General features: G+C 37.3%; 6 protein-coding genes across 6 annotated transcripts; 4 read left to right on the top strand and 2 right to left on the bottom strand.

Annotated features, from left to right (window-relative positions):
- Positions 1–9808: 9808 nt before the first annotated feature.
- On the bottom strand, positions 9809–10657 carry LOC123675379. The gene has a single exon (XM_045610732.1). The coding sequence runs from the start codon at positions 10655–10657 to the stop codon at positions 9809–9811; it is 849 nt and encodes a 282-aa protein (XP_045466688.1).
- Positions 10658–12479: 1822 nt separating this feature from the next.
- Positions 12480–13328, bottom strand: LOC123675378. Its single transcript, XM_045610731.1, has one exon. The coding sequence runs from the start codon at positions 13326–13328 to the stop codon at positions 12480–12482; it is 849 nt and encodes a 282-aa protein (XP_045466687.1).
- Positions 13329–15005: 1677 nt separating this feature from the next.
- Positions 15006–15854, top strand: LOC123675376. Its single transcript, XM_045610730.1, has one exon. The coding sequence runs from the start codon at positions 15006–15008 to the stop codon at positions 15852–15854; it is 849 nt and encodes a 282-aa protein (XP_045466686.1).
- A 1822-nt stretch (positions 15855–17676) lies between these two features.
- Positions 17677–18525, top strand: LOC123675375. The gene has a single exon (XM_045610729.1). The coding sequence runs from the start codon at positions 17677–17679 to the stop codon at positions 18523–18525; it is 849 nt and encodes a 282-aa protein (XP_045466685.1).
- Positions 18526–20346: 1821 nt separating this feature from the next.
- Positions 20347–21195, top strand: LOC123675374. The gene has a single exon (XM_045610728.1). It carries the CDS (start codon positions 20347–20349, stop codon positions 21193–21195), a length of 849 nt encoding a protein of 282 aa, XP_045466684.1.
- Positions 21196–23017: 1822 nt separating this feature from the next.
- Positions 23018–23866, top strand: LOC123675373. The gene has a single exon (XM_045610727.1). It carries the CDS (start codon positions 23018–23020, stop codon positions 23864–23866), a length of 849 nt encoding a protein of 282 aa, XP_045466683.1.
- The last annotated feature ends 37082 nt before the right edge of the window (positions 23867–60948 follow it).

Raw genomic sequence — 60948 nt, 5'->3', positions numbered from 1 at the left:
GGCTTACTTGGATATTCGTTAATTAAACAAAAAGAAGGGAATGAGAACAGTCCCTTTACCGATGTGATTTCCTTAGACACGTGTGTCAAGCTTTCGTCCCTGTGCAATACGATGAAAAGTGTTAGAATGAGAAACATTGAAGGAAATAACAAACGAATGAAATCAATAACAGAAGTCAGTCGTGCATTTGTGGTTACAGCAGCAATTGACCTTACCACGTGGGAGATTATAGCTACCTGCGTGACATCCGAGTCCAAGAAAATCAACAATGTGGAATGGCCTACTTGGATAATTGTTGATTAAACAAAAAAAGGGAATAAGAACAGTCCCTTATACCAAAGTTGTTTCCTAAGACACGTGTGTCATGCTTTCGTCCCTGTGCAATACGATGAATGGTGTTAGAATGAGAAATATAGAAGGAAATTACAAACAAATGAAATCAACAACAGAAGTCAGTCGTGCATTTGAGGTTACAGCAGCAATTGACCTTACCACGTGGGAGATTATAGCTACCCGCGTGTCATCCGAGTCCAAGAAAATCAACAATGTGGAATGGCTTACTTGGATAATTGTTAATTAAACAAAAAAAAAGGAATGAGAACAGTCCCTTTTACCAATGTGATTTCCTTAGACACGTGTGTCAAGCTTTCGTCCCTGTGCAATACGATGAGAAGTGTTAGAATGAGAAACATTGAAGGAAATAACAAACAAATGAAATCAACAACAGAAGCATTTGTGGTAACAGCAGCAATTGACCTTACCACGTGGGAGATTAAAGCTACCTGCGTGACATCCGAGTCTAAGAAAATCAACAATGTGGAATGGCTTACTTGGATAATTGATCATTATACAGAGAGAAGTGAATAAGAACAGTCCCTTATACCAATGTGGTTTCCATAGACACTTGTGTCAAGCTTTCGTCCCTGTGCAATACGATGAGAAGTGTTAGAATGAGAAACATTGAAGGAAATAACAAACAAATGAAATCAACAACAGAAGTCAGCCGTCCAATTGTGGTTACAGAAGCAATTGACCTTACCACGAGGGAGATTATAGCTACCCGTGTGTCATCCGAGTCCAAGAAAATCAACAATGTGGAATGGCTTACTTGGATAATTGTTAATTAAACAAAAAGAAGGGAATAAGAACAGTCCCTTTACCAATGTGATTTACTTAGACACGTGTGTCAAGCTTTCGTCCCTGTGCAATACGATGAGAACTGTTAGAATGAGAAACATTGAAGGAAATCAACAAATGAAATCAACAACAGAAGTCAGTCGTGCATTTGTGGTTACAGAAGCAATTGACCTTACCACGTGGGAGATTATAGCTACCTGCGTGTCATCCGAGTCCAAGAAAATCAACAATGTGGAATGGCTTACTTGGATAATTGTTCATTAAACAAAAAGAAGGGAATTAAAACAGTCCCTTATACCAAAGTGGTTTCCTTAGACACGTGTGTCAAGCTCTCGTTCCTCAGCAATACGATGAAAAGTGTTAGAATGGGAAACATTGAAGGAAATAACAAACAAATGAAATCAACAACAGAAGTCAGCCGACCAATTGTGGTTACAGCAGCAATTGATTTTACCACGTGGGAGATTATAGCTACCTGCGTGACATCCGAGTCCAAGAAAATCAACAATGTGGAATGGCTTACTTGGATACTTGTTCATTAAACAAAAAGAAGGGAATAAGAACAGTCCCTTATACCAAAGTGGTTTCCTTAGACACGTGTGTCAAGCTTTCGTCCCTGTGTAATACGATGAAAAGAGTTAGAATGAGGAACATTGAAGGAAATAACAAACAAATGAAATCAACAACAGAAGTCAGTCGTGCATTTGTGGTTACAGCAGCAATTGACCTTACCACGTGGGAGATTATAGCTACCTGCGTGTCATCCGAGTCCAAGAAAATCAACAATGTGGAATGGCTTACTTGGATAATCATTACTTGGATACTTGGATTACTTGGATAATCATTAAACAAAAAGAAGGGAATAAGAACAGTCCCTTATACCAAAGTGGTTTCCTTAGACACGTGTGTCAAGCTTTCGTCCCCGTGTAATACGATGAAAAGAGTTAGAATGAGGAACATTGAAGGAAATAACAAACAAATGAAATCAACAACAGAAGTCAGTCGTGCATTTGTGTTTACAGCAGCAATTGACCTTCCCACGTGGGAGATTATAGCTACCTGCGTGACATCCGAGTCCAAGAAAATCAACAATGTGGAATGGCTTACTTGGATAATTGTTCATTAAACAAAAAGAAGGGAATTAAAACAGTCCCTTATACCAAAGTGGTTTCCTTAGACACGTGTGTCAAGCTCTCGTTCCTCAGCAATACGATGAAAAGTGTTAGAATGGGAAACATTGAAGGAAATAACAAACAAATGAAATCAACAACAGAAGTCAGCCGACCAATTGTGGTTACAGCAGCAATTGATTTTACCACGTGGGAGATTATAGCTACCTGCGTGACATCCGAGTCCAAGAAAATCAACAATGTGGAATGGCTTACTTGGATAATTGTTCATTAAACAAAAAGAAGGGAATTAAAACAGTCCCTTATACCAAAGTGGTTTCCTTAGACACGTGTGTCAAGCTCTCGTTCCTCAGCAATACGATGAAAAGTGTTAGAATGGGAAACATTGAAGGAAATAACAAACAAATGAAATCAACAACAGAAGTCAGCCGACCAATTGTGGTTACAGCAGCAATTGACCTTACCACGTGGGAGATTATAGCTACCTGCGTGTCATCCGAGTCCAGGAAAATCAACAATGTGGAATGGCTTACTTGGATAATTGATCATTATACAGAGAGAAGGGAATAAAAACAGTCCCTTATACCAATGTGGTTTCCATAGACACGTGTGTCAAGCTTTCGTCCCTGTGCAATACGATGAGAAGTGTTAGAATGAGAAACATTGAAGGAAATAACAAACAAATGAAATCAACAACAGAAGTCAGTCGTGCATTTGTGGTTATAGCAGCAATTGACCTTACCACGTGGGAAATTATACCTACCTGCATGTCATCCGAGTCCAAGAAAATCAACAATGTGGAATTGCTTACTTGGATAATTGATCATTATACAGAAAGAAAGGAATAAGAACAGTCACTTATACCAATGTGGTTTCCATAGACACGTGTGTTAAGCTTTCGTCCCTGTGTAATACGATGAAAAAAGTTAGAATGAGGAACATTGAAGGAAATAACAAACAAATGAAATCAACAACAGAAGTCAGTCGTGCATTTGTGTTTACAGCAGCAATTGACCTTCCCACGTGGGAGATTATAGCTACCTGCGTGACATCCGAGTCCAAGAAAATCAACAATGTGGAATGGCTTACTTGGATAATTGTTCATTAAACAAAAAGAAGGGAATAAGAACAGTACCTTATACCAAAGTGGTTTCCTTAGACACGTGTGTCAAGCTTTCGTCCCTGTGTAATACGATGAAAAGAGTTAGAATGAGGAACATTGACGGAAATAACAAACAAATGAAATCAACAACAGAAGTCAGTCGTACATTTGTGGTTACAGCAGCAATTGACCTTACCACGTGGGAGATTATAGCTACCTGCGTGTCATCCGAGTCCAAGAAAATCAACAATGTGGAATGGCTTACTTGGATAATTGATCATTATACAGAAAGAAAGGAATAAGAACAGTCACTTATACCAATGTGGTTTCCATAGACACGTGTGTCAAGCTTTCGTCCCTGTGCAATACGATGAGAAGTGTTAGAATGAGAAACATTGAGGGAAATAACAAACAAATGAAATCAACATCAGAAGTCAGCCGTCCAATTGTGGTTACAGCAGCAATTGACCTTACCACGTTGGAGATTATAGGTACCCGCGTGTCATCCGAGTCCAAGAAAATCAACAATGTGGAATGGCTTACTTGGATAATTGTTAATTAAACAAAAAAAAGGGAATGAGAACAGTCCCTTTTACCAATGTAATTTCCTTAGACACATGTGTCAAGCTTTCGTCCCTGTGCAATACGATGAAAAGTGTTAGAATGAGAAACATTGAAGGAAATAACAAACAAATGAAATCAACAACAGAAGTCAGTCGTGCATTTGTGGTAACAGCAGCAATTGACCTTACCACGTGGGAGGTTAAAGCTACCTGCGTGACATCCGAGTCTAAGAAAATCAACAATGTGGAATGGCTTACTTGGATAATTGATCATTAAACAAAAAGAAGGGAATAAGAACAGTCCCTTATACCAAAGTAATTTCCTTAGACACGTGTGTCAAGCTTTCGTCCCCGTGTAATACGATGAAAAGAGTTAGAATGAGGAACATTGAAGGAAATAACAAACAAATGAAATCAACAACAGAAGCATTTGTCGTAACAGCAGCAATTGACCTTACCACGTGTGAGATTATAGCTACCTGCGTGTCATCCGAGTCCAAGAAAATCAACAATGTGGAATGGCTTACTTGGATAATTGTTAATTAAACAAAAAGAAGGGAATAAGAACAGTCCCTTTACCAATGTGATTTCCTTAGACACGTGTGTCAAGCTTTCGTCCCTGTGTAATACGATGAAAAGAGTTAGAATGAGGAACATTGAAGGAAATAACAAACAAATGAAATCAACAACAGAAGTCAGTCGTGCATTTGTGTTTACAGCAGCAATTGACCTTACCACGTGGGAGATTATAGCTACCTGCGTGTCATCCGAGTCCAAGAAAATCAACAATGTGGAATGGCTTACTTGGATAATTGATCATTATACAGAGAGAAGGGAATAAGAACAGTCCCTTATACCAATGTGGTTTCCATAGACACGTGTGTCAAGAAAGCTTGACACACGTGACACACGTATTGCACAGGGACGAAAGCGTCCCTGTGCAATACGATGAGAAGTGTTAGAATGATAAACACTGAAGGAAATAACAAACAAATGAAATCAACAACAGAAGTCAGTCGTGCATTTGTGGTTACAGCAGCAATTGACCTTACCACGTGGGAAATTATACCTACCTGCGTGTCATCCGAGTCCAAGAAAATCAACAATGTGGAATTGCTTACTTGGATAATTGATCATTATACAGAAAGAAAGGAATAAGAACAGTCACTTATACCAATGTGGTTTCCATAGACACGTGTGTTAAGCTTTCGTCCCTGTGTAATACGATGAAAAGAGTTAGAATGAGGAACATTGAAGGAAATAACAAACAAATGAAATCAACAACAGAAGTCAGTCGTGCATTTGTGTTTACAGCAGCAATTGACCTTCCCACGTGGGAGATTATAGCTACCTGCGTGACATCCGAGTCCAAGAAAATCAACAATGTGGAATGGCTTACTTGGATACTTGTTCATTAAACAAAAAGAAGGGAATAAGAACAGTACCTTTTACCAAAGTGGTTTCCTTAGACACGTGTGTCAAGCTTTCGTCCCTGTGTAATACGATGAAAAGAGTTAGAATGAGGAACATTGACGGAAATAACAAACAAATGAAATCAACAACAGAAGTCAGTCGTACATTTGTGGTTACAGCAGCAATTGACCTTACCACGTGGGAGATTATAGCTACCTGCGTGTCATCCGAGTCCAAGAAAATCAACAATGTGGAATGGCTTACTTGGATAATTGATCATTATACAGAAAGAAAGGAATAAGAACAGTCACTTATACCAATGTGGTTTCCATAGACACGTGTGTCAAGCTTTCGTCCCTGTGCAATACGATGAGAAGTGTTAGAATGAGAAACATTGAGGGAAATAACAAACAAATGAAATCAACATCAGAAGTCAGCCGTCCAATTGTGGTTACAGCAGCAATTGACCTTACCACGTGGGAGATTATAGGTACCCGCGTGTCATCCGAGTCCAAGAAAATCAACAATGTGGAATGGCTTACTTGGATAATTGTTAATTAAACAAAAAAAAGGGAATGAGAACAGTCCCTTTTACCAATGTGATTTCCTTAGACACGTGTGTCAAGCTTTCGTCCCTGTGCAATACGATGAAAAGTGTTAGAATGAGAAACATTGAAGGAAATAACAAACAAATGAAATCAACAACAGAAGTCAGTCGTGCATTTGTGGTAACAGCAGCAATTGACCTTACCACGTGGGAGGTTAAAGCTACCTGCGTGACATCCGAGTCTAAGAAAATCAACAATGTGGAATGGCTTACTTGGATAATTGATCATTATACAGAAAGAAGGGAATAAGAACAATCCCTTATACCAATGTGGTTTCCATAGACACGTGTGTCAAGCTTTCGTCCCTGTGCAATACGATGAGAAGTGTTAGAATGAGAAACATTGAAGGAAATAACAAACAAATGAAATCAACAACAGAAGTCAGCCGTCCAATTGTGGTTACAGAAGCAATTGACCTTACCACGTGGGAGATTATAGCTACCCGTGTGTCATCCGAGTCCAAGAAAATCAACAATGTGGAATGGCTTACTTGGATACTTGTTAATTCAACAAAAAGAAGGGAATGAGAACAGTCCCTTTACCAATGTGATTTCCTTAGACACGTGTGTCAAGCTTTCGTCCCTGTGCAATACGATGAAAAGTGTTAGAATGAGAAACATTGAAGGAAATAAACAAATGAAATCAACAACAGAAGTCAGTCGTGCATTTGTGGTTACAGCAGCAATTGACCTTACCACGTGGGAGATTATAGCTACCTGCGTGACATCCGAGTCTAAGAAAATCAACAATGTGGAATGGCTTACTTGGATAATTGATCATTATACAGAAAGAAGGGAATAAGAACAGTCCCTTTACCAATGTGATTTCCTTAGACACGTGTGTCAAGCTTTCGTCCCTGTGCAATACGATGAGAAGTGTTAGAATGAGAAACATTGAAGGAAATAAACAAATGAAATCAACAACAGAAGTCAGTCGTGCATTTGTGGTTACAGCAGCAATTGACCTTACCACGTGGGACATTATAGCTACCTGCGTGACATCCGAGTCTAAGAAAATCAACAATGTGGAATGGCTTACTTATATAATTGTTAATTAAACAAAAAGAAGGGAATGAGAACAGTCCCTTTACCAATGTGATTTCCTTAGACACGTGTGTCAAGCTTTCGTCCCTGTGCAATACGATGAAAAGTTTAGAATGAGAAACATTGAAGGAAATAACAAACGAATGAAATCAACAACAGAAGTCAGTCGTGCATTTGTGGTTACAGCAGCAATTGACCTTACCACGTGGGAGATTATAGCTACCTGCGTGACATCCGAGTCCAAGAAAATCAACAATGTGGAATGGCCTACTTGGATAATTGTTGATTAAACAAAAAAAAGGGAATAAGAACAGTCCCTTATATCAAAGAGGTTTCCTTCGTCACGTGTGTCAAGCTTACGTCCCTGTGCAATACGATGAAAAGTGTTAGAATGAGAAACATTGAAGGAAATAACAAACGAATGAAATCAACAACAGAAGTCAGTCGTGCATTTGTGGTTACAGCAGCAAGTGACCTTACCACGTGGGAGATTATAGCTACCTGCGTGACATCCGAGTCCAAGAAACTCAACAATGTGGAATGGCCTACTTGGATAATTGTTGATTAAACAAAAAAAGGGAATAAGAACAGTCCCTTCCTTGACACACAACTTTGGTATAAACCAAAGTTGTTTCCTTAGACACGTGTGTCAAGCTTTCGTCCCTGTGCAATACGATGAATAGTGTTAGAATGAGAAACATAGAAGGAAATAACAAACAAATGAAATCAACAACAGAAGTCAGTCGTGCATTTGTGGTTACAGCAGCAATTGACCTTACCACGTGGGAGATTATAGCTACCTGCGTGACATCCGAGTCCAAGAAAATCAACAATGTGGAATGGCTTACTTGGATACTTGTTCATTAAACAAAAAGAAGGGAATAAGAACAGTCCCTTATACCAAAGTGGTTTCCTTACACACGTGTGTCAAGCTTTCGTCCCTGTGTAATACGATGAAAAGAGTTAGAATGAGGAACATTGAAGGAAATAACAAACAAATGAAATCAACAACAGAAGTCAGTCGTGCATTTGTGGTTACAGCAGCAATTGACCTTACCACGTGGGAGATTATAGCTACCCGCGTGTCATCCGAGTCCAAGAAAATCAACAATGTGGAATGGCTTACTTGGATAATTGTTGATTAAACAAAAAAAAAAGAATGAGAACAGTCCCTTTTACCAATGTGATTTCCTTAGACACGTGTGTCAAGCTTTCGTCCCTGTGCAATACGATGAGAAGTGTTAGAATGAGAAACATTGAAGGAAATAACAAACAAATGAAATCAACAACAGAAGCATTTGTGATAACAGCAGCAATTGACCTTACCAGGTGGGAGATTAAAGCTACCTGCGTGACATCCGAGTCTAAGAAAATCAACAATGTGGAATGGCTTACTTGGATAATTGATCATTATACAGAAAGAAGGAAATAAGAACAGTCCCTTATACCAATGTGGTTTCCATAGACACGTGTGTCAAGCTTTCGTCCCTGTGCAATACGATGAGAAGTGTTAGAATGAGAAACATTGAAGGAAATAACAAACAAATGAAATCAACAACAGAAGTCAGCCGTCCAATTGTGGTTACAGAAGCAATTGACCTTAACACGTGGGAGATTAGAGCTACCCGTGTGTCATCCGAGTCCAAGAAAATCAACAATGTGGAATGGCTTACTTGGATAATTATTAATTAAACAAAAAGAAGGGAATAAGAACAGTCCCTTTACCAATGTGATTTCCTTAGACACGTGTGTCAAGCTTTCGTCCCTGTGTAATACGATGAAAAGAGTTAGAATGAGGAACATTGAAGGAAATAACAAACAAATGAAATCAACAACAGAAGTCAGTCGTGCATTTGTGTTTACAGCAGCAATTGACCTTACCACGTGGGAGATTATAGCTACCTGCGTGTCATCCGAGTCCAAGAAAATCAACAATGTGGAATGGCTTACTTGGATAATTGATCATTATACAGAAAGAAGGGAATAAGAACAGTCCCTTATACCAATGTCGTTTCCATAGACACGTGTGTCAAGCTTTCGTCCCTGTGTAATACGATGAAAAGAGTTAGAATGAGGAACATTGACAGAAATAACAAACAAATGAAATCAACAACAGAAGTCAGTCGTGCATTTGTGGTTACAGCAGCAATTGACCTTACCACGTGGGAGATTATAGCTACCTGCATGTCATCCGAGTCCAAACAAATGAAATCAACAACAGAAGCATTTGTGGTAACAGCAGCAATTGACCTTACCACGTGGGAGATTAAAGCTACCTGCGTGACATCCGAGTCTAAGAAAATCAACAATGTGGAATGGCTTACTTGGATAATTGATCATTATACAGAAAGAAGGGAATAAAAACAGTCCCTTATACCAATGTGGTTTCCATAGACACGTGTGTCAAGCTTTCGTCCCTGTGCAATACGATGAGAAGTGTTAGAATGAGAAACATTGAAGGAAATAACAAACAAATGAAATCAACAACAGAAGTCAGTCGTGCATTTGTGTTTACAGCAGCAATTGACCTTACCACGTGGGAGATTATAGCTACCTGTGTGTCATCCGAGTCCAAGAAAATCAACAATGTGGAATGGATAAATAATAATACACTGCTGATTTCCACAAAATTTATTGATGTTTAAATGACGACAATTGTTTCGCTACACTGTAGCTTTTTCAAGTCGGGTGCTGAACTGAGCATTCCCAAAGTATAACATTCATTTAAATAGGTATTGGCAACATAGTTGAGAAGAAAAATGTGTTTTAAATGAGGTAATGAGAAAATTTGATTTGAATGAGGTAATTAACATTATATTGGAGGGTGCTGCTGGTTAAAGATGTTAAGTAGCGGTGATCTATTTACATCTGTTTGTTCATTCAGAAGGACCTTCTTGGAATTGTACCTGTTTATTTCTAGAGATTCTAAGAGTGTGAGTCTAGAACTCTTGTTTTCTGTATGGAGGATCTGGTAATTATTGTTGAACTCATGTCGGCATTCTTTTAGGTGGTTGGCGTATGTAGAATGGGTGGTGTTGGATGTGAAACTCTTCTGATGTTCATGGATTCTCTTTTTGAAGGATCTTCCGGTTTGGCCTATATAAACCATGTGACAATCCCCGCATTTTAACTTGTAGACTCCAGATTTGTTGTCTTTGTTTGTTTTATCTTTATTATTTCTGACGAAAGTTCCCAAATTATTGTTTGTCTTGAAGGATACTTTGAGATTGAATTTATCTTTGAAATACTTAGCAATACGCTCGGAAGTTCGATTAACGTAGGTTAAAGATATGTACTTTTTGGTGTCATCTTTTATGTGGGAAGGGTACGCTAACAGCAAAGCATGTTTTATTTGTTTATTGAACAGGATCTTATCTATGATGGTAGGGTTATAACCGTTATTGATTGCTATTTGTTTGATTAAATTTAATTCTGTGTTGAAATGATCGTGATTCATAGGTATGGTTATTAGTCTATGGATCATAGAATTGTAAGCGGCCATCTTGTGACTATATGGATGATTAGAAGTGATGTGAATGGTGGTATCAGTATGGGTAGGTTTGTGAAATATACTGAAGTTATGTGTGTCGTTCAGTTTAGAAATTGAAATGTCTAGGAAGTTTATTCTACTATTCATTTCTTCTTCTACTGTAAATTTCATGTTAGGATGGATTTCATTAATAAACTTCATAAACATGCTTAGCTGTCTGTTAGTACCTCTAAAGCAGCAGAATATATCGTCTACATATCTGTACCAATAAAGGAAATATTTAAATAATGGATGTGTGCGGATTTTCTTTTCTAAATTGTCCATGAAAATTTCGGCTAGTATTGAACTTAGAGGATTACCCATGATTAGACCTTCGTCGGAGCAATAAATAGTTTCATTGAATTGAAAGTAGTTCTGTTTTAAACAAATTTCAAGACAATTTAAAATATCGACTTTTATGATAGGGTTGCAATTATTTTTAGTAAGTAGTTGTTCGACTAGTTGAATGGTTTCTATTGGGGGGATACTGGGGAATAAATTTTGTACGTCAAACGAAATGAATTTAGAGTTTTTAGGTAAATGGATATGTTTGATATTATTGATTAATTCTAAACTGTTTTTTATGGCGTATTCAGCGTGAAATTTTGTTTCTTTTCGAATGATAGGGATCAATATTCTAGATAATTTTATGCTAGGAGATGTAGTGAATGAAACTACTGGTCTAATCGGGTAATTCTGCTTATGTAGTTTTAATAATGAATATAATTTTGGAGCTTGTGGGTTCATTAAGGTGAGTTTGAATTTTGGGATGTTCTGAAATATGCTCACTGATTGGTTTATCAGGTATTTGATTTGTTTTTGAAACTGTTCAGTTGGGTCTTTATCAATTATTTTGAATTTATCAGGGGTTAAAAATGCTTTCGTTTTATTAATGTATTCATTTCTCGGTATTATGACTATACTATTTCCGTTATCGGCTCGAGTGAAAACTAATTCATTCAAGTTGCTTTTTTCTTTGATTGATTCAACTAATTTTTGGTCTTTGGATTTCGAGGTTTTTTGTTCAGATTTAATTATGTTAGCGATGTTATATTTATCAAAATTTAAATGTAAATTATTGTCTGTTGTGGGAATTGACTTGATAGCAATTTCCGAGTCAACTGCCAAGCATTCCAAAGATTTCTCATTGCAATGTTTTAGATTGTGTTTGAATCCTTTTTCAAGTAGGGTTGTTTCATTTTCGTCAAATTTAATGTTAGATAAGTTAATGAGTTTAGGGTAAAATTGGTGTGAAGAATAAATTTTAGTTTTTGGTTTTTGTATTTTCGGTTTTCTATTTCTATGGATAAGTGAATTTAATTTCTTACTTTGGATTTGGAATTTCTTATGGATGATTTGGTTGACACGATCTCTGGTATTTCTATCAATAGTATCAAATTCAACAATATGGAGTCTAAAAGTTAGTTCTGAGTGGATTACCTTCAAGTATAAGTTGTTGACGTCTCTTTGGTAATATTCTTTCTTCATGTCAGTTTTCAACCATGTCTTCATACCATGTATTCTTCCTGTGTTGGCTGCCGGGCTTATATTGTTTGTCTTGAGGTTAATGTACTTCGGGAATGTGTTCAGATGCAGGCATTTGGTGTAAAACCAAATGTTTTCGGTATTCTTTCTACTTCTCAGTAGGAGTTTGAAATACCATAAGACCAAGAAGCTGGTTTCAGCTTTTAACAAATATTTGATTGATTCGGTCTTCACTTGATGGAAATTCATTTTAAATAAATAATAATACACTGCTGATTTCCACAAAATTTATTGATGTTTAAATGACGACAATTGTTTCGCTACACTGTAGCTTTTTCAAGTCGGGTGCTGAACTGAGCATTCCCAAAGTATAACATTCATTTAAATAGGTATTGGCAACATAGTTGAGAAGAAAAATGTGTTTTAAATGAGGTAATGAGAAAATTTGATTTGAATGAGGTAATTAACATTATATTGGAGGGTGCTGCTGGTTAAAGATGTTAAGTAGCGGTGATCTATTTACATCTGTTTGTTCATTCAGAAGGACCTTCTTGGAATTGTACCTGTTTATTTCTAGAGATTCTAAGAGTGTGAGTCTAGAACTCTTGTTTTCTGTATGGAGGATCTGGTAATTATTGTTGAACTCATGTCGGCATTCTTTTAGGTGGTTGGCGTATGTAGAATGGGTGGTGTTGGATGTGAAACTCTTCTGATGTTCATGGATTCTCTTTTTGAAGGATCTTCCGGTTTGGCCTATATAAACCATGTGACAATCCCCGCATTTTAACTTGTAGACTCCAGATTTGTTGTCTTTGTTTGTTTTATCTTTATTATTTCTGACGAAAGTTCCCAAATTATTGTTTGTCTTGAAGGATACTTTGAGATTGAATTTATCTTTGAAATACTTAGCAATACGCTCGGAAGTTCGATTAACGTAGGTTAAAGATATGTACTTTTTGGTGTCATCTTTTATGTGGGAAGGGTACGCTAACAGCAAAGCATGTTTTATTTGTTTATTGAACAGGATCTTATCTATGATGGTAGGGTTATAACCGTTATTGATTGCTATTTGTTTGATTAAATTTAATTCTGTGTTGAAATGATCGTGATTCATAGGTATGGTTATTAGTCTATGGATCATAGAATTGTAAGCGGCCATCTTGTGACTATATGGATGATTAGAAGTGATGTGAATGGTGGTATCAGTATGGGTAGGTTTGTGAAATATACTGAAGTTATGTGTGTCGTTCAGTTTAGAAATTGAAATGTCTAGGAAGTTTATTCTACTATTCATTTCTTCTTCTACTGTAAATTTCATGTTAGGATGGATTTCATTAATAAACTTCATAAACATGCTTAGCTGTCTGTTAGTACCTCTAAAGCAGCAGAATATATCGTCTACATATCTGTACCAATAAAGGAAATATTTAAATAATGGATGTGTGCGGATTTTCTTTTCTAAATTGTCCATGAAAATTTCGGCTAGTATTGAACTTAGAGGATTACCCATGATTAGACCTTCGTCGGAGCAATAAATAGTTTCATTGAATTGAAAGTAGTTCTGTTTTAAACAAATTTCAAGACAATTTAAAATATCGACTTTTATGATAGGGTTGCAATTATTTTTAGTAAGTAGTTGTTCGACTAGTTGAATGGTTTCTATTGGGGGGATACTGGGGAATAAATTTTGTACGTCAAACGAAATGAATTTAGAGTTTTTAGGTAAATGGATATGTTTGATATTATTGATTAATTCTAAACTGTTTTTTATGGCGTATTCAGCGTGAAATTTTGTTTCTTTTCGAAAAGAAACAAAATTTATCCATAGAAATAGAAAACCGAAAATACAAAAACCAAAAACTAAAATTTATTCTTCACACCAATTTTACCCTAAACTCATTAACTTATCTAACATTAAATTTGACGAAAATGAAACAACCCTACTTGAAAAAGGATTCAAACACAATCTAAAACATTGCAATGAGAAATCTTTGGAATGCTTGGCAGTTGACTCGGAAATTGCTATCAAGTCAATTCCCACAACAGACAATAATTTACATTTAAATTTTGATAAATATAACATCGCTAACATAATTAAATCTGAACAAAAAACCTCGAAATCCAAAGACCAAAAATTAGTTGAATCAATCAAAGAAAAAAGCAACTTGAATGAATTAGTTTTCACTCGAGCCGATAAGGGAAATAGTATAGTCATAATACCGAGAAATGAATACATTAATAAAACGAAAGCATTTTTAACCCCTGATAAATTCAAAATAATTGATAAAGACCCAACTGAACAGTTTCAAAAACAAATCAAATACCTGATAAACCAATCAGTGAGCATATTTCAGAACATCCCAAAATTCAAACTCACCTTAATGAACCCACAAGCTCCAAAATTATATTCATTATTAAAACTACATAAGCAGAATTACCCGATTAGACCAGTAGTTTCATTCACTACATCTCCTAGCATAAAATTATCTAGAATATTGATCCCTATCATCGAAAAGAAACAAAATTTCACGCTGAATACGCCATAAAAAACAGTTTAGAATTAATCAATAATATCAAACATATCCATTTACCTAAAAACTCTAAATTCATTTCGTTTGACGTACAAAATTTATTCCCCAGTATCCCCCCAATAGAAACCATTCAACTAGTCGAACAACTACTTACTAAAAATAATTGCAACCCTATCATAAAAGTCGATATTTTAAATTGTCTTGAAATTTGTTTAAAACAGAACTACTTTCAATTCAATGAAACTATTTATTGCTCCGACGAAGGTCAAATCATGGGTAATCCTCTAAGTTCAATACTAGCCGAAATTTTCATGGACAATTTAGAAAAGAAAATCCGCACACATCCATTATTTAAATATTTCCTTTATTGGTACAGATATGTAGACGATATATTCTGCTGCTTTAGAGGTACTAACAGACAGCTAAGCATGTTTATGAAGTTTATTAATGAAATCCATCCTAACATGAAATTTACAGTAGAAGAAGAAATGAATAGTAGAATAAACTTCCTAGACATTTCAATTTCTAAACTGAACGACACACATAACTTCAGTATATTTCACAAACCTACCCATACTGATACCACCATTCACATCACTTCTAATCATCCATATAGTCACAAGATGGCCGCTTACAATTCTATGATCCATAGACTAATAACCATACCTATGAATCACGATCATTTCAACACAGAATTAAATTTAATCAAACAAATAGCAATCAATAACGGTTATAACCCTACCATCATAGATAAGATCCTGTTCAATAAACAAATAAAACAGGCTTTGCTGTTAGCGTACCCTTCCCACATAAAAGATGACACCAAAAAGTACATATCTTTAACCTACGTTAATCGAACTTCCGAGCGTATTGCTAAGTATTTCAAAGATAAATTCAATCTCAAAGTATCCTTCAAGACAAACAATAATTTGGGAACTTTCGTCAGAAATAATAAAGATAAAACAAACAAAGACAACAAATCTGGAGTCTACAAGTTAAAATGCGGGGATTGTCACATGGTTTATATAGGCCAAACCGGAAGATCCTTCAAAAAGAGAATCCATGAACATCAGAAGAGTTTCACATCCAACACCACCCATTCTACATACGCCAACCACCTAAAAGAATGCCGACATGAGTTCAACAATAATTACCAGATCCTCCATACAGAAAACAAGAGTTCTAGACTCACACTCTTAGAATCTCTAGAAATAAACAGGTACAATTCCAAGAAGGTCCTTCTGAATGAACAAACAGATGTAAATAGATCACCGCTACTTAACATCTTTAACCAGCAGCACCCTCCAATATAATGTTAATTACCTCATTCAAATCAAATTTTCTCATTACCTCATTTAAAACACATTTTTCTTCTCAACTATGTTGCCAATACCTATTTAAATGAATGTTATACTTTGGGAATGCTCAGTTCAGCACCCGACTTGAAAAAGCTACAGTGTAGCGAAACAATTGTCGTCATTTAAACATCAATAAATTTTGTGGAAATCAGCAGTGTATTATTATTTATTTAAAATGAATTTCCATCAAGTGAAGACCGAATCAATCAAATATTTGTTAAAAGCTGAAACCAGCTTCTTGGTCTTATGGTATTTCAAACTCCTACTGAGAAGTAGAAAGAATACCGAAAACATTTGGTTTTACACCAAATGCCTGCATCTGAACACATTCCCGAAGTACATTAACCTCAAGACAAACAATATAAGCCCGGCAGCCAACACAGGAAGAATACATGGTATGAAGACATGGTTGAAAACTGACATGAAGAAAGAATATTACCAAAGAGACGTCAACAACTTATACTTGAAGGTAATCCACTCAGAACTAACTTTTAGACTCCATATTGTTGAATTTGATACTATTGATAGAAATACCAGAGATCGTGTCAACCAAATCATCCATAAGAAATTCCAAATCCAAAGTAAGAAATTAAATTCACTTATCCATAGAAATAGAAAACCGAAAATACAAAAACCAAAAACTAAAATTTATTCTTCACACCAATTTTACCCTAAACTCATTAACTTATCTAACATTAAATTTGACGAAAATGAAACAACCCTACTTGAAAAAGGATTCAAACACAATCTAAAACATTGCAATGAGAAATCTTTGGAATGCTTGGCAGTTGACTCGGAAATTGCTATCAAGTCAATTCCCACAACAGACAATAATTTACATTTAAATTTTGATAAATATAACATCGCTAACATAATTAAATCTGAACAAAAAACCTCGAAATCCAAAGACCAAAAATTAGTTGAATCAATCAAAGAAAAAAGCAACTTGAATGAATTAGTTTTCACTCGAGCCGATAAGGGAAATAGTATAGTCATAATACCGAGAAATGAATACATTAATAAAACGAAAGCATTTTTAACCCCTGATAAATTCAAAATAATTGATAAAGACCCAACTGAACAGTTTCAAAAACAAATCAAATACCTGATAAACCAATCAGTGAGCATATTTCAGAACATCCCAAAATTCAAACTCACCTTAATGAACCCACAAGCTCCAAAATTATATTCATTATTAAAACTACATAAGCAGAATTACCCGATTAGACCAGTAGTTTCATTCACTACATCTCCTAGCATAAAATTATCTAGAATATTGATCCCTATCATTCGAAAAGAAACAAAATTTCACGCTGAATACGCCATAAAAAACAGTTTAGAATTAATCAATAATATCAAACATATCCATTTACCTAAAAACTCTAAATTCATTTCGTTTGACGTACAAAATTTATTCCCCAGTATCCCCCCAATAGAAACCATTCAACTAGTCGAACAACTACTTACTAAAAATAATTGCAACCCTATCATAAAAGTCGATATTTTAAATTGTCTTGAAATTTGTTTAAAACAGAACTACTTTCAATTCAATGAAACTATTTATTGCTCCGACGAAGGTCTAATCATGGGTAATCCTCTAAGTTCAATACTAGCCGAAATTTTCATGGACAATTTAGAAAAGAAAATCCGCACACATCCATTATTTAAATATTTCCTTTATTGGTACAGATATGTAGACGATATATTCTGCTGCTTTAGAGGTACTAACAGACAGCTAAGCATGTTTATGAAGTTTATTAATGAAATCCATCCTAACATGAAATTTACAGTAGAAGAAGAAATGAATAGTAGAATAAACTTCCTAGACATTTCAATTTCTAAACTGAACGACACACATAACTTCAGTATATTTCACAAACCTACCCATACTGATACCACCATTCACATCACTTCTAATCATCCATATAGTCACAAGATGGCCGCTTACAATTCTATGATCCATAGACTAATAACCATACCTATGAATCACGATCATTTCAACACAGAATTAAATTTAATCAAACAAATAGCAATCAATAACGGTTATAACCCTACCATCATAGATAAGATCCTGTTCAATAAACAAATAAAACATGCTTTGCTGTTAGCGTACCCTTCCCACATAAAAGATGACACCAAAAAGTACATATCTTTAACCTACGTTAATCGAACTTCCGAGCGTATTGCTAAGTATTTCAAAGATAAATTCAATCTCAAAGTATCCTTCAAGACAAACAATAATTTGGGAACTTTCGTCAGAAATAATAAAGATAAAACAAACAAAGACAACAAATCTGGAGTCTACAAGTTAAAATGCGGGGATTGTCACATGGTTTATATAGGCCAAACCGGAAGATCCTTCAAAAAGAGAATCCATGAACATCAGAAGAGTTTCACATCCAACACCACCCATTCTACATACGCCAACCACCTAAAAGAATGCCGACATGAGTTCAACAATAATTACCAGATCCTCCATACAGAAAACAAGAGTTCTAGACTCACACTCTTAGAATCTCTAGAAATAAACAGGTACAATTCCAAGAAGGTCCTTCTGAATGAACAAACAGATGTAAATAGATCACCGCTACTTAACATCTTTAACCAGCAGCACCCTCCAATATAATGTTAATTACCTCATTCAAATCAAATTTTCTCATTACCTCATTTAAAACACATTTTTCTTCTCAACTATGTTGCCAATACCTATTTAAATGAATGTTATACTTTGGGAATGCTCAGTTCAGCACCCGACTTGAAAAAGCTACAGTGTAGCGAAACAATTGTCGTCATTTAAACATCAATAAATTTTGTGGAAATCAGCAGTGTATTATTATTTATTTAAAATGAATTTCCATCAAGTGAAGACCGAATCAATCAAATATTTGTTAAAAGCTGAAACCAGCTTCTTGGTCTTATGGTATTTCAAACTCCTACTGAGAAGTAGAAAGAATACCGAAAACATTTGGTTTTACACCAAATGCCTGCATCTGAACACATTCCCGAAGTACATTAACCTCAAGACAAACAATATAAGCCCGGCAGCCAACACAGGAAGAATACATGGTATGAAGACATGGTTGAAAACTGACATGAAGAAAGAATATTACCAAAGAGACGTCAACAACTTATACTTGAAGGTAATCCACTCAGAACTAACTTTTAGACTCCATATTGTTGAATTTGATACTATTGATAGAAATACCAGAGATCGTGTCAACCAAATCATCCATAAGAAATTCCAAATCCAAAGTAAGAAATTAAATTCACTTATCCATAGAAATAGAAAACCGAAAATACAAAAACCAAAAACTAAAATTTATTCTTCACACCAATTTTACCCTAAACTCATTAACTTATCTAACATTAAATTTGACGAAAATGAAACAACCCTACTTGAAAAAGGATTCAAACACAATCTAAAACATTGCAATGAGAAATCTTTGGAATGCTTGGCAGTTGACTCGGAAATTGCTATCAAGTCAATTCCCACAACAGACAATAATTTACATTTAAATTTTGATAAATATAACATCGCTAACATAATTAAATCTGAACAAAAAACCTCGAAATCCAAAGACCAAAAATTAGTTGAATCAATCAAAGAAAAAAGCAACTTGAATGAATTAGTTTTCACTCGAGCCGATAAGGGAAATAGTATAGTCATAATACCGAGAAATGAATACATTAATAAAACGAAAGCATTTTTAACCCCTGATAAATTCAAAATAATTGATAAAGACCCAACTGAACAGTTTCAAAAACAAATCAAATACCTGATAAACCAATCAGTGAGCATATTTCAGAACATCCCAAAATTCAAACTCACCTTAATGAACCCACAAGCTCCAAAATTATATTCATTATTAAAACTACATAAGCAGAATTACCCGATTAGACCAGTAGTTTCATTCACTACATCTCCTAGCATAAAATTATCTAGAATATTGATCCCTATCATCGAAAAGAAACAAAATTTCACGCTGAATACGCCATAAAAAACAGTTTAGAATTAATCAATAATATCAAACATATCCATTTACCTAAAAACTCTAAATTCATTTCGTTTGACGTACAAAATTTATTCCCCAGTATCCCCCCAATAGAAACCATTCAACTAGTCGAACAACTACTTACTAAAAATAATTGCAACCCTATCATAAAAGTCGATATTTTAAATTGTCTTGAAATTTGTTTAAAACAGAACTACTTTCAATTCAATGAAACTATTTATTGCTCCGACGAAGGTCTAATCATGGGTAATCCTCTAAGTTCAATACTAGCCGAAATTTTCATGGACAATTTAGAAAAGAAAATCCGCACACATCCATTATTTAAATATTTCCTTTATTGGTACAGATATGTAGACGATATATTCTGCTGCTTTAGAGGTACTAACAGACAGCTAAGCATGTTTATGAAGTTTATTAATGAAATCCATCCTAACATGAAATTTACAGTAGAAGAAGAAATGAATAGTAGAATAAACTTCCTAGACATTTCAATTTCTAAACTGAACGACACACATAACTTCAGTATATTTCACAAACCTACCCATACTGATACCACCATTCACATCACTTCTAATCATCCATATAGTCACAAGATGGCCGCTTACAATTCTATGATCCATAGACTAATAACCATACCTATGAATCACGATCATTTCAACACAGAATTAAATTTAATCAAACAAATAGCAATCAATAACGGTTATAACCCTACCATCATAGATAAGATCCTGTTCAATAAACAAATAAAACATGCTTTGCTGTTAGCGTACCCTTCCCACATAAAAGATGACACCAAAAAGTACATATCTTTAACCTACGTTAATCGAACTTCCGAGCGTATTGCTAAGTATTTCAAAGATAAATTCAATCTCAAAGTATCCTTCAAGACAAACAATAATTTGGGAACTTTCGTCAGAAATAATAAAGATAAAACAAACAAAGACAACAAATCTGGAGTCTACAAGTTAAAATGCGGGGATTGTCACATGGTTTATATAGGCCAAACCGGAAGATCCTTCAAAAAGAGAATCCATGAACATCAGAAGAGTTTCACATCCAACACCACCCATTCTACATACGCCAACCACCTAAAAGAATGCCGACATGAGTTCAACAATAATTACCAGATCCTCCATACAGAAAACAAGAGTTCTAGACTCACACTCTTAGAATCTCTAGAAATAAACAGGTACAATTCCAAGAAGGTCCTTCTGAATGAACAAACAGATGTAAATAGATCACCGCTACTTAACATCTTTAACCAGCAGCACCCTCCAATATAATGTTAATTACCTCATTCAAATCAAATTTTCTCATTACCTCATTTAAAACACATTTTTCTTCTCAACTATGTTGCCAATACCTATTTAAATGAATGTTATACTTTGGGAATGCTCAGTTCAGCACCCGACTTGAAAAAGCTACAGTGTAGCGAAACAATTGTCGTCATTTAAACATCAATAAATTTTGTGGAAATCAGCAGTGTATTATTATTTATTTAAAATGAATTTCCATCAAGTGAAGACCGAATCAATCAAATATTTGTTAAAAGCTGAAACCAGCTTCTTGGTCTTATGGTATTTCAAACTCCTACTGAGAAGTAGAAAGAATACCGAAAACATTTGGTTTTACACCAAATGCCTGCATCTGAACACATTCCCGAAGTACATTAACCTCAAGACAAACAATATAAGCCCGGCAGCCAACACAGGAAGAATACATGGTATGAAGACATGGTTGAAAACTGACATGAAGAAAGAATATTACCAAAGAGACGTCAACAACTTATACTTGAAGGTAATCCACTCAGAACTAACTTTTAGACTCCATATTGTTGAATTTGATACTATTGATAGAAATACCAGAGATCGTGTCAACCAAATCATCCATAAGAAATTCCAAATCCAAAGTAAGAAATTAAATTCACTTATCCATAGAAATAGAAAACCGAAAATACAAAAACCAAAAACTAAAATTTATTCTTCACACCAATTTTACCCTAAACTCATTAACTTATCTAACATTAAATTTGACGAAAATGAAACAACCCTACTTGAAAAAGGATTCAAACACAATCTAAAACATTGCAATGAGAAATCTTTGGAATGCTTGGCAGTTGACTCGGAAATTGCTATCAAGTCAATTCCCACAACAGACAATAATTTACATTTAAATTTTGATAAATATAACATCGCTAACATAATTAAATCTGAACAAAAAACCTCGAAATCCAAAGACCAAAAATTAGTTGAATCAATCAAAGAAAAAAGCAACTTGAATGAATTAGTTTTCACTCGAGCCGATAAGGGAAATAGTATAGTCATAATACCGAGAAATGAATACATTAATAAAACGAAAGCATTTTTAACCCCTGATAAATTCAAAATAATTGATAAAGACCCAACTGAACAGTTTCAAAAACAAATCAAATACCTGATAAACCAATCAGTGAGCATATTTCAGAACATCCCAAAATTCAAACTCACCTTAATGAACCCACAAGCTCCAAAATTATATTCATTATTAAAACTACATAAGCAGAATTACCCGATTAGACCAGTAGTTTCATTCACTACATCTCCTAGCATAAAATTATCTAGAATATTGATCCCTATCATTCGAAAAGAAACAAAATTTCACGCTGAATACGCCATAAAAAACAGTTTAGAATTAATCAATAATATCAAACATATCCATTTACCTAAAAACTCTAAATTCATTTCGTTTGACGTACAAAATTTATTCCCCAGTATCCCCCCAATAGAAACCATTCAACTAGTCGAACAACTACTTACTAAAAATAATTGCAACCCTATCATAAAAGTCGATATTTTAAATTGTCTTGAAATTTGTTTAAAACAGAACTACTTTCAATTCAATGAAACTATTTATTGCTCCGACGAAGGTCTAATCATGGGTAATCCTCTAAGTTCAATACTAGCCGAAATTTTCATGGACAATTTAGAAAAGAAAATCCGCACACATCCATTATTTAAATATTTCCTTTATTGGTACAGATATGTAGACGATATATTCTGCTGCTTTAGAGGTACTAACAGACAGCTAAGCATGTTTATGAAGTTTATTAATGAAATCCATCCTAACATGAAATTTACAGTAGAAGAAGAAATGAATAGTAGAATAAACTTCCTAGACATTTCAATTTCTAAACTGAACGACACACATAACTTCAGTATATTTCACAAACCTACCCATACTGATACCACCATTCACATCACTTCTAATCATCCATATAGTCACAAGATGGCCGCTTACAATTCTATGATCCATAGACTAATAACCATACCTATGAATCACGATCATTTCAACACAGAATTAAATTTAATCAAACAAATAGCAATCAATAACGGTTATAACCCTACCATCATAGATAAGATCCTGTTCAATAAACAAATAAAACATGCTTTGCTGTTAGCGTACCCTTCCCACATAAAAGATGACACCAAAAAGTACATATCTTTAACCTACGTTAATCGAACTTCCGAGCGTATTGCTAAGTATTTCAAAGATAAATTCAATCTCAAAGTATCCTTCAAGACAAACAATAATTTGGGAACTTTCGTCAGAAATAATAAAGATAAAACAAACAAAGACAACAAATCTGGAGTCTACAAGTTAAAATGCGGGGATTGTCACATGGTTTATATAGGCCAAACCGAAAGATCCTTCAAAAAGAGAATCCATGAACATCAGAAGAGTTTCACATCCAACACCACCCATTCTACATACGCCAACCACCTAAAAGAATGCCGACATGAGTTCAACAATAATTACCAGATCCTCCATACAGAAAACAAGAGTTCTAGACTCACACTCTTAGAATCTCTAGAAATAAACAGGTACAATTCCAAGAAGGTCCTTCTGAATGAACAAACAGATGTAAATAGATCACCGCTACTTAACATCTTTAACCAGCAGCACCCTCCAATATAATGTTAATTACCTCATTCAAATCAAATTTTCTCATTACCTCATTTAAAACACATTTTTCTTCTCAACTATGTTGCCAATACCTATTTAAATGAATGTTATACTTTGGGAATGCTCAGTTCAGCACCCGACTTGAAAAAGCTACAGTGTAGCGAAACAATTGTCGTCATTTAAACATCAATAAATTTTGTGGAAATCAGCAGTGTATTATTATTTATTTAAAATGAATTTCCATCAAGTGAAGACCGAATCAATCAAATAAAATGTGGAATGGCTTACTTGGATAATTGATCATTATACAGAAAGAAGGGAATAAGAACAGTCCCTTATACCAATGTGGTTTCCATAGACACGTGTGTCAAGCTTTCGTCCCTGTGCAATACGATGAGAAGTGTTAGAATGAGAAACATTGAAGGAAATAACAAACAAATGAAATCAACAACAGAAGTCAGTCGTGCATTTGTGGTTACAGCAGCAATTGACCTTACCACGTGGGAAATTATAGCTACCTGCGTGTCATCCGAGTCCAAGAAAATCAACAATGTGGAATTGCTTACTTGGATAATTGATCATTATACAGAAAGAAAGGAATGAGAACAGTCACTTATACCAATGTGGTTTCCATAGACACGTGTGTCAAGCTTTCGTCCCTGTGTAATACGATGAAAAGAGTTAGAATGAGGAACATTGACGGAAATAACAAACAAATGAAATCAACAACAGAAGTCAGTCGTGCATTTGTGGTTACAGCAGCAATTGACCTTACCACGTGGGAGATTATAGCTACCGGCGTGACATCCGAGTCTAAGAAAATCAACAATGTGGAATGGCTTACTTGGATAATTGTTAATTAAACAAAAAGAAGGGAATGAGAACAGTCCCTTTACCAATGTGATTTCCTTAGACACGTGTGTCAAGCTTTCGTCCCTGTGCAATACGATGAAAAGTGTTAGAATGAGAAACATTGAAGGAAATAACAAACGAATGAAATCAATAACAGAAGTCAGTCGTGCATTTGTGGTTACAGCAGCAATTGACCTTACCACGTGGGAGATTATAGCTACCTGCGTGACATCCGAGTCCAAGAAAATCAACAATGTGGAATGGCCTACTTGGATAATTGTTGATTTAACAAAAAAAGGGAATAAGAACAGTCCCTTATACCAAAGTTGTTTCCTAAGACACGTGTGTCAAGCTTTCGTCCCTGTGCAATACGATGAATAGTGTTAGAATGAGAAACATAGAAGGAAATTACAAACAAATGAAATCAACAACAGAAGTCAGTCGTGCATTTGTGGTTACAGCAGCAATTGACCTTACCACGTGGGAGATTATAGCTACCCGCGTGTCATCCGAGTCCAAGAAAATCAACAATGTGGAATGGCTTACTTGGATAATTGTTAATTAAACAAAAAAAAAGGAATGAGAAAAGTCCCTTTTACCAATGTGATTTCCTTAGACACGTGTGTCAAGCTTTCGTCCCTGTGCAATACGATGAGAAGTGTTAGAATGAGAAACATTGAAGGAAATAAACAAATGAAATCAACAACAGAAGTCAGTCGTGCATTTGTGGTTACAGAAGCAATTGACCTTACCACGTGGGAGATTATAGCTACCTGCGTGACATCCGAGTCTAAGAAAATCATTAATGTGGAATGGCTTAGTTGGATAATTGTTCATTAAACAAAAAGAAGGGAATAAAAACAGTCCCTTATACCAAAGTGGTTTCCTTAGACACGTGTGTCAAGCTTTCGTTCCTCAGCAATACGATGAAAAGTGTTAGAATGGGAAACATTGAAGGAAATAACAAACAAATGAAATCAACAACAGAAGTCAGCCGTCCAATTGTGGTTACAGCAGCAATTGATTTTACCACGTGGGAGATTATAGCTACCTGCGTGACATCCGAGTCTAAGAAAATCAACAATGTGGAATGGCTTACTTGGATAATTGATCATTATACAGAAAGAAGGGAATAAGAACAGTCCCTTATAAAAATGTGGTTTCCATAGACACGTGTGTCAAGCTTTCGTCCCTGTGTAATACGATGAAAAGAGTTAGAATGAGGAACATTGAAGGAAATAACAAACAAATGAAATCAACAACAGAAGTCAGTCGTGCATTTGTGGTTACAGCAGCAATTGACCTTACCACGTGGGAGATTATAGCTACCTGCGTGTCATCCGAGTCCAAGAAAATCAACAATGTGGAATGGCTGACTTGGATAATTGATCATTAAACAAAAAGAAGGGAATAAGAACAGTCCCTTATAGCAAAGTGGTTTCCTTAGACACGTGTGTCAAGCTTTCGTCCCCGTGTAATACGATGAAAAGAGTTAGAATGAGGAACATTGAAGGAAATAACAAACAAATGAAATCAACAACAGAAGCATTTGTGGTAACAGCAGCAATTGACCTTACCACGTGGGAGATTAAAGCTACCTGCGTGACATCCGAGTCTAAGAAAATCAACAAAGTGGAATGGCTTACTTGGATAATTGATCATTATACAGAAAGAAGGGAATAAGAACAGTCCCTTATACCAATGTGGTTTCCATAGACACGTGTGTCAAGCTTTCGTCCCTGTGCAATACGATGAAAAGAGTTAGAATGAGAAACATTGAAGGAAATAACAAACAAATGAAATCAACAACAGAAGTCAGCCGTCCAATTGTGGTTACAGAAGCAATTGACCTTACCACGAGGGAGATTATAGCTACCCGTGTGTCATCCGAGACCAAGAAAATCAACAATGTGGAATGGCTTACTTGGATAATTGTTAATTAAACAAAAAGAAGGGAATAAGAACAGTCCCTTTACCAATGTGATTTCCTTAGACACGTGTGTCAAGCTTTCGTCCCTGTGCAATACGATGAGAACTGTTAGAATGAGGAACATTGAAGGAAATAAACAAATGAAATCAACAACAGAAGTCAGTCGTGCATTTGTGGTTACAGAAGCAATTGACCTTACCACGTGGGAGATTATAGCTACCTGCGTGACATCCGAGTCTAAGAAAATCATTAATGTGGAATGGCTTACTTGGATAATTGTTCATTAAACAAAAAGAAGGGAATAAAAACAGTCCCTTATACCAAAGTGGTTTCCTTAGACACGTGTGTCAAGCTTTCGTTCCTCAGCAATACGATGAAAAGTGTTAGAATGGGAAACATTGAAGGAAATAACAAACAAATGAAATCAACAACAGAAGTCAGCCGTCCAATTGTGGTTACAGCAGCAATTGATTTTACCACGTGGGAGATTATAGCTACCTGCGTGACATCCGAGTCCAAGAAAATCAACAATGTGGAATGGCTTACTTGGATACTTGTTCATTAAACAAAAAGAAGGGAATAAGAACAGTCCCTTATACCAAAGTGGTTTCCTTAGACACGTGTGTCAAGCTTTCGTCCCTGTGTAATACGATGAAAAGAGTTAGAATGAGGAACATTGAAGGAAATAACAAACAAATGAAATCAACAACAGAAGTCAGTCGTGCATTTGTGGTTACAGCAGCAATTGACCTTACCACGTGGGAGATTATAGCTACCTGCGTGTCATCCGAGTCCAAGAAAATCAACAATGTGGAATGGCTTACTTGGATAATTGATCATTAAACAAAAAGAAGGGAATAAGAACAGTCCCTTATAGCAAAGTGGTTTCCTTAGACACGTGTGTCAAGCTTTCGTCCCCGTGTAATACGATGAAAAGAGTTAGAATGAGGAACATTGAAGGAAATAACAAACAAATGAAATCAACAACAGAAGCATTTGTGGTAACAGCAGCAATTGACCTTACCACGTGTGAGATTATAGCTACCTGCGTGTCATCCGAGTCCAAGAAAATCAACAATGTGGAATGGCTTACTTGGATAATTGTTAATTAAACAAAAAGAAGGGAATAAGAACAGTCCCTTTACCAATGTGATTTCCTTAGACACGTGTGTCAAGCTTTCGTCCCTGTGTAATACGATGAAAAGAGTTAGAATGAGGAACATTGAAGGAAATAACAAACAAATGAAATCAACAACAGAAGTCAGTCGTGCATTTGTGTTTACAGCAGCAATTGACCTTACCACGTGGGAGATTATAGCTACCTGCGTGTCATCCGAGTCCAAGAAAATCAACAATGTGGAATGGCTCACTTGGATAATTGATCATTATACAGAAAGAAGGGAATAAGAACAGTCCCTTATACCAATGTGGTTTCCATAGACACGTGTGTCAAGCTTTCGTCCCTGTGCAATACGATGAGAAGTGTTAGAATGAGAAACATTGAAGGAAATAACAAACAAATGAAATCAACAACAGAAGTCAGTCGTGCATTTGTGGTTACAGCAGCAATTGACCTTACCACGTGGGAAATTATAGCTACCTGCGTGTCATCCGAGTCCAAGAAAATCAACAATGTGGAATTGCTTACTTGGATAATTGATCATTATACAGAAAGAAAGGAATAAGAACAGTCACTTATACCAATGTGGTTTCCATAGACACGTGTGTTAAGCTTTCGTCCCTGTGTAATACGATGAAAAGAGTTAGAATGAGGAACATTGAAGGAAATAACAAACAAATGAAATCAACAACAGAAGTCAGTCGTGCATTTGTGTTTACAGCAGCAATTGACCTTACCACGTGGGAGATTATAGCTACCTGCGTGACATCCGAGTCCAAGAAAATCAACAATGTGGAATGGCTTACTTGGATACTTGTTCATTAAACAAAAAGAAGGGAATAAGAACAGTACCTTATACCAAAGTGGTTTCCTTAGACACGTGTGTCAAGCTTTCGTCCCTGTGTTATACGATGAAAAGAGTTAGAATGAGGAACATTGACGGAAATAACAAACAAATGAAATCAACAACAGAAGTCAGCCGTCCAATTGTGGTTACAGCAGCAATTGACCTTACCACGTGGGAGATTATAGCTACCTGCGTGTCATCCGAGTCCAAGAAAATCAACAATGTGGAATGGCTTACTTGAATAATTGTTAATTAAACAAAAAAAAGGGAATGAGAACAGTCCCTTTTACCAATGTGATTTCCTTAGACACGTGTGTCAAGCTTTCGTCCCTGTGCAATACGATGAGAAGTGTTAGAATGAGAAACATTGAAGGAAATAAACAAATGAAATCAACAACAGAAGTCAGTCGTGCATTTGTGGTTACAGCAGCAATTGACCTTACCACGTGGGAAATTATAGCTACCTGCGTGTCATCCGAGTCCAAGAAAATCAACAATGTGGAATGGCTTACTTGGATAATTGATCATTATACAGAAAGAAAGGAATAAGAACAGTCACTTATACCAATGTGGTTTCCATAGACACGTGTGTCAAGCTTTCGTCCCTGTGCAATACGATGAGAAGTGTTAGAATGAGGAACATTGAAGGAAATAACAAACAAATGAAATATCAACAACAGAAGTCAGTCGTGCATTTGTGGTTACAGCAGCAATTGACCTTACCACGTGGGAAATTATAGCTACCTGCGTGTCATCCGAGTCCAAGAAAATCAACAATGTGGAATTGCTTACTTGGATAATTGATCATTATACAGAAAAAAAGGAATAAGAACAGTCCCTTTACCAATGTGATTTCCTTAGACACGTGTGTCAAGCTTTCGTCCCTGTGCAATACGATGAGAAGTGTTAGAATGAGAAACATTGAAGGAAATAAACAAATGAAATCAACAACTGAAGTCAGTCGTGCATTTGTGGTTACAGCAGCAATTGACCTTACCACGTGGGAAATTATAGCTACCTGCGTGTCATCCGAGTCCAAGAAAATCAACAATGTGGAATTGCTTACTTGGATAATTGATCATTATACAGAAAGAAAGGAATAAGAACAGTCACTTATACCAATGTGGTTTCCATAGACACGTGTGTTAAGCTTTCGTTCCTCAGCAATACGATGAAAAGTGTTAGAATGGGAAACATTGAAGGAAATAACAAACAAATGAAATCAACAACAGAAGTCAGCCGTCCAATTGTGGTTACAGCAGCAATTGATTTTACCACGTGGGAGATTATAGCTACCTGCGTGACATCCGTGTCCAAGAAAATCAACAATGTGGAATTGCTTACTTGGATAATTCTTCATTAAACAAGAAGAAGGGAATGAGAACAGTCCCTTTACCAATGTGATTTCCTTAGACACGTGTGTCAAGCTGTGCAATACGATGAAAAGTGTTAGAATGAGAAACATTGAAGGAAATAACAAACGAATGAAATCAACAACAGAAGTCAGTCGTGCATTTGTGGTTACAGCAGCAATTGACCTTACCACGTGGGAGATTATAGCTACCTGCGTGACATCCGAGTCCAAGAAAATCAACAATGTGGAATGTTCTACTTGGATAATTGTTGATTGAACAAAAAAAGGGAATAAGAACAGTCCCTTATACCAAAGTTGTTTCCTAAGACACGTGTTTCAAGCTTTCGTCCCTGTGCAATACGATGAATAGTGTTAGAATGAGAAACATAGAAGGAAATTACAGACAAATGAAATCAACAACAGAAGTCAGTCGTGCATTTGTGGTTACAGCAGCAATTGACCTTACCACGTGGGAAATTATAGCTACCTGCGTGTCATCCGAGTCCAAGAAAATCAACAATGTGGAATTGCTTACTTGGATAATTGATCATTATACAGAAAGAAGGGAATAAGAACAGTCCCTTCTACCAATGTGATTTCCTTAGACACGTGTGTCAAGCTTTCGTCCCTGTGCAAAACGATGAAAAGTGTTAGAATGAGAAACATAGAAGGAAATAACAAACAAATGAAATCAACAACAGAAGTCAGTCGTGCATTTGTGGTTACAGCAGCAATTGACCTTACTACGTGGGAGATTATAGCTACCTGCGTGACATCCGAGTCTAAGAAAATCAACAATGTGGAATGGCTTACTTGGATAATTGTTAATTAAACAAAAAGAAGGGAATGAGAACAGTCCCTTTACCAATGTGATTTCCTTAGACACGTGTGTCAAGCTTTCGTCCCTGTGCAATACGATGAAAAGTGTTAGAATGAGAAACATTGAAGGAAATAACAAACGAATGAAATCAACAACAGAAGTCAGTCGTGCATTTGTGGTTACAGCAGCAATTGACCTTACCACGTGGGAGATTATAGCTACCTGCGTGACATCCGAGTCCAAGAAAATCAACAATGTGGAATGGCCTACTTGGATAATTGTTGATTGAAAAGGGAATAAGAACAGTCCCTTATACCAAAGTTGTTTCCTTACACACGTGTGTCAAGCTTTCGTCCCTGTGTAATACGATGAAAAGAGTTAGAATGAGGAACATTGAAGGAAATAACAAACAAATGAAATCAACAACAGAAGTCAGTCGTGCATTTGTGGTTACAGCAGCAATTGACCTTACCACGTGGGAGATTATAGCTACCCGCGTGTCATCCGAGTCCAAGAAACTCAACAATGTGGAATGGCCTACTTGGATAATTGTTGATTAAACAAAAAAAGGGAATAAGAACAGTCCCTTCCTTGACACACAACTTTGGTATAAACCAAAGTTGTTTCCTTAGACACGTGTGTCAAGCTTTCGTCCCTGTGCAATACGATGAATAGTGTTAGAATGAGAAACATAGAAGGAAATAACAAACAAATGAAATCAACAACAGAAGTCAGTCGTGCATTTGTGGTTACAGCAGCAATTGACCTTACCACGTGGGAGATTATAGCTACCTGCGTGACATCCGAGTCCAAGAAAATCAACAATGTGGAATGGCTTACTTGGATACTTGTTCATTAAACAAAAAGAAGGGAATAAGAACAGTCCCTTATACCAAAGTGGTTTCCTTACACACGTGTGTCAAGCTTTCGTCCCTGTGTAATACGATGAAAAGAGTTAGAATGAGGAACATTGAAGGAAATAACAAACAAATGAAATCAACAACAGAAGTCAGTCGTGCATTTGTGGTTACAGCAGCAATTGACCTTACCACGTGGGAGATTATAGCTACCCGCGTGTCATCCGAGTCCAAGAAAATCAACAATGTGGAATGGCTTACTTGGATAATTGTTGATTAAACAAAAAAAAAAGAATGAGAACAGTCCCTTTTACCAATGTGATTTCCTTAGACACGTGTGTCAAGCTTTCGTCCCTGTGCTATACGATGAGAAGTGTTAGAATGAGAAACATTGAAGGAAATAACAAACAAATGAAATCAACAACAGAAGCATTTGTGATAACAGCAGCAATTGACCTTACCAGGTGGGAGATTAAAGCTACCTGCGTGACATCCGAGTCTAAGAAAATCAACAATGTTGAATGGCTTACTTGGATAATTGATCATTATACAGAAAGAAGGAAATAAGAACAGTCCCTTATACCAATGTGGTTTCCATAGACACGTGTGTCAAGCTTTCGTCCCTGTGCAATACGATGAGAAGTGTTAGAATGAGAAACATTGAAGGAAATAACAAACAAATGAAATCAACAACAGAAGTCAGCCGTCCAATTGTGGTTACAGAAGCAATTGACCTTACCACGTGGGAGATTAGAGCTACCCGTGTGTCATCCGAGTCCAAGAAAATCAACAATGTGGAATGGCTTACTTGGATAATTATTAATTAAACAAAAAGAAGGGAATAAGAACAGTCCCTTTACCAATGTGATTTCCTTAGACACGTGTGTCAAGCTTTCGTCCCTGTGTAATACGATGAAAAGAGTTAGAATGAGGAACATTGAAGGAAATAACAAACAAATGAAATCAACAACAGAAGTCAGTCGTGCATTTGTGTTTACAGCAGCAATTGACCTTACCACGTGGGAGATTATAGCTACCTGCGTGTCATCCGAGTCCAAGAAAATCAACAATGTGGAATGGCTTACTTGGATAATTGATCATTATACAGAAAGAAGGGAATAAGAACAGTCCCTTATACCAATGTCGTTTCCATAGACACGTGTGTCAAGCTTTCGTCCCTGTGTAATACGATGAAAAGAGTTAGAATGAGGAACATTGACAGAAATAACAAACAAATGAAATCAACAACAGAAGTCAGTCGTGCATTTGTGGTTACAGCAGCAATTGACCTTACCACGTGGGAGATTATAGCTACCTGCATGTCATCCGAGTCCAAACAAATGAAATCAACAACAGAAGCATTTGTGGTAACAGCAGCAATTGACCTTACCACGTGGGAGATTAAAGCTACCTGCGTGACATCCGAGTCTAAGAAAATCAACAATGTGGAATGGCTTACTTGGATAATTGATCATTATACAGAAAGAAGAGAATAAAAACAGTCCCTTATACCAATGTGGTTTCCATAGACACGTGTGTCAAGCTTTCGTCCCTGTGCAATACGATGAGAAGTGTTAGAATGAGAAACATTGAAGGAAATAACAAACAAATGAAATCAACAACAGAAGTCAGTCGTGCATTTGTGTTTACAGCAGCAATTGACCTTACCACGTGGGAGATTATAGCTACCTGTGTGTCATCCGAGTCCAAGAAAATCAACAATGTGGAATGGCTTACTTGGATAATTGATCATTATACAGAAAGAAGGGAATAAGAACAGTCCCTTATACCAATGTGGTTTCCATAGACACGTGTGTCAAGCTTTCGTCCCTGTGCAATACGATGAGAAGTGTTAGAATGAGAAACATTGAAGGAAATAACAAACAAATGAAATCAACAACAGAAGTCAGTCGTGCATTTGTGGTTACAGCAGCAATTGACCTTACCACGTGGGAAATTATAGCTACCTGCGTGTCATCCGAGTCCAAGAAAATCAACAATGTGGAATTGCTTACTTGGATAATTGATCATTATACAGAAAGAAAGGAATGAGAACAGTCACTTATACCAATGTGGTTTCCATAGACACGTGTGTCAAGCTTTCGTCCCTGTGTAATACGATGAAAAGAGTTAGAATGAGGAACATTGACGGAAATAACAAACAAATGAAATCAACAACAGAAGTCAGTCGTGCATTTGTGGTTACAGCAGCAATTGACCTTACCACGTGGGAGATTATAGCTACCGGCGTGACATCCGAGTCTAAGAAAATCAACAATGTGGAATGGCTTACTTGGATAATTGTTAATTAAACAAAAAGAAGGGAATGAGAACAGTCCCTTATACCAAAGTTGTTTCCTAAGACACGTGTGTCAAGCTTTCGTCCCTGTGCAATACGATGAATAGTGTTAGAATGAGAAACATAGAAGGAAATTACAAACAAATGAAATCAACAACAGAAGTCAGTCGTGCATTTGTGGTTACAGCAGCAATTGACCTTACCACGTGGGAGATTATAGCTACCCGCGTGTCATCCGAGTCCAAGAAAATCAACAATGTGGAATGGCTTACTTGGATAATTGTTAATTAAACAAAAAAAAAGGAATGAGAATAGTCCCTTTTACCAATGTGATTTCCTTAGACACGTGTGTCAAGCTTTCGTCCCTGTGCAATACGATGAGAAGTGTTAGAATGAGAAACATTGAAGGAAATAAACAAATGAAATCAACAACAGAAGTCAGTCGTGCATTTGTGGTTACAGAAGCAATTGACCTTACCACGTGGGAGATTATAGCTACCTGCGTGACATCCGAGTCTAAGAAAATCATTAATGTGGAATGGCTTAGTTGGATAATTGTTCATTAAACAAAAAGAAGGGAATAAAAACAGTCCCTTATACCAAAGTGGTTTCCTTAGACACGTGTGTCAAGCTTTCGTTCCTCAGCAATACGATGAAAAGTGTTAGAATGGGAAACATTGAAGGAAATAACAAACAAATGAAATCAACAACAGAAGTCAGTCGTGCATTTGTGGTTACAGAAGCAATTGACCTTACCACGAGGGAGATTATAGCTACCCGTGTGTCATCCGAGACCAAGAAAATCAACAATGTGGAATGGCTTACTTGGATAATTGTTAATTAAACAAAAAGAAGGGAATAAGAACAGTCCCTTTACCAATGTGATTTCCTTAGACACGTGTGTCAAGCTTTCGTCCCTGTGCAATACGATGAGAACTGTTAGAATGAGGAACATTGAAGGAAATAAACAAATGAAATCAACAACAGAAGTCAGTCGTGCATTTGTGGTTACAGAAGCAATTGACCTTACCACGTGGGAGATTATAGCTACCTGCGTGACATCCGAGTCTAAGAAAATCATTAATGTGGAATGGTTTACTTGGATAATTGTTAATTAAACAAAAAGAAGGGAATAAGAACAGTCCCTTATAGCAAAGTGGTTTCCTTAGACACGTGTGTCAAGCTTTCGTCCCCGTGTAATACGATGAAAAGAGTTAGAATGAGGAACATTGAAGGAAATAACAAACAAATGAAATCAACAACAGAAGCATTTGTGGTAACAGCAGCAATTGACCTTACCACGTGGGAGATTAAAGCTACCTGCGTGACATCCGAGTCTAAGAAAATCAACAAAGTGGAATGGCTTACTTGGATAATTGATCATTATACAGAAAGAAGGGAATAAGAACAGTCCCTTATACCAATGTGGTTTCCATAGACACGTGTGTCAAGCTTTCGTCCCTGTGCAATACGATGAAAAGAGTTAGAATGAGAAACATTGAAGGAAATAACAAACAAATGAAATCAACAACAGAAGTCAGCCGTCCAATTGTGGTTACAGAAGCAATTGACCTTACCACGAGGGAGATTATAGCTACCCGTGTGTCATCCGAGACCAAGAAAATCAACAATGTGGAATGGCTTACTTGGATAATTGTTAATTAAACAAAAAGAAGGGAAAAAGAACAGTCCCTTTACCAATGTGATTTCCTTAGACACGTGTGTCAAGCTTTCGTCCCTGTGCAATACGATGAGAACTGTTAGAATGAGGAACATTGAAGGAAATAAACAAATGAAATCAACAACAGAAGTCAGTCGTGCATTTGTGGTTACAGAAGCAATTGACCTTACCACGTGGGAGATTATAGCTACCTGCGTGACATCCGAGTCTAAGAAAATCATTAATGTGGAATGGCTTACTTGGATAATTGTTCATTAAACAAAAAGAAGGGAATAAAAACAGTCCCTTATACCAAAGTGGTTTCCTTAGACACGTGTGTCAAGCTTTCGTTCCTGTGTAATACGATGAAAAGAGTTAGAATGAGGAACATTGAAGGAAATAACAAACAAATGAAATCAACAACAGAAGTCAGTCGTGCATTTGTGGTTACAGCAGCAATTGACCTTACCACGTGGGAGATTATAGCTACCTGCGTGTCATCCGAGTCCAAGAAAATCAACAATGTGGAATGGCTTACTTGGATACTTGTTCATTAAACAAAAAGAAGGGAATAAGAACAGTCCCTTATACCAAAGTGGTTTCCTTAGACACGTGTGTCAAGCTTTCGTCCCTGTGTAATACGATGAAAAGAGTTAGAATGAGGAACATTGAAGGAAATAACAAACAAATGAAATCAACAACAGAAGTCAGTCGTGCATTTGTGGTTACAGCAGCAATTGACCTTACCACGTGGGAGATTATAGCTACCTGCGTGTCATCCGAGTCCAAGAAAATCAACAATGTGGAATGGCTTACTTGGATAATTGATCATTAAACAAAAAGAAGGGAATAAGAACAGTCCCTTATAGCAAAGTGGTTTCCTTAGACACGTGTGTCAAGCTTTCGTCCCCGTGTAATACGATGAAAAGAGTTAGAATGAGGAACATTGAAGGAAATAACAAACAAATGAAATCAACAACAGAAGCATTTGTGGTAACAGCAGCAATTGACCTTACCACGTGGGAGATTATAGCTACCTGCGTGTCATCCGAGTCCAAGAAAATCAACAATGTGGAATGGCTTACTTGGATAATTGTTAATTAAACAAAAAGAAGGGAATAAGAACAGTCCCTTTACCAATGTGATTTCCTTAGACACGTGTGTCAAGCTTTCGTCCCTGTGTAATACGATGAAAAGAGTTAGAATGAGGAACATTGAAGGAAATAACAAACAAATGAAATCAACAACAGAAGTCAGTCGTGCATTTGTGTTTACAGCAGCAATTGACCTTACCACGTGGGAGATTATAGCTACCTGCGTGTCATCCGAGTCCAAGAAAATCAACAATGTGGAATGGCTCACTTGGATAATTGATCATTATACAGAAAGAAGGGAATAAGAACAGTCCCTTATACCAATGTGGTTTCCATAGACACGTGTGTCAAGCTTTCGTCCCTGTGCAATACGATGAGAAGTGTTAGAATGAGAAACATTGAAGGAAATAACAAACAAATGAAATCAACAACAGAAGTCAGTCGTGCATTTGTGGTTACAGCAGCAATTGACCTTACCACGTGGGAAATTATAGCTACCTGCGTGTCATCCGAGTCCAAGAAAATCAACAATGTGGAATTGCTTACTTGGATAATTGATCATTATACAGAAAGAAAGGAATAAGAACTGTCACTTATACCAATGTGGTTTCCATAGACACGTGTGTTAAGCTTTCGTCCCTGTGTAATACGATGAAAAGAGTTAGAATGAGGAACATTGAAGGAAATAACAAACAAATGAAATCAACAACAGAAGTCAGTCGTGCATTTGTGTTTACAGCAGCAATTGACCTTTCCACGTGGGAGATTATAGCTACCTGCGTGACATCCGAGTCCAAGAAAATCAACAATGTGGAATGGCTTACTTGGATACTTGTTCATTAAACAAAAAGAAGGGAATAAGAACAGTACCTTATACCAAAGTGGTTTCCTTAGACACGTGTGTCAAGCTTTCGTCCCTGTGTTATACGATGAAAAGAGTTAGAATGAGGAACATTGACGGAAATAACAAACAAATGAAATCAACAACAGAAGTCAGTCGTGCATTTGTGGTTACAGCAGCAATTGACCTTACCACGTGGGAGATTATAGCTACCCGCGTGTCATCCGAGTCCAAGAAACTCAACAATGTGGAATGGCCTACTTGGATAATTGTTGATTAAACAAAAAAAGGGAATAAGAACAGTCCCTTCCTTGACACACAACTTTGGTATAAACCAAAGTTGTTTCCTTAGACACGTGTGTCAAGCTTTCGTCCCTGTGCAATACGATGAATAGTGTTAGAATGAGAAACATAGAAGGAAATAACAAACAAATGAAATCAACAACAGAAGTCAGTCGTGCATTTGTGGTTACAGCAGCAATTGACCTTACCACGTGGGAGATTATAGCTACCTGCGTGACATCCGAGTCCAAGAAAATCAACAATGTGGAATGGCTTACTTGGATACTTGTTCATTAAACAAAAAGAAGGGAATAAGAACAGTCCCTTATACCAAAGTTGTTTCCTTAGACACGTGTGTCAAGCTTTCGTCCCTGTGCAATACGATGAATAGTGTTAGAATGAGAAACATAGAAGGAAATAACAAACAAATGAAATCAACAACAGAAGTCAGTCGTGCATTTGTGGTTACAGCAGCAATTGACCTTACCACGTGGGAGATTATAGCTACCTGCGTGACATCCGAGTCCAAGAAAATCAACAATGTGGAATGGCTTACTTGGATACTTGTTCATTAAACAAAAAGAAGGGAATAAGAACAGTCCCTTATACCAAAGTGGTTTCCTTACACACGTGTGTCAAGCTTTCGTCCCTGTGCAATACGATGAATAGTGTTAGAATGAGAAACATAGAAGGAAATAACAAACAAATGAAATCAACAACAGAAGTCAGTCGTGCATTTGTGGTAACAGCAGCAATTGACCTTACCACGTGGGAGATTAAAGCTACCTGCGTGACATCCGAGTCTAAGAAAATCAACAAAGTGGAATGGCTTACTTGGATAATTGATCATTATACAGAAAGAAGGGAATAAGAACAGTCCCTTATACCAATGTGGTTTCCATAGACACGTGTGTCAAGCTTTCGTCCCTGTGCAATACGATGAAAAGAGTTAGAATGAGAAACATTGAAGGAAATAACAAACAAATGAAATCAACAACAGAAGTCAGCCGTCCAATTGTGGTTACAGAAGCAATTGACCTTACCACGAGGGAGATTATAGCTACCCGTGTGTCATCCGAGACCAAGAAAATCAACAATGTGGAATGGCTTACTTGGATAATTGTTAATTAAACAAAAAGAAGGGAATAAGAACAGTCCCTTTACCAATGTGATTTCCTTAGACACGTGTGTCAAGCTTTCGTCCCTGTGCAATACGATGAGAACTGTTAGAATGAGGAACATTGAAGGAAATAAACAAATGAAATCAACAACAGAAGTCAGTCGTGCATTTGTGGTTACAGAAGCAATTGACCTTACCACGTGGGAGATTATAGCTACCTGCGTGACATCCGAGTCTAAGAAAATCATTAATGTGGAATGGCTTACTTGGATAATTGTTCATTAAACAAAAAGAAGGGAATAAAAACAGTCCCTTATACCAAAGTGGTTTCCTTAGACACGTGTGTCAAGCTTTCGTTCCTCAGCAATACGATGAAAAGTGTTAGAATGGGAAACATTGAAGGAAATAACAAACAAATGAAATCAACAACAGAAGTCAGCCGTCCAATTGTGGTTACAGCAGCAATTGATTTTACCACGTGGGAGATTATAGCTACCTGCGTGACATCCGAGTCCAAGAAAATCAACAATGTGGAATGGCTTACTTGGATACTTGTTCATTAAACAAAAAGAAGGGAATAAGAACAGTCCCTTATACCAAAGTGGTTTCCTTAGACACGTGTGTCAAGCTTTCGTCCCTGTGTAATACGATGAAAAGAGTTAGAATGAGGAACATTGAAGGAAATAACAAACAAATGAAATCAACAACAGAAGTCAGTCGTGCATTTGTGGTTACAGCAGCAATTGACCTTACCACGTGGGAGATTATAGCTACCTGCGTGTCATCCGAGTCCAAGAAAATCAACAATGTGGAATGGCTTACTTGGATAATTGATCATTAAACAAAAAGAAGGGAATAAGAACAGTCCCTTATAGCAAAGTGGTTTCCTTAGACACGTGTGTCAAGCTTTCGTCCCCGTGTAATACGATGAAAAGAGTTAGAATGAGGAACATTGAAGGAAATAACAAACAAATGAAATCAACAACAGAAGCATTTGTGGTAACAGCAGCAATTGACCTTACCACGTGTGAGATTATAGCTACCTGCGTGTCATCCGAGTCCAAGAAAATCAACAATGTGGAATGGCTTACTTGGATAATTGTTAATTAAACAAAAAGAAGGGAATAAGAACAGTCCCTTTACCAATGTGATTTCCTTAGACACGTGTGTCAAGCTTTCGTCCCTGTGTAATACGATGAAAAGAGTTAGAATGAGGAACATTGAAGGAAATAACAAACAAATGAAATCAACAACAGAAGTCAGTCGTGCATTTGTGTTTACAGCAGCAATTGACCTTACCACGTGGGAGATTATAGCTACCTGCGTGTCATCCGAGTCCAAGAAAATCAACAATGTGGAATGGCTCACTTGGATAATTGATCATTATACAGAAAGAAGGGAATAAGAACAGTCCCTTATACCAATGTGGTTTCCATAGACACGTGTGTCAAGCTTTCGTCCCTGTGCAATACGATGAGAAGTGTTAGAATGAGAAACATTGAAGGAAATAACAAACAAATGAAATCAACAACAGAAGTCAGTCGTGCATTTGTGGTTACAGCAGCAATTGACCTTACCACGTGGGAAATTATAGCTACCTGCGTGTCATCCGAGTCCAAGAAAATCAACAATGTGGAATTGCTTACTTGGATAATTGATCATTATACAGAAAGAAAGGAATAAGAACAGTCACTTATACCAATGTGGTTTCCATAGACACGTGTGTTAAGCTTTCGTCCCTGTGTAATACGATGAAAAGAGTTAGAATGAGGAACATTGAAGGAAATAACAAACAAATGAAATCAACAACAGAAGTCAGTCGTGCATTTGTGTTTACAGCAGCAATTGACCTTTCCACGTGGGAGATTATAGCTACCTGCGTGACATCCGAGTCCAAGAAAATCAACAATGTGGAATGGCTTACTCGGATACTTGTTCATTAAACAAAAAGAAGGGAATAAGAACAGTACCTTATACCAAAGTGGTTTCCTTAGACACGTGTGTCAAGCTTTCGTCCCTGTGTTATACGATGAAAAGAGTTAGAATGAGGAACATTGACGGAAATAACAAACAAATGAAATCAACAACAGAAGTCAGCCGTCCAATTGTGGTTACAGCAGCAATTGACCTTACCACGTGGGAGATTATAGCTACCTGCGTGTCATCCGAGTCCAAGAAAATCAACAATGTGGAATGGCTTACTTGAATAATTGTTAATTAAACAAAAAAAAGGGAATGAGAACAGTCCCTTTTACCAATGTGATTTCCTTAGACACGTGTGTCAAGCTTTCGTCCCTGTGCAATACGATGAGAAGTGTTAGAATGAGAAACATTGAAGGAAATAAACAAATGAAATCAACAACAGAAGTCAGTCGTGCATTTGTGGTTACAGCAGCAATTGACCTTACCACGTGGGAAATTATAGCTACCTGCGTGTCATCCGAGTCCAAGAAAATCAACAATGTGGAATGGCTTACTTGGATAATTGATCATTATACAGAAAGAAAGGAATAAGAACAGTCACTTATACCAATGTGGTTTCCATAGACACGTGTGTCAAGCTTTCGTCCCTGTGCAATACGATGAGAAGTGTTAGAATGAGGAACATTGAAGGAAATAACAAACAAATGAAATATCAACAACAGAAGTCAGTCGTGCATTTGTGGTTACAGCAGCAATTGACCTTACCACGTGGGAAATTATAGCTACCTGCGTGTCATCCGAGTCCAAGAAAATCAACAATGTGGAATTGCTTACTTGGATAATTGATCATTATACAGAAAAAAAGGAATAAGAACAGTCCCTTTACCAATGTGATTTCCTTAGACACGTGTGTCAAGCTTTCGTCCCTGTGCAATACGATGAGAAGTGTTAGAATGAGAAACATTGAAGGAAATAAACAAATGAAATCAACAACTGAAGTCAGTCGTGCATTTGTGGTTACAGCAGCAATTGACCTTACCACGTGGGAAATTATAGCTACCTGCGTGTCATCCGAGTCCAAGAAAATCAACAATGTGGAATTGCTTACTTGGATAATTGATCATTATACAGAAAGAAAGGAATAAGAACAGTCACTTATACCAATGTGGTTTCCATAGACACGTGTGTTAAGCTTTCGTTCCTCAGCAATACGATGAAAAGTGTTAGAATGGGAAACATTGAAGGAAATAACAAACAAATGAAATCAACAACAGAAGTCAGCCGTCCAATTGTGGTTACAGCAGCAATTGATTTTACCACGTGGGAGATTATAGCTACCTGCGTGACATCCGTGTCCAAGAAAATCAACAATGTGGAATTGCTTACTTGGATAATTCTTCATTAAACAAGAAGAAGGGAATGAGAACAGTCCCTTTACCAATGTGATTTCCTTAGACACGTGTGTCAAGCTGTGCAATACGATGAAAAGTGTTAGAATGAGAAACATTGAAGGAAATAACAAACGAATGAAATCAACAACAGAAGTCAGTCGTGCATTTGTGGTTACAGCAGCAATTGACCTTACCACGTGGGAGATTATAGCTACCTGCGTGACATCCGAGTCCAAGAAAATCAACAATGTGGAATGTTCTACTTGGATAATTGTTGATTGAACAAAAAAAGGGAATAAGAACAGTCCCTTATACCAAAGTTGTTTCCTAAGACACGTGTTTCAAGCTTTCGTCCCTGTGCAATACGATGAATAGTGTTAGAATGAGAAACATAGAAGGAAATTACAGACAAATGAAATCAACAACAGAAGTCAGTCGTGCATTTGTGGTTACAGCAGCAATTGACCTTACCACGTGGGAAATTATAGCTACCTGCGTGTCATCCGAGTCCAAGAAAATCAACAATGTGGAATTGCTTACTTGGATAATTGATCATTATACAGAAAGAAGGGAATAAGAACAGTCCCTTCTACCAATGTGATTTCCTTAGACACGTGTGTCAAGCTTTCGTCCCTGTGCAAAACGATGAAAAGTGTTAGAATGAGAAACATAGAAGGAAATAACAAACAAATGAAATCAACAACAGAAGTCAGTCGTGCATTTGTGGTTACAGCAGCAATTGACCTTACTACGTGGGAGATTATAGCTACCTGCGTGACATCCGAGTCTAAGAAAATCAACAATGTGGAATGGCTTACTTGGATAATTGTTAATTAAACAAAAAGAAGGGAATGAGAACAGTCCCTTTACCAATGTGATTTCCTTAGACACGTGTGTCAAGCTTTCGTCCCTGTGCAATACGATGAAAAGTGTTAGAATGAGAAACATTGAAGGAAATAACAAACGAATGAAATCAACAACAGAAGTCAGTCGTGCATTTGTGGTTACAGCAGCAATTGACCTTACCACGTGGGAGATTATAGCTACCTGCGTGACATCCGAGTCCAAGAAAATCAACAATGTGGAATGGCCTACTTGGATAATTGTTGATTGAAAAGGGAATAAGAACAGTCCCTTATACCAAAGTTGTTTCCTTACACACGTGTGTCAAGCTTTCGTCCCTGTGTAATACGATGAAAAGAGTTAGAATGAGGAACATTGAAGGAAATAACAAACAAATGAAATCAACAACAGAAGTCAGTCGTGCATTTGTGGTTACAGCAGCAATTGACCTTACCACGTGGGAGATTATAGCTACCCGCGTGTCATCCGAGTCCAAGAAACTCAACAATGTGGAATGGCCTACTTGGATAATTGTTGATTAAACAAAAAAAGGGAATAAGAACAGTCCCTTCCTTGACACACAACTTTGGTATAAACCAAAGTTGTTTCCTTAGACACGTGTGTCAAGCTTTCGTCCCTGTGCAATACGATGAATAGTGTTAGAATGAGAAACATAGAAGGAAATAACAAACAAATGAAATCAACAACAGAAGTCAGTCGTGCATTTGTGGTTACAGCAGCAATTGACCTTACCACGTGGGAGATTATAGCTACCTGCGTGACATCCGAGTCCAAGAAAATCAACAATGTGGAATGGCTTACTTGGATACTTGTTCATTAAACAAAAAGAAGGGAATAAGAACAGTCCCTTATACCAAAGTGGTTTCCTTACACACGTGTGTCAAGCTTTCGTCCCTGTGTAATACGATGAAAAGAGTTAGAATGAGGAACATTGAAGGAAATAACAAACAAATGAAATCAACAACAGAAGTCAGTCGTGCATTTGTGGTTACAGCAGCAATTGACCTTACCACGTGGGAGATTATAGCTACCCGCGTGTCATCCGAGTCCAAGAAAATCAACAATGTGGAATGGCTTACTTGGATAATTGTTGATTAAACAAAAAAAAAAGAATGAGAACAGTCCCTTTTACCAATGTGATTTCCTTAGACACGTGTGTCAAGCTTTCGTCCCTGTGCTATACGATGAGAAGTGTTAGAATGAGAAACATTGAAGGAAATAACAAACAAATGAAATCAACAACAGAAGCATTTGTGATAACAGCAGCAATTGACCTTACCAGGTGGGAGATTAAAGCTACCTGCGTGACATCCGAGTCTAAGAAAATCAACAATGTTGAATGGCTTACTTGGATAATTGATCATTATACAGAAAGAAGGAAATAAGAACAGTCCCTTATACCAATGTGGTTTCCATAGACACGTGTGTCAAGCTTTCGTCCCTGTGCAATACGATGAGAAGTGTTAGAATGAGAAACATTGAAGGAAATAACAAACAAATGAAATCAACAACAGAAGTCAGCCGTCCAATTGTGGTTACAGAAGCAATTGACCTTACCACGTGGGAGATTAGAGCTACCCGTGTGTCATCCGAGTCCAAGAAAATCAACAATGTGGAATGGCTTACTTGGATAATTATTAATTAAACAAAAAGAAGGGAATAAGAACAGTCCCTTTACCAATGTGATTTCCTTAGACACGTGTGTCAAGCTTTCGTCCCTGTGTAATACGATGAAAAGAGTTAGAATGAGGAACATTGAAGGAAATAACAAACAAATGAAATCAACAACAGAAGTCAGTCGTGCATTTGTGTTTACAGCAGCAATTGACCTTACCACGTGGGAGATTATAGCTACCTGCGTGTCATCCGAGTCCAAGAAAATCAACAATGTGGAATGGCTTACTTGGATAATTGATCATTATACAGAAAGAAGGGAATAAGAACAGTCCCTTATACCAATGTCGTTTCCATAGACACGTGTGTCAAGCTTTCGTCCCTGTGTAATACGATGAAAAGAGTTAGAATGAGGAACATTGACAGAAATAACAAACAAATGAAATCAACAACAGAAGTCAGTCGTGCATTTGTGGTTACAGCAGCAATTGACCTTACCACGTGGGAGATTATAGCTACCTGCATGTCATCCGAGTCCAAACAAATGAAATCAACAACAGAAGCATTTGTGGTAACAGCAGCAATTGACCTTACCACGTGGGAGATTAAAGCTACCTGCGTGACATCCGAGTCTAAGAAAATCAACAATGTGGAATGGCTTACTTGGATAATTGATCATTATACAGAAAGAAGAGAATAAAAACAGTCCCTTATACCAATGTGGTTTCCATAGACACGTGTGTCAAGCTTTCGTCCCTGTGCAATACGATGAGAAGTGTTAGAATGAGAAACATTGAAGGAAATAACAAACAAATGAAATCAACAACAGAAGTCAGTCGTGCATTTGTGTTTACAGCAGCAATTGACCTTACCACGTGGGAGATTATAGCTACCTGTGTGTCATCCGAGTCCAAGAAAATCAACAATGTGGAATGGCTTACTTGGATAATTGATCATTATACAGAAAGAAGGGAATAAGAACAGTCCCTTATACCAATGTGGTTTCCATAGACACGTGTGTCAAGCTTTCGTCCCTGTGCAATACGATGAGAAGTGTTAGAATGAGAAACATTGAAGGAAATAACAAACAAATGAAATCAACAACAGAAGTCAGTCGTGCATTTGTGGTTACAGCAGCAATTGACCTTACCACGTGGGAAATTATAGCTACCTGCGTGTCATCCGAGTCCAAGAAAATCAACAATGTGGAATTGCTTACTTGGATAATTGATCATTATACAGAAAGAAAGGAATGAGAACAGTCACTTATACCAATGTGGTTTCCATAGACACGTGTGTCAAGCTTTCGTCCCTGTGTAATACGATGAAAAGAGTTAGAATGAGGAACATTGACGGAAATAACAAACAAATGAAATCAACAACAGAAGTCAGTCGTGCATTTGTGGTTACAGCAGCAATTGACCTTACCACGTGGGAGATTATAGCTACCGGCGTGACATCCGAGTCTAAGAAAATCAACAATGTGGAATGGCTTACTTGGATAATTGTTAATTAAACAAAAAGAAGGGAATGAGAACAGTCCCTTATACCAAAGTTGTTTCCTAAGACACGTGTGTCAAGCTTTCGTCCCTGTGCAATACGATGAATAGTGTTAGAATGAGAAACATAGAAGGAAATTACAAACAAATGAAATCAACAACAGAAGTCAGTCGTGCATTTGTGGTTACAGCAGCAATTGACCTTACCACGTGGGAGATTATAGCTACCCGCGTGTCATCCGAGTCCAAGAAAATCAACAATGTGGAATGGCTTACTTGGATAATTGTTAATTAAACAAAAAAAAAGGAATGAGAATAGTCCCTTTTACCAATGTGATTTCCTTAGACACGTGTGTCAAGCTTTCGTCCCTGTGCAATACGATGAGAAGTGTTAGAATGAGAAACATTGAAGGAAATAAACAAATGAAATCAACAACAGAAGTCAGTCGTGCATTTGTGGTTACAGAAGCAATTGACCTTACCACGTGGGAGATTATAGCTACCTGCGTGACATCCGAGTCTAAGAAAATCATTAATGTGGAATGGCTTACTTGGATAATTGTTCATTAAACAAAAAGAAGGGAATAAAAACAGTCCCTTATACCAAAGTGGTTTCCTTAGACACGTGTGTCAAGCTTTCGTCCCTCAGCATTACGATGAAAAGTGTTAGAATGGGAAACATTGAAGGAAATAACAAACAAATGAAATCAACAACAGAAGTCAGTCGTGCATTTGTGGTTACAGAAGCAATTGACCTTACCACGAGGGAGATTATAGCTACCCGTGTGTCATCCGAGACCAAGAAAATCAACAATGTGGAATGGCTTACTTGGATAATTGTTAATTAAACAAAAAGAAGGGAATAAGAACAGTCCCTTTACCAATGTGATTTCCTTAGACACGTGTGTCAAGCTTTCGTCCCTGTGCAATACGATGAGAACTGTTAGAATGAGGAACATTGAAGGAAATAAACAAATGAAATCAACAACAGAAGTCAGTCGTGCATTTGTGGTTACAGAAGCAATTGACCTTACCACGTGGGAGATTATAGCTACCTGCGTGACATCCGAGTCTAAGAAAATCATTAATGTGGAATGGTTTACTTGGATAATTGTTAATTAAACAAAAAGAAGGGAATAAGAACAGTCCCTTATAGCAAAGTGGTTTCCTTAGACACGTGTGTCAAGCTTTCGTCCCCGTGTAATACGATGAAAAGAGTTAGAATGAGGAACATTGAAGGAAATAACAAACAAATGAAATCAACAACAGAAGCATTTGTGGTAACAGCAGCAATTGACCTTACCACGTGGGAGATTAAAGCTACCTGCGTGACATCCGAGTCTAAGAAAATCAACAAAGTGGAATGGCTTACTTGGATAATTGATCATTATACAGAAAGAAGGGAATAAGAACAGTCCCTTATACCAATGTGGTTTCCATAGACACGTGTGTCAAGCTTTCGTCCCTGTGCAATACGATGAAAAGAGTTAGAATGAGAAACATTGAAGGAAATAACAAACAAATGAAATCAACAACAGAAGTCAGCCGTCCAATTGTGGTTACAGAAGCAATTGACCTTACCACGAGGGAGATTATAGCTACCCGTGTGTCATCCGAGACCAAGAAAATCAACAATGTGGAATGGCTTACTTGGATAATTGTTAATTAAACAAAAAGAAGGGAAAAAGAACAGTCCCTTTACCAATGTGATTTCCTTAGACACGTGTGTCAAGCTTTCGTCCCTGTGCAATACGATGAGAACTGTTAGAATGAGGAACATTGAAGGAAATAAACAAATGAAATCAACAACAGAAGTCAGTCGTGCATTTGTGGTTACAGAAGCAATTGACCTTACCACGTGGGAGATTATAGCTACCTGCGTGACATCCGAGTCTAAGAAAATCATTAATGTGGAATGGCTTACTTGGATAATTGTTCATTAAACAAAAAGAAGGGAATAAAAACAGTCCCTTATACCAAAGTGGTTTCCTTAGACACGTGTGTCAAGCTTTCGTTCCTGTGTAATACGATGAAAAGAGTTAGAATGAGGAACATTGAAGGAAATAACAAACAAATGAAATCAACAACAGAAGTCAGTCGTGCATTTGTGGTTACAGCAGCAATTGACCTTACCACGTGGGAGATTATAGCTACCTGCGTGTCATCCGAGTCCAAGAAAATCAACAATGTGGAATGGCTTACTTGGATACTTGTTCATTAAACAAAAAGAAGGGAATAAGAACAGTCCCTTATACCAAAGTGGTTTCCTTAGACACGTGTGTCAAGCTTTCGTCCCTGTGTAATACGATGAAAAGAGTTAGAATGAGGAACATTGAAGGAAATAACAAACAAATGAAATCAACAACAGAAGTCAGTCGTGCATTTGTGGTTACAGCAGCAATTGACCTTACCACGTGGGAGATTATAGCTACCTGCGTGTCATCCGAGTCCAAGAAAATCAACAATGTGGAATGGCTTACTTGGATAATTGATCATTAAACAAAAAGAAGGGAATAAGAACAGTCCCTTATAGCAAAGTGGTTTCCTTAGACACGTGTGTCAAGCTTTCGTCCCCGTGTAATACGATGAAAAGAGTTAGAATGAGGAACATTGAAGGAAATAACAAACAAATGAAATCAACAACAGAAGCATTTGTGGTAACAGCAGCAATTGACCTTACCACGTGTGAGATTATAGCTACCTGCGTGTCATCCGAGTCCAAGAAAATCAACAATGTGGAATGGCTTACTTGGATAATTGTTAATTAAACAAAAAGAAGGGAATAAGAACAGTCCCTTTACCAATGTGATTTCCTTAGACACGTGTGTCAAGCTTTCGTCCCTGTGTAATACGATGAAAAGAGTTAGAATGAGGAACATTGAAGGAAATAACAAACAAATGAAATCAACAACAGAAGTCAGTCGTGCATTTGTGGTTACAGCAGCAATTGACCTTACCACGTGGGAGATTATAGCTACCTGCGTGTCATCCGAGTCCAAGAAAATCAACAATGTGGAATGGCTCACTTGGATAATTGATCATTATACAGAAAGAAGGGAATAAGAACAGTCCCTTATACCAATGTGGTTTCCATAGACACGTGTGTCAAGCTTTCGTCCCTGTGCAATACGATGAGAAGTGTTAGAATGAGAAACATTGAAGGAAATAACAAACAAATGAAATCAACAACAGAAGTCAGTCGTGCATTTGTGGTTACAGCAGCAATTGACCTTACCACGTGGGAAATTATAGCTACCTGCGTGTCATCCGAGTCCAAGAAAATCAACAATGTGGAATTGCTTACTTGGATAATTGATCATTATACAGAAAGAAAGGAATAAGAACAGTCACTTATACCAATGTGGTTTCCATAGACACGTGTGTCAAGCTTTCGTCCCTGTGTAATACGATGAAAAGAGTTAGAATGAGAAACATTGAAGGAAATAACAAACAAATGAAATCAACAACAGAAGTCAGTCGTGCATTTGTGTTTACAGCAGCAATTGACCTTTCCACGTGGGAGATTATAGCTACCTGCGTGACATCCGAGTCCAAGAAAATCAACAATGTGGAATGGCTTACTTGGATACTTGTTCATTAAACAAAAAGAAGGGAATAAGAACAGTACCTTATACCAAAGTGGTTTCCTTAGACACGTGTGTCAAGCTTTCGTCCCTGTGTTATACGATGAAAAGAGTTAGAATGAGGAACATTGACGGAAATAACAAACAAATGAAATCAACAACAGAAGTCAGCCGTCCAATTGTGGTTACAGCAGCAATTGACCTTACCACGTGGGAGATTATAGCTACCTGCGTGTCATCCGAGTCCAAGAAAATCAACAATGTGGAATGGCTTACTTGAATAATTGTTAATTAAACAAAAAAAAGGGAATGAGAACAGTCCCTTTTACCAATGTGATTTCCTTAGACACGTGTGTCAAGCTTTCGTCCCTGTGCAATACGATGAGAAGTGTTAGAATGAGAAACATTGAAGGAAATAAACAAATGAAATCAACAACAGAAGTCAGTCGTGCATTTGTGGTTACAGCAGCAATTGACCTTACCACGTGGGAAATTATAGCTACCTGCGTGTCATCCGAGTCCAAGAAAATCAACAATGTGGAATGGCTTACTTGGATAATTGATCATTATACAGAAAGAAAGGAATAAGAACAGTCACTTATACCAATGTGGTTTCCATAGACACGTGTGTCAAGCTTTCGTCCCTGTGCAATACGATGAGAAGTGTTAGAATGAGGAACATTGAAGGAAATAACAAACAAATGAAATATCAACAACAGAAGTCAGTCGTGCATTTGTGGTTACAGCAGCAATTGACCTTACCACGTGGGAAATTATAGCTACCTGCGTGTCATCCGAGTCCAAGAAAATCAACAATGTGGAATTGCTTACTTGGATAATTGATCATTATACAGAAAGAAAGGAATAAGAACAGTCCCTTTACCAATGTGATTTCCTTAGACACGTGTGTCAAGCTTTCGTCCCTGTGCAATACGATGAGAAGTGTTAGAATGAGAAACATTGAAGGAAATAAACAAATGAAATCAACAACAGAAGTCAGTCGTGCATTTGTGGTTACAGCAGCAATTGACCTTACCACGTGGGAAATTATAGCTACCTGCGTGTCATCCGAGTCCAAGAAAATCAACAATGTGGAATTGCTTACTTGGATAATGGATCATTATACAGAAAGAAGGGAATAAGAACAGTCCCTTTACCAATGTGATTTCCTTAGACACGTGTGTCAAGCTTTCGTCCCTGTGCAATACGATGAGAAGTGTTAGAATGAGAAACATTGAAGGAAATAAACAAATGAAATCAACAACAGAAGTCAGTCGTGCATTTGTGGTTACAGCAGCAATTGACCTTACCACGTGGGAAATTATAGCTACCTGCGTGTCATCCGAGTCCAAGAAAATCAACAATGTGGAATTGCTTACTTGGATAATGGATCATTATACAGAAAGAAGGGAATAAGAACAGTCCCTTCTACCAATGTGATTTCCTTAGACACGTGTGTCAAGCTTTCGTCCCTGTGCAATACGATGAAAAGTGTTAGAATGAGAAACATAGAAGGAAATAACAAACAAATGAAATCAACAACAGAAGTCAGTCGTGCATTTGTGGTTACAGCAGCAATTGACCTTACCACGTGGGAGATTATAGCTACCTGCGTGACATCCGAGTCTAAGAAAATCAACAATGTGGAATGGCTTACTTGGATAATTGTTAATTAAACGAAAAGAAGGGAATGAGAACAGTCCCTTTACCAATGTGATTTCCTTAGACACGTGTGTCAAGCTTTCGTCCCTGTGCAATACGATGAAAAGTGTTAGAATGAGAAACATTGAAGGAAATAACAAACGAATGAAATCAACAACAGAAGTCAGTCGTGCATTTGTGGTTACAGCAGCAATTGACCTTACCACGTGGGAGATTATAGCTACCTGCGTGACATCCGAGTCCAAGAAAATCAACAATGTGGAATGTTCTACTTGGATAATTGTTGATTGAACAAAAAAAGGGAATAAGAACAGTCCCTTATACCAAAGTTGTTTCCTAAGACACGTGTGTCAAGCTTTCGTCCCTGTGCAATACGATGAATAGTGTTAGAATGAGAAACATAGAAGGAAATTACAGACAAATGAAATCAACAACAGAAGTCAGTCGTGCATTTGTGGTTACAGCAGCAATTGACCTTACCACGTGGGAAATTATAGCTACCTGCGTGTCATCCGAGTCCAAGAAAATCAACAATGTGGAATTGCTTACTTGGATAATTGATCATTATACAGAAAGAAGGGAATAAGAACAGTCCCTTCTACCAATGTGATTTCCTTAGACACGTGTGTCAAGCTTTCGTCCCTGTGCAAAACGATGAAAAGTGTTAGAATGAGAAACATAGAAGGAAATAACAAACAAATGAAATCAACAACAGAAGTCAGTCGTGCATTTGTGGTTACAGCAGCAATTGACCTTACTACGTGGGAGATTATAGCTACCTGCGTGACATCCGAGTCTAAGAAAATCAACAATGTGGAATGGCTTACTTGGATAATTGTTAATTAAACAAAAAGAAGGGCATGAGAACAGTCCCTTTACCAATGTGATTTCCTTAGACACGTGTGTCAAGCTTTCGTCCCTGTGCAATACGATGAAAAGTGTTAGAATGAGAAACATTGAAGGAAATTACAGACAAATGAAATCAACAACAGAAGTCAGTCGTGCATTTGTGGTTACAGCAGCAATTGACCTTACCACGTGGGAAATTATAGCTACCTGCGTGACATCCGAGTCTAAGAAAATCAACAATGTGGAATGGCTTACTTGGATAATTGTTAATTAAACAAAAAGAAGGGAATGAGAACAGTCCCTTTACCAATGTGATTTCCTTAGACACGTGTGTCAAGCTTTCGTCCCTGTGCAATACGATGAAAAGTATTAGAATGAGAAACATTGAAGGAAATAACAAACGAATGAAATCAACAACAGAAGTCAGTCGTGCATTTGTGGTTACAGCAGCAATTGACCTTACCACGTGGGAGATTATAGCTACCTGCGTGACATCCGAGTCCAAGAAAATCAACAATGTGGAATGGCCTACTTGGATAATTGTTGATTGAACAAAAAAAGGGAATAAGAACAGTCCCTTATACCAAAGTTGTTTCCTAAGACACGTGTGTCAAGCTTTCGTCCCTGTGCAATACGATGAATAGTGTTAGAATGAGAAACATAGAAGGAAATCACAAACAAATGAAATCAACAACAGAAGTCAGTCGTGCATTTGTGGTTACAGCAGCAATTGACCTTACCACGTGGGAGATTATAGCTACCCGCGTGTCATCCGAGTCCAAGAAAATCAACAATGTGGAATGGCTTACTTGGATAATTGTTAATTAAAAAAAAAGAAGGGAATGAGAACAGTCCCTTTACCAATGTGATTTCCTTAGACACGTGTGTCAAGCTTTCGTCCCTGTGCAATACGATGAGAAGTGTTAGAATGAGAAACATTGAAGGAAATAACAAACAAATGAAATCAACAACAGAAGCATTTGTGGTAACAGCAGCAATTGACCTTACCACGTGGGAGATTAAAGCTACCTGCGTGACATCCGAGTATAAGAAAATCAACAATGTGGAATGGCTTACTTGGATAATTGATCATTATACAGAAAGAAGGGAATAAGAACAGTCCCTTATACCAATGTGGTTTCCATAGACACGTGTGTCAAGCTTTCGTCCCTGTGCAATACGATGAGAAGTGTTAGAATGAGAAACATTGAAGGAAATAACAAACAAATGAAATCAACAACAGAAGTCAGCCGTCCAATTGTGTTTACAGAGACAATTGACCTTACCACGAGAGAGATTATAGCTACCCGTGTGTCATCCGAGTCCAAGAAAATCAACAATGTGGAATGGCTTACTTGGATAATTGTTAATTAAACAAAAAGAAGGGAATAAGAACAGTCCCTTTACCAATGTGATTTCCTTAGACACGTGTGTCAAGCTTTCGTCCCTGTGCAATACGATGAGAACTGTTAGAATGAGAAACATTGAAGGAAATAAACAAATGAAATCAACAACAGAAGTCAGTCGTGCATTTGTGGTTACAGAAGCAATTGACCTTACCACGTGGGAGATTATAGCTACCTGCGTGACATCCGAGTCTAAGAAAATCATTAATGTGGAATGGCTTACTTGGATTATTGTTCATTAAACAAAAAGAAGGGAATAAAAACAGTCCCTTATACCAAAGTGGTTTCCTTAGACACGTGTGTCAAGCTTTCGTTCCTCAGCAATACGATGAAAAGTGTTAGAATGGGAAACATTGAAGGAAATAACAAACAAATGAAATCAACAACAGAAGTCAACCGTCCAATTGTGGTTACAGCAGCAATTGATTTTACCACGTGGGAGATTATAGCTACCTGCGTGACATCCGAGTCCAAGAAAATCAACAATGTGGAATGGCTTACTTGAATACTTGTTCATTAAACAAAAAGAAGGGAATAAAAACAGTCCCTTATACCAAAGTGGTTTCCTTAGACACGTGTGTCAATCTTTCGTCCCTGTGTAATACGATGAAAAGAGTTAGAATGAGGAACATAGAAGGAAATAACAAACAAATGAAACCAACAACAGAAGTCAGTCGTGCATTTGTGGTTACAGCAGCAATTGACCTTACCACGTGGGAGATTATAGCTACCTGCGTGACATCCGAGTCTAAGAAAATCAACAATGTGGAATGGCTTACTTGGATAATTGTTAATTAAACAAAAAGAAGGGAATGAGAACAGTCCCTTTACCAATGTGATTTCGTTAGACACGTGTGTCAAGCTTTCGTCCCTGTGCAATACGATGAAAAGTGTTAGAATGAGAAACATTGAAGGAAATAACAAACGAATGAAATCAACATCAGAAGTCAGTCGTGCATTTGTGGTTACAGCAGCAATTGACCTTACCACGTGGGAGATTATAGCTACCTGCGTGACATCCGAGTCCAAGAAAATCAACAATGTGGAATGGCCTACTTGGATAATTGTTGATTGAACAAAAAAAGGGAATAAGAACAGTCCCTTATACCAAAGTTGTTTCCTAAGACACGTGTGTCAAGCTTTCGTCCCTGTGCAATACGATGAATAGTGTTAGAATGAGAAACATAGAAGGAAATTACAAAAAAATGAAATCAACAACAGAAGTCAGTCGTGCATTTGTGGTTACAGCAGCAATTGACCTTACCACGTGGGAGATTATAGCTACCCGCGTGTCATCCGAGTCCAAGAAAATCAACAATGTGGAATGGCTTACTTGGATAATTGTTAATTAAAAAAAAAGAAGGGAATGAGAACAGTCCCTTTACCAATGTGATTTCCTTAGACACGTGTGTCAAGCTTTCGTCCCTGTGCAATACGATGAGAAGTGTTAGAATGAGAAACATTGAAGGAAATAACAAACAAATGAAATCAACAACAGAAGCATTTGTGGTAACAGCAGCAATTGACCTTACCACGTGGGAGATTAAAGCTACCTGCGTGACATCCGAGTCTAAGAAAATCAACAATGTGGAATGGCTTACTTGGATAATTGATCATTATACAGAAAGAAGGGAATAAGAACAGTCCCTTATACCAATGTGGTTTCCATAGACACGTGTGTCAAGCTTTCGTCCCTGTGCAATACGATGAGAAGTGTTAGAATGAGAAACATTGAAGGAAATAACAAACAAATGAAATCAACAACAGAAGTCAGCCGTCCAATTGTGGTTACAGAGACAATTGACCTTACCACGAGAGAGATTATAGCTACCCGTGTGTCATCCGAGTCCAAGAAAATCAACAATGTGGAATGGCTTACTTGGATAATTGTTAATTAAACAAAAAGAAGGGAATAAGAACAGTCCCTTTACCAATGTGATTTCCTTAGACACGTGTGTCAAGCTTTCGTCCCTGTGCAATACGATGAGAACTGTTAGAATGAGAAACATTGAAGGAAATAAACAAATGAAATCAACAACAGAAGTCAGTCGTGCATTTGTGGTTACAGAAGCAATTGACCTCACCACGTGGGAGATTATAGCTACCTGCGTGACATCCGAGTCTAAGAAAATCATTAATGTGGAATGGCTTACTTGGATAATTGTTCATTAAACAAAAAGAAGGGAATAAAAACAGTCCCTTATACCAAAGTGGTTTCCTTAGACACGTGTGTCAAGCTTTCGTTCCTCAGCAATACGATGAAAAGTGTTAGAATGGGAAACATTGAAGGAAATAACAAACAAATGAAATCAACAACAGAAGTCAGCCGTCCAATTGTGGTTACAGCAGCAATTGATTTTACCACGTGGGAGATTATAGCTACCTGCGTGACATCCGAGTCCAAGAAAATCAACAATGTGGAATGGCTTACTTGGATACTTGTTCATTAAACAAAAAGAAGGGAATAAGAACAGTCCCTTATACCAAAGTGGTTTCCTTAGACACGTGTGTCAATCTTTCGTCCCTGTGTAATACGATGAAAAGAGTTAGAATGAGGAACATTGAAGGAAATAACAAACAAATGAAATCAACAACAGAAGTCAGTCGTGCATTTGTGGTTACAGCAGCAATTGACCTTACCACGTGAGAGATTATAGCTACCTGCGTGTCATCCGAGTCCAAGAAAATCAACAATGTGGAATGGCTTACTTGGATAATTGATCATTAAACAAAAAGAAGGGAATAAGAACAGTCCCTTATACCAAAGTGGTTTCCTTAGACACGTGTGTCAAGCTTTCGTCCCCGTGTAATACGATGAAAAGAGTTAGAATGAGGAACATTGAAGGAAATAACAAACAAATGAAATCAACAACAGAAGCATTTGTGGTAACAGCAGCAATTGACCTTACCACGTGTGAGATTATAGCTACCTGCGTGACATCCGAGTCTAAGAAAATCATTAATGTGGAATGGCTTACTTGGATAATTGTTCATTAAACAAAAAGAAGGGAATAAAAACAGTCCCTTATACCAAAGTGGTTTCCTTAGACACGTGTGTCAAGCTTTCGTTCCTCAGCAATACGATGAAAAGTGTTAGAATGGGAAACATTGAAGGAAATAACAAACAAATGAAATCAACAACAGAAGTCAGCCGTCCAATTGTGGTTACAGAGACAATTGACCTTACCACGAGAGAGATTATAGCTACCCGTGTGTCATCCGAGTCCAAGAAAATCAACAATGTGGAATGGCTTACTTGGATAATTGTTAATTAAACAAAAAGAAGGGAATAAGAACAGTCCCTTATACCAATGTGGTTTCCATAGACACGTGTGTCAAGCTTTCGTCCCTGTGCAATACGATGAGAAGTGTTAGAATGAGAAACATTGAAGGAAATAACAAACAAATGAAATCAACAACAGAAGTCAGTCGTGCATTTGTGTTTACAGCTGCAATTGACCTTACCACGTGGGAGATTATAGCTACCTGTGTGACATCCGAGTCCAAGAAAATCAACAATGTGGAATGGCTTACTTGGATAATTGATCATTATACAGAAAGAAGGGAATAAGAACAGTCCCTTATACCAATGTGGTTTCCATAGACACGTGTGTCAAGCTTTCGTCCCTGTGCAATACGATGAGAAGTGTTAGAATGAGAAACATTGAAGGAAATAACAAACAAATGAAATCAACAACAGAAGTCAGCCGTCCAATTGTGGTTACAGCAGCAATTGATTTTACCACGTGGGAGATTATAGCTACCTGCGTGACATCCGAGTCCAAGAAAATCAACAATGTGGAATGGCTTACTTGGATACTTGTTCATTAAACAAAAAGAAGGGAATAAGAACAGTCCCTTATACCAAAGTGGTTTCCTTAGACACGTGTGTCAAGCTTTCGTCCCTGTGTAATAAGATGAAAAGAGTTAGAATGAGGAACATTGAAGGAAATAACAAACAAATGAAATCAACAACAGAAGTCAGTCGTGCATTTGTGGTTACAGCAGCAATTGACCTTACCACGTGGGAGATTATAGCTACCTGCGTGTCATTCGAGTCCAAGAAAATCAACAATGTGGAATGGCTTACTTGGATAATTGATCACTAAACAAAAAGAAGGGAATAAGAACAGTCCCTTATACCAAAGTGGTTTCCTTAGACACGTGTGTCAAGCTTTCGTCCCCGTGTAATACGATGAAAAGAGTTAGAATGAGGAACATTGAAGGAAATAACAAACAAATGAAATCAACAACAGAAGCATTTGTGGTAACAGCAGCAATTGACCTTACCACGTGTGAGATTATAGCTACCTGCGTGTCATCCGAGTCCAAGAAAATCAACAATGTGGAATGGCGCACTTGGATAATTGTTAATTAAACAAAAAGAAGGGAATAAGAACAGTCCCTTATACCAAAGTGGTTTCCTTAGACACGTGTGTCAATCTTTCGTCCCCGTGTAATACGATGAAAAGAGTTAGAATGAGGAACATTGAAGGAAATAACAAACAAATGAAATCAACAACAGAAGCATTTGTGGTAACAGCAGCAATTGACCTTACCACGTGTGAGATTATAGCTACCTGCGTGTCATTTGAGTCCAAGAAAATCAACAATGTGGAATGGCTTACTTGGATAATTGATCACTAAACAAAAAGAAGGGAATAAGAACAGTCCCTTATACCAAAGTGGTTTCCTTAGACACGTGTGTCAAGCTTTCGTCCCCGTGTAATACGATGAAAAGAGTTAGAATGAGGAACATTGAAGGAAATAACAAACAAATGAAATCAACAACAGAAGCATTTGTGGTAACAGCAGCAATTGACCTTACCACGTGTGAGATTATAGCTACCTGCGTGTCATCCGAGTCCAAGAAAATCAACAATGTGGAATGGCGCACTTGGATAATTGTTAATTAAACAAAAAGAAGGGAATAAGAACAGTCCCTTTACCAATGTGATTTCCTTAGACACGTGTGTCAAGCTTTCGTCCCTGTGTAATACGATGAAAAGAGTTAGAATGAGGAACATTGAAGGAAATAACAAACAAATGAAATCAACAACAGAAGTCAGTCGTGCATTTGTGTTTACAGCAGCAATTGACCTTTCCACGTGGGAGATTATAGCTACCTGCGTGACATCCAAGTCCAAGAAAATCAACAATGTGGAATGGCTTACTTGGATACTTGTTCATTAAACAAAAAGAAGGGAATAAGAACAGTACCTTATACCAAAGTGGTTTCCTTAGACACGTGTGTCAAGCTTTCGTCCCTGTGTAATACGATGAAAAGAGTTAGAATGAGGAACATTGACGGAAATAACAAACAAATGAAATCAACAACAGAAGTCAGTCGTGCATTCGTGGTTACAGCAGCAATTGACCTTACCACGTGGGAGATTAGAGCTACCTGCGTGACATCCGAGTCCAAGAAAATCAACAATGTGGAATGGCTTACTTGGATAATTGTTCATTAAACAAAAAGAAGGGAATAAGAACAGTCCCTTATACCAAAGTGGTTTCCTTAGACACGTGTGTCAAGCTTTCGTCCCTGTGCAATACGATGCAAAGTGTTAGAATGAGAAACATAGAAGGAAATAACAAACAAATGAAATCAACAACAGAAGTCAGTCGTGCATTTGTGGTTACAGCAGCAATTGACCTTACCACGTGGGAGATTATAGCTACCCGCGTGTCATCCGAGTCCAAGAAAATCAACAATGTGGAATGGCCTACTTGGATAATTGTTGATTAAACAAAAAAAAGGGAATAACAACAGTCCCTTATAACAAAGTTGTTTCTTTAGACACGTGTGTCAAGCTTTCGTCCCTGTGCAATACGATGAAAAGTGTTAGAATGAGAAACATAGAAGGAAATTACAAACGAATGAAATCAACAACAGAAGTCAGTCGTGCATTTGTCGTTACAGCAGCAATCCACTTTACCACGTGGGAGATTATAGCTACCTGCGTGACATCCGAGTCCAAGAAAATCAACAATGTCGAATGGCCTACTTGGATAATTGTTCATTAAACAAAAAAAAGGGAATAAGAACAGTCCCTCATACCAAAGTGGTTTCCTTAGACACGTGTGTCGAGCTTTCGTCCCTGTGCAATACGATGAAAAGTGTTAGAATGAGAAACATAGAAGGAAATAACAAACAAATTAAATCAACAACAGAAGTCAGGTGTGCATTTGTGGTTACAGCAGCAATTGACCTTACCTGCGTGACATCCGAGTCCAAGAAAATCAACAATGTGGAATGGCTTACTTGGATAATTGTTCATTAATCAAAAAGAAGGGAATAAGAACAGTCCCTCATACCAAAGTGGTTTCCTTAGACACGTGTGTCAAGCTTTCGTCCCTGTGCAATACGATGAAAAGTGTTGGAATGAGAAACATTGAAGGAAATAACAAACAAATGAAATCAACAACAGAAGTCAGTAGTGCATTTGTGGTTACAGCAGCAATTGACCTTACCACGTGGGAGATTATAGCTACCCGCGTGTCATCCGAGTCCAAGAAAATCAACAATGTGGAATGGCCTACTTGGATAATTGTTGATTAAACAAAAAAAAAGGAATAAGAACAGTCCCTCATACCAAAGTGGTTTCTTTAGACACGTGTGTCAAGCTTTCGTCCCTGTGCAATACGATGAAAAGTGTTAGAATGAGAAACATAGAAGGAAATTACAAACGAATGAAATCAACAACAGAAGTCAGTCGTGCATTTGTCGTTACAGCAGCAATCCACTTTACCACGTGGGAGATTATAGCTACCTGCGTGACATCCGAGTCCAAGAAAATCAACAAGGTGGAATGGCCTACTTGGATAATTGTTGATTAAACAAAAAAAGGGAATAAGAACAGTCCCTTATACCAAAGTGGTTTCCTTAGACACGTGTGTCGAGCTTTCGTCCCTGTGCAATACGATGAAAAGTGTTAGAATGAGAAACATAGAAGGAAATAACAAACAAATGAAATCAACAACAGAAGTCAGGCGTGCATTTGTCGTTACAGCAGCAATCCACTTTACCACGTGGGAGATTATAGCTACCTGCGTGACATCCGAGTCCAAGAAAATCAACAATGTCGAATGGCCTACTTGGATAATTGTTGATTAAACAAAAAAAAGGGAATAAGAACAGTCCCTCATACCAAAGTGGTTTCCTTAGACACGTGTGTCGAGCTTTCGTCCCTGTGCAATACGATGAAAAGTGTTAGAATGAGAAA

The sequence above is a fragment of the Harmonia axyridis genome, chromosome 3 (genome assembly GCF_914767665.1).
Source record: "Harmonia axyridis chromosome 3, icHarAxyr1.1, whole genome shotgun sequence".
Lineage (NCBI taxonomy): Eukaryota > Metazoa > Arthropoda > Insecta > Coleoptera > Coccinellidae > Harmonia > Harmonia axyridis.
Note: the sequence above shows the minus strand (reverse complement) of the source record. Positions and strands in the feature narration are given on the sequence as shown.

Coding starts and splice junctions, on each gene's coding strand:
- LOC123675376 (XM_045610730.1), top strand. CDS start 15,006: ATGAAATTTACAGTAGAAGAAGAAATGAATAGTAGAATAAACTTCCTA.
- LOC123675373 (XM_045610727.1), top strand. CDS start 23,018: ATGAAATTTACAGTAGAAGAAGAAATGAATAGTAGAATAAACTTCCTA.
- LOC123675379 (XM_045610732.1), bottom strand. CDS start 10,657: ATGAAATTTACAGTAGAAGAAGAAATGAATAGTAGAATAAACTTCCTA.
- LOC123675378 (XM_045610731.1), bottom strand. CDS start 13,328: ATGAAATTTACAGTAGAAGAAGAAATGAATAGTAGAATAAACTTCCTA.
- LOC123675374 (XM_045610728.1), top strand. CDS start 20,347: ATGAAATTTACAGTAGAAGAAGAAATGAATAGTAGAATAAACTTCCTA.
- LOC123675375 (XM_045610729.1), top strand. CDS start 17,677: ATGAAATTTACAGTAGAAGAAGAAATGAATAGTAGAATAAACTTCCTA.